Here is a 72089-nt window from a genome sequence, read left to right as displayed (position 1 = left end):
TAGAAATAGAACCGACGCGTGTTCCAGCAACGGGAGTGTTCTCTGGCTAGAGCGCAGAACAGCGGAGTTTGTATGGACCGAAGTGCATGTCTGAGCTTGTGTTTTGTTGCTTTGACATTGTGGAAAATAGAATAATAGAAACAAAATGTATTAGCATTTTTACCCGTTATTATCAATCTAAATTAATCTCATTTTTAATTGAACTTAATTTTGTTTTTCTTTAGGCCTATTTAAATTTTGTTTTTCTTTATTTAAATCTACCCTTACTGTGCCAATTTGTTAGTCAGAAAAATACATTATAAGACTACCTTAAAAGTATTGCTTAATTTAACAGACCTGTGTGTGTGCGTTTTATATCACTAGTGCAGTGTCTGTTCTCAGAGCATAAGCCCTGCCCGTGTGAGGTGCGCCGCTTCCCGCTTGCGCTGTTCTGACTGTAGTTTACTAAAAGTTTATTAATTCTGAATGTGTCGCGTCACGCGTGTCCATCTATATTGCACCAAACTGCACTCCCTTGTGAAGTCGATTGGATGAACGGTTCTCTAAATAATAAAAATGCAAACGGACATACAGACACAGATTCCTGCCTTTATTAGAGAGAAAAATATGTTCAGCCCTTCTCTCCGAAGAGTCGATGTTCATTACTACCGAAGCTTCGAAGCTCAAAAAATGGTATTCAGACCAGCCCTAAACTTTTTCCTCTTACAAAGCTATTCCTGAATTCAGTATTATTCTGGGGGCCGGATGGAAATCTCTGGCGGGCCGGATTTGGCCCGCGGGCCGCCAGTTGACATTGCATGCTATAGACTAAACACATGAATTTATGGCAAGAATGCATTAGAAGTCATTGGTTTTCAGTAGGAAAGGTGTCATTTAACAATTTTTACAACAGAAGTGATTCAATCAAAAACCTACTTTAGCTCGATAATATTTTCTTAGAGCTGCTGTAAAGCCAAAACAATCTCTGTCAATTAATTTTCCTATTATCACTGTGAAGCTGCATCTGCATTGTGATAAGCACTATATAAATGAAGATGACTTGACTTGACAAAGCCAAGGGCCTCCTAAAATGCTTTTTATATATGAGATACGAGTTCAGAACGGATGTGCAAGCGGATGCTGTGACATTTGTTACCATGACAACCATTGCCAATTGTCCGTGTTGAGCGTTTTTCTTGTGTATCCTGTTTGTATCAAATAAAAATATCATGCATCTTGAATATAAATATTGAGCAACAGTGCATATTATATTTTTGTTGTTTTAAAATTAAGCTCAAACGTTTCTGTGAAGGACCCAAGTAGAGGACGCATGCACAGTTACTTTCCACACAGGCACTCAACACTGACACCTCATTGAACACACTGCACATATGTTTGTGGTTGAAATAATCCTTGAATGATGCGACCACAGCCATATTGCGCCAGAACGCCCACCACACACCAGCTTATTGGTGGAGAGGAGACAGAGTGATGAAGCCATTCAGTATATGGGGATGATTAGGAGGACATGATGGACAGAGGCCATATTTGCCCATTGGCATTGCCTTCATATGGTGCTTGTTACAGTATACTGCGGTGTTAGGACCCACACAGAGCACAGGGTGCTTCAGTGGGCAACCAGTCTTGGGCTACCCTCGGGCAGTTCCATTTATGATTTCACCATATAGCCTAAAGTTGCTATTTAGAAGTCTAAAACAAGGGGTCTACAACATGAAAGGAAGCCATTATAACATGTACTTGAAAATTGTAGAAATATTGGACACAGTTATGGGACACGGTCCAGCAGCAGCAAGCATCACAACAGAGAAATGAACCTCAGGGTTGATCCAGGTAAATGTGTGCATTTGTATAGGGCCCCATTCCTATATTTTGCCTGGAGCCCCCAAATTACTAAATCCACCCCTGAAATCTAGAGTCTGTGAATCAAACATTGATGTCCCAGTCTATTCTGGAATCATTCAGACAGGTGCAAAACAATAGAACCTAATCACCTGCATTGAGTAAGAGTAAAAGATAGAAACACAGCAGAAATGGCAGTACAACAATCTTCTGGGATTCATGCAGCAAGCGTCTCTCAGATCATCAGTGAATTCAACCACAGAAATATGGTTCACACAATAGATGAGAGAGAGACGCTTACTGTGTGTGCCGTTGCTCATGGGGATATGGAGGTACACACTTCTTAACTGACATTGTGTTTCACCACAAAGAAACGAGATCCACTTTAGTTGGTCGCTGAAGCACAAAAATCCAATTGCCAAGAGAAAACTTTTTTCACATACTAGATAAATGGCTTCCTGAAGAATAAGAAATCTGAGGAGTAATGGTGCAGAAGCTTCCTTATAAAGCACTGGTGACGTAATGCCTCAATTGTTTATATAAGGGCTTCACACAGCCTTGAGTGAACCTATAAAAAGGAAAATTATTTAATATTTTATGAAGGTTATGATATTTATAATGATTTACAAGTAAACTTGTCTTATTTGATTTCACAGAACCTTACATTAGTGTAAAAAAATAATACATAACACAGAAATGTGTCAAGGCTACTGTAAATTATTTCAAGTGCCATTCTTATATAATCTACAGTATAAAACTGATATTGTATGACAATGTAATCGAACCCTCTATATATTTCCTCTTTTTAAATTTAATTTAAAAATGGTAAATTCAGAAGTAAATAATATGTTAAGACATCTTTTTAGACATTTAGACATCTTACAAAGTAAGAGGGGACTGGATTTCCTGCTTATTATATATTGCATTGGCACATTCCAAGACATTAAAGACTGAACGTGGTACAGTCTCGGTCTATGAAAAAGGCAGGTGAAATCATGAATCATGCAAGAGAAGAAGCCAGAATACAGAGCCATTTCAAAAGCAAGAGCCTGTTGTCAATGGACTTACTCTGTATTTCTTGCTGGAGTAAGAAATAATAAATATTTTCACTTGACAGTAAATTTAAAAATAAAAAATAAAAAAATGATTATGGGATGGTAAAATGCCATGATAGTAAATGAAACTCCTGAAATGAATGATGACATACAAATACTTAACCAAATACAACTGTAGGAAAAAGTATGTGAACCCTTTGTCTTTACCTGAACTTTTACATAATTTGACCATACAATTTTGAGAGGATGTAAGCCACAATAATAGACAAACAGTTTACTGAATTATTATTATTATTTTTTTTAATTGCCTTTATAAAAACACTGTGTAAACATTAGGGGTGTAATGGTACACAAAAATGTTGGTTTATTGTGCTATTGTAATTTGAAGTGCTTTACACTTTTGGATGCAAAATATTTTAGCAAAATATTTTAGAATTAGGTCTCCCCCCCCGTTATTTCAGTTTTTCTTTTTTAATATATCTGCAAAAATGTTAACAATTCTGTGTTTTTCTGTCAATATGGGGTGCTGTGTGTACATTAATGAGGAAAAAAATGAACTTAAATGATTTTAGCAAATAGCTGCAATATAACAAAGAGTGAAAAATTTAAGGGGGTCTGAATACTTTCCGTTTCCACTGCATATTAATTTACTTTGTAGCTGCACTCACAACTACCTCCTAGCCTAAATCTTTTTCACACCACCTATTTTATTTATCTGACTAACTATGAAAATCTGTGTGACAAAGCTGTGCGATGCACTGAACAGCGCGGAGCAGATTAATTTTTTGCTACATTACTGATGCTTTCAGTGACTCGGATCGCCAAAGTCAAGTGATTTCAGCAGTTTAAACATTTGATAGATATCCGAATCCCTGATTCGATTCGTAAAGCTCCGAAGCAGTGTTTTGAAATCGGCCCATCACTATATTGTTGAAAAGTCGTTATTTTGTTTTTTTGGCGCACAAAAAGTATTCTCGTGGCTTTATAATATTAAGGTAGAACCACTGAACTCACATGAACTGTTTTAAATATGTTTTTAATACCTTTATGGATCTTGACAGGGGAAGTGTCATTGCCTTGAATGCATGCCTCACTGAGCCATTGGGGGGGGTTGGTCGCGCTGGTCAAACCCAGCGTCCCGCCCCAATGCCCTTCTACCTGGAAGTGCACGATGAGGTGACCAGGTCTTGGCAAGCACCGTATAGTGTTCGTGCAAGGCCTGGTCCCTCGTCCGCCTTCACCTCCCTGGACGGCGGGGAAGCCAGGGGATACGCGAGGATCCCGCCAGTCGAGCGGTCTGTTGCGATGCAGCTGTGTCCAACGCCCACTGGCTGGCGTGGTGAGCTGCGCCTCCCGTCCCGGGCCTGTAAGTTCTCAGCCGGTCTGACTGAGAAGGCTTACAGAGCCTGTGGGCAGGCTGCCTCCGCCCTGCATGTGATGGCCCTTTTGCAGGTCTACCAGGAAAAGGCGCTGTCGGAAATGCCCCAGGAAGGTCCTGACCAACAGTTGCTCGGGGAGCTGCGCACTGCCACTGACCTTGCCCTCCGGGCAACGAAGGTGACAGCGCGCTCTGTTGGTCACGCGATGTCTACTTTGGTAGTCCAGCAATGCCACCTCTGGCTGACCTTGGCAGACATGAGGGAAACCTACAAACATCGGTTCCTGGACTCCCCCGTGTCTCCGGTCGGCCTTTTTGGTGACGCAGTGGAGAGCTTTGCCCAACAGTTCTCCGCTGCACAGAAGCAAGCTGAGGCTATCAGACATGTCATGCCACGGCGGTCCGCTGCTGCCTCCACCCAGCCGCACGTGGCTCAGCATCAGCCTGCTCGTCGCCTAGGGCTCCCGCCTGCGTCGTCCTCCGCCCCTGCTAAGTCGGCAAAGCAGCAGCCTACACCAGCCAAACAGCAGGGTGCCGGTCGCGGACGTGGTGCCCAGCCCTGAAGGGGAAGGTTCCTGCTCTTCGGGAGAGTATTCCATCTGCTCACCCACCCCCGGAGGAGGGCCGGGGGGAATTTGTGTTGTCTGTTCGTCCACCGCCGCTGGCTCTCCGGAGTCCAGCGGTACCCACCTTATCACAAAAAGAGCAGTTTCCTCAATCTCCAGGTCACAAGAGGGCGTGCCTGCCAGTGCGATCGACCTGAAGGACGCGTACTTTCATGTCTTGATTCTGCCTCGACACAGACCCTTCCTACGGTTTGCGTCCGAGGGTCGGGCATATCAGTACAAAGTCCTACCCTTCGGGCTGTCCCTGTCACCCCGCGTCTTTACGAAGGTTGCGGAGGTGGCCATTTTTTCCCTCAAGGAACAAGGCGTTCGTATTCTCAACTATCTCGATGACTGGCTGATCCTGGCCAGCTCGCGAGAGCAGTTGTGCGAACACAGGGACATGGTTTTAGCTCACCTCAGCCGGTTGGGTCTTCGGGTCAACTGCGACAAGAGCAAACTCACCCCCGGGCAGAGGATCTCTTATCTCGGTCTCGAGCTAGACTCGGTCGCACGGACTGCGCGTCTCACTGACTCAAGCGCAGGACAGCGGCCCCACTGAAAGTTTTTCAGAGGCTCCTGGGGCATATGGCATCTGCAGCCGCGGTCACGCCGCTCGGATTGCTCCATATGAGGCCGCTTCAACACTGGCTCCGCGGCCGGTCCCTGTGACACCAAGCTGCCGTCGCACCCTCATCCGGTGGTCGGATCCTTCGTTCCTGCGGGCCGGAGTACCCCTCGAACAAGTGTCCAGGCATGCTGTGGTCTCCACAGACGCCTCTGCCATGGGATGGGGGGCCACGTACAACGGGCATGCAGTGTCGGGTCTTTGGACGGGTCCTCAGCTGCATTGGCACATCAATTGCCTGGAGTTGCTAGCAGTACGTCTTGCACTGGGCCGCTTCAAGGAGCTGCTGTCAGAGAAGCACGTACTGGTCCGCTCGGACAGCACTGCGGCCGTTGCGTACATCAACCATCAGTCTACACTCCCGTCGCATATTGCAACTCGCCCGCCATCTCTTGTTGTAGAGTCAGAAGCATCTGAGGTCCCTTCGGGCCACTCATGTCCCAGGTGTGCTCAACCGTGCAGCCGACGAGCTGTCACGGCAGCCTCCACTTGCGGGCGAGTGGCGGCTCCACCCCCAGGCGGTTCAGCTGATTTGGCAGCATTTCGGCGAGGCCCAGGTAGACCTGTTTGCCTCCCCAGAAACTGCCCACTGCCAGTGGTTCTACTGGCCGATTCCTCTGAGGAAGGACCTCCTGACTCAGAGACGGGGCACCCTATGGCACCCGCGTCCCGATCTGTGGAACCTCCACGTGTGGTCCCTGGATGGGATGCGGAGGTTCTGAGTGATCTCCTGCAAGCAGTCGTAGACACCATCACTTTCGCTGGAGCTCCCTCTACTCGGAGCCTCTATGCGCTGAAGTGGAACCTATTCGTTGAATGGTGCGCCTCTCGCCAAGAGGACCCCCGATTATGCTCGGTCAGATCCGTGCTTTCCTTCCTGCAAGAAGGGCTGGAGCGAAGGCTGTCTCCCTCCACCCTGAAGGTGTATGTTGCCGCTATCGCTGCACATCACCACGCAGTTGAGGGTAAGTCCCTGGGGAAACACGATCTGATCGTCAGGTTCCTGAGGGGGGCGAGGAGACTGAATCCTCCTCGCCCTTCCTCCGTACCCTCTTGGGATTAGACCCTGGTTCTCACAGCTCTCCGGGGTCATCCCTTTGAGCCTTTGCAATCAGTCGACCTGAAACTAATGTCTCTTAAAATGGTTCTTCTGGTTGCATTGGCTTCCCTTAAGAGGGTAGGGGATCTGCATGCACTTTCGGTCGACGAAGCGTGCCTAGAATTCGGGCCCGGTGATTCTCACGTCATCCTGAGACCCCGGCCTGGATATGTGCCCAAGGTTCCTACCACTCCCTTCAGAGATCAGGTAGTGAACCTGCAAGCGCTGCCTTCGGAGGAGGCAGACCCAGCCCTAGCTTTGCTCTGTCCCGTCCGCACTCTGCGTGTGTACGTGGACAGAACGCGAAGCTTTAGGACCTCAGATCAGCTTTTCGTCTGTTACGGAGGCCAGCAGAAGGGAAAGGCTGTCTCCAAGCAGAGGATGGCCCACTGGATAGTGGATGCCATCGCCTTGGCGTACGATTCCCAAGGCGTGCCTTGCCCGCTTGGGTTGAGAGCCCACTCCACCAGAGGAGTGGCCTCTTCCTGGGCGCTGGCTCACGGCGCCTCGCTGACATATATCTGTAGAGCTGCGGGCTGGGCGACACCTAACACGTTCGCTAGGTTTTATAGCCTACGTGTAGAGCCGGTATCTTCCCGTGTACTCGCTTCCACTAGCCGGTAGACGCGTTGAACCCGCTCTAAGTGTCGGCTTGCAATGCCATTACCGCCCCCTGGGACGGATACGTGCATATCTTTTACTCCAGTCATGTTCCCCGCTTGGCGAACCCTGTCGAGTTCCTCCGCCTCCCCCTTCGGCTCGGACATTGCGGAGTGTCTGATGCCAGGCCTACATCCGTCTCCGACGTTGTCTGATGGCTGGGTTCCATATGTCGTGACTCCTCTACGTGAGCGGTCCCATATGTGTAATTTTCCATGGGTTTAAACTCCCTACGGCGAGCCCGTGTCTTTCCCTTAGCAGAGCCAGCTCTGCTGTCACCTGTCAGATGAGTCTCCCCCTACCCAGGTGGAGCCATCCCAGGGACTCCATATGCGTACTGCCCCCGGGCCAGTCCATATGTGTATTTTCCATGTAAACTCCTCCCCAATTGGGTAGGTAGTGGCTTCCGCAGCGTCCCCCTCGGGTTCGCTTCCCCAGTGTAGTCTAGTTTACTTAGTGGGTATGAGGTGAAACAGCAGTAAACTCCTTGGCGTGAGCTCGCCCCCTTCTCCAGTCCTCCGGTGCTATGGGCGGTTAGAGCTTGCGTTGAGCACTGGAAGGGGTTTCGTAACTGTGGCGCTTTACTTGGGATCCCAATTCGTCGGTCACTACTGACGTACGTCGAACGTGACCGACTGAAAGGGAACGTCTCGGTTACGTATGTAACCCTCGTTCCCTAAAAGGAGGGAACGGAGACGTACATCCCGTCGCCACAGTTTCTGTACCCTCGCTGTTGTGCGGACACCAGTTGTCTCCTCAGCGAAAAACAGAGTGCGATTGCATCTGCTTGCTATTTATATACACCTGTCGGAGGCGGTGCGCATTATGCAAATATCGCACGCCAATTCCATTGGCTTGTTTTAGTTCACACAAAGCTGATAGGGCTCTCTAAGCGATAACCCAATTCGTCGGTCACTACTGACGTACGTCTCCGTTCCCTCCTTCAGGGAACGAGGGTTACATACGTAACCGAGACGATTTCATCAAAAATATCCTCATTTGTGTTCCGAAGATGTCTTATTGGTTTGGAACAACATGAGGGTGAGCAATTAATGACAACATTTTCATTTTTGGGTGAACTAACCCTTTAACATTGACAAACTACACAAGATGTGAGGCTGTGGTTCCTAGAAAAAGGAATATGCAGTATGCTAAGCCTAGTTAAATTCCAGGGGTAATGTTAAATAGCCATTATAACATATATTATTCCTATATATAGGAATTGCTCTCTCAATTACAATAAGATATCATAACCCTGAAATAACACTTTGAACAATAAAGCCAGAGATGAAGAGTATTTTTATATTGCCACCTACAGTCAAACCAAATTTTATTCAGACACCTTGAACATTTAATTCATTATTACAGTTTATTCACTATAGTTAAAAAAAAAAAAAAAAAAAAAAAAAATGTAATAAAATATGACAAGATCTCAGAGTTAAACTGTGTCAGAATTTTTTTTTAAAAATCTTAATTATGTCAGATAAGATTTAAAAAAAAACATGGTCAGGTCAAAGTGGCTGAATAATTTTTGGTCGTAAATTTTTATCAATGTTACTGGTAATCCACTGTATGAAGAATGTTTGGGTGTAATATGTCACAGTTTACTTTATTTTGCTATCCTCACTTCCATAAATGAACTATAGAGTCCTGCACCCACTAGTAAAAAAAAATATAAAAAATTATTGTCTATTATCTAGTGTCTGAATATTTTTTGGTTTGAATGTATAACTGTCAGAAATTAACTTTCCCATATAGGGCATATTTTCCCCCTCAAATTGATGTTCAGTGGAATTTTTTCATTTACTTTTTTTAACCTTTATATAGGAAATATCCCCCCGAATCTTATTAAATATGTATTTCATCTTAATTGTTTAATTCTTAAATTCAGAAAATTAAATTAGAATGAAATGACACTATAGGCTGTTACCAATTAAATTAGTATCAAACAAAGCTATCTTTGCACTGCAGAGGCTAGGCATAGTGAACCAAAAGACATCTACCAAAAATTTTCGGTTCAAATGTGTGTACCGTTGCACACCCCAAGTAAACATTCAGTGTAGGGAGAGAAAAGTTTTAATAATTTTACATGTAAAATGTGATTAATGTTGATTTATTTTTGCAGAAATATATACTTTCATATACTTTTTCCTACAGCTATAAATATTGATATTTTCCTATTGTAGCAGAAAATCTGATAACAGTATGATCTTAACACTGATCTCCAACTCCATGGCCCACATTAGGTCTATATGAAGGCCTGTACCTGAGCTGCCTTGTAAATGTCCATTGACATCAGATCTAATCAATAAAGAGAGCGAACGGTTCATTCCCTGTTTCACAACATCTATGTCACAATCACCTTTTCTCCTCTTTCCCCCACGTCGCCCTTGTCTCCCTTTAAGCCTGGTAACCCCTGCAAAAATACAACTTCAAGTAATTACAAATGCTTGGAGGCTCATCGGTTCAGGGGTAAAGAACTTCACTGAGTTTCTTTAGAGCTACTAGAGGGCACAACAGTAGCAAAAAGCGACCCAGGAAACAATAAATGCCAAGAGTCAACACATAAGCAGAACATTAAAAGCTACAACTCACATCCATTCCAGGTGTTCCAGCAGCTCCCTTCAAAAAAATAAAATAAAATAAAAAATAAATAAATAATTTTCTCTGAAACAACAATAGTTAATAATGTGATCATTATTAATTTGCCAAATTAGTGTGAATGTTTTTGTTTGTTTGTTTTTTTAAATTAAACATTAAAAAAATATTTGAGTACTTACAGGTAACCCATATGGCCCTCTGGGTCCAGGATCACCAACATCACCCTTCTCACCCTGTGACAAGTACATTGAACAGGACCTTTTATATAAACAAATCTAGTGTGTAGTATAATATTCATACATAGTTTCTATCCTGATTTTAGTAATTGCACACAATTAGCCAGCTGTTACAAGTGAGGTTCCCTCTCCACTTCCTCCAGATCATCAGAGGGAGCTCTCACCAGAATACTGACTGTTGCTATTTCGGACTCCATTTCCCATAGGCCCTCATACCTGGGACTGATTGCACACACCTGCAGTTCATCACTCACACACTATTTAAGCACGCCACATACACGCCACTTCTGCGAAGTCTTGATTTGCTATGGTGGTCATTTCTGAGCGTTTCTATTGTGGATGGCTTGTTTGATCTTGGACTGTTTCCTGTTGTTTGTAGCGATTCGTACAGTTATTAATCAATTTATGGGTGGAATTTGAATATAATAATTCATAAAGCTTTATGAATAATTATTATGCATATACCGACCCAAGGGGAAATTAACCATATATGGTGAATTAATTACAACGAATTATAATCAGTCACATATATGATTAGTTCTGGTTTAATAATTATGTAGAGAAACGATCAGTTCGTCCGGCAAACCAAGAAAAGTTCTCCACAGACTATTACAACGGAAATGTTATACTCTGGCCACGAGGATAAATTCCTATGATAGCATCCAAACGTAAAGCAAGGATAGGATCGAAATGTTACAGTGACCTGGTCTTTGTTGAACGAGTAAGAGAACAAAGAGCATGGATATAATGTATTTAATACATGAAAACTACTAATACATAGGTTATACGTCTAAATACAGAATATACAAATGGGGAACGTAGAGACAGGACAGGAAGGATGGTCAAAGAATGGCAAATTACGACAGTTAACCCTTTGAAAGCCAGCACAGAAATCAGTTTAAACAAATTTCAGAGAAATTATAATACTTGCTTATGGTTCAAGTCGGTGTGCAGCAGAGTTTCAATGCGCCTGGCTTGGTTGGTCCTTTCCGAGAGGGTTTCTCCGGCGGGGTTTTCAAACAAGGTTTAACTGACGCGTAAGATGACAGAGAAGAAGGAAGAGAGAGAGTCCCGGAAGGAGAGCGTGTGATGACAGCGCTGTCGCCTGAGGCAGTTCAGGGACAGTCGAGAGACAATCGGGAGACAACGGAAAAGTTGTGTGTCATTGTTTTTATGGAAAACCAAGCTAACACACCCCTGAATTGTAACGGCCAATAGATGCGCAGCACTATTTGGCGGGCAAAGTTCCTTTGTTTGGTCTCCTAGCTGAATTTATGGTCAGATCAGATTTCGAGATGGAGTACTTTCTTCACAGTATCATTAAACACATGAAAAAATGCATTTGTCAGCTATGTGACATATCTCAGTGAATGATCAGTAGCCAGAGATTTAAAACGAGATCAAACTCGAGATCAGACAGGCATATAAAGGAAGTTATGGTTTACAGATAAAATTCCCTTATTACAACTAAAACTAACTCAACTACAGTTATTTAAACTAAGTCTAAACATTAGGAAACATGCATACACTTGAGATACATGATGGGTACAAACATGGATGTGACTTGGCATAGTTATATTTTACATATACAGTCAATAACGTATGTTTGTGTGTTTTTGTGTGTGTCTATGTGCGTGTGTGTTGGAATGTGATCTGGTCCGTCTCTGGGCTCACACCAGGGGGTCGATCTTTTGAAGTCTCCAGAGCTGGAGAGAGGGCATCGCTGTTTAATTTCGGCCAGGCCACAAAGTTGTCAAATCTGCTAGTCTTTTGCAGACCGACCAGAGCCGAGGGGAGATTTTACGACACAGTCCAGCATGCTAAAAGCGTTCTGAACATTCCAAAGTTTATTGATTATCCTGATACATGTGCATATGCTACAGACCCCCCTTCGGCCAACGAAGTTCCTGTGCGGACTTCATTGGATGGTAACCAAGTTCGATGGCACATGGATCCGGATGGTCTCGCAGCAGGTGGTTCCTACTGGTCCTTGAGGAAGGGCAGATAGGCACTTGTCCATGGACCCTTGCATCCCTTTGATCCCTTTGGATAGGATGAAGGCCAGGCCCAGGGCGAGTACTTGATTGCTATGGAGAGGCAAAGGACTGTGTTGGCAGCAGTCCAAGCTTGGGCTCTAGGTGAGCTGGTCAGGACAGGCAGTCGGGAGAGTGCTTGGAGGGCTGCATCGATGGGAGTACTGTCACTTAGCTGGGACCCCCCTTTGTCAATCCTCAGTTCCAGTCCTGGATCTAAGGTGGGATGGTGATTCCTGGAGGAGGATGGGATTTCCAGTTCTGACTGGTCCTCTTTCTTGAGAGACAGTACACTACCAGATTGCTGCGGTGAAGGATGGAACCCAGGGGTACCTGGATCCACTTACTTGGATTGGGCAGTCTGACCCAAGTGGCAGTGTTGTGCTGATTGTAGGTTAGGGTGGCAGCATGAGTGGGGGTGTGGACGAGCAGTCGATCATCCACAATCTCGGCTTGTGTTCCGATGACTTGGGTGCGAGGTTTGGCCTCGGCAGGGCAGCGTGTGTCGCTGGTCATGGGCTGCAACCGACCCATTCCTTCAGTGTGGTTTCTGAGGAAGAGCTGGGTAGGGCAGAAGGACTGAAAGTCTTTGGTGAAACTACACCTGCAAAAGTGGGGAGCCAGGCACCGCTGTGGGCTGCTGTTGTGGTAGGTTACCACATCTGAGGTGTGTTTCTTGGCATGGGTGTTACATTGCCAACATCTGACATTGACCTTTTCTTTGGGTCTGGAGATGTTGTCTTGTTCACCGCTGGGTAGATTGAGAAGGACGGCCACCTCATTCTGCTTGGGGTCGACATGCAGTAGGATGGCAGCACCCAGGGAGTCCGCGAGGTGGGCTAGAACAGTCCTTGTGGGTCTGCCAGTAGCAAGGTCGAGCACAGTTTGTTTAGGATACTGAGGAATCCTATTCATAGCCACTCTGTCCATAGAGAAGCTAACTTCTCGCAGCAGGTCTGTCATCAGAGCCATAAACAGCTGATTTTGGGCAAAGTTACTTTGAAAGACTGTAAACAGCTGCTTCATTGAGTTCACCGTTTGGATCAGCAGGAAACTGTGAGTACAGGGAACCACCACAATACCTTTCCAGGTTTTGCAGATGGTTTGCAGGGTTTGGCTCTGTGTTGCGAGTTGTTCTCTCTGCTGAGAACACCTGAGTTGACTCCTGTATGGTGTCTGTGATGGCCATGAGCATCAGAGGAGGTTCTACAGTCCAGTCTTTCTGGTCGACTGACCATGGAAACGTGACTCCTCTGCGTTGCAGTGGAGCTCTGTGATTTGCGTTTGCAGTTTGGACTTGACAGCAAACTTGACATCCTCTGGCATACTCTGCCACATCTTGCTGCATGCTGGGCCAGTGCGCCACTTGTTTTAATGTCTCGTCCGTGGTTCTGGTACCATAGTGTTTGGCACATGGTGTGTCGTGGGTGTATATCAGTTCACCCCCCTTTTGGCCCTGTGGCAGTACAAGCTTTGGCGCTGTGAGGACATCAGGGACATACTTTAGAAAGTTCATTCCCACACGCAGCATGTGGTCGGTCTTATGCAGTCGTTTGTGGCTAGGGGCCACCATGGGACCGGATGCCATGAACGGGAGGTTGGAGGGGTATGAGTGGTGGTACAAAACATTTCGAATGGAAGTGTTGGAAAGTTCGGTGGTCAGTGGCAGTGGCAGTAAGGCGGGAACTGTTGCAGGAACAGTCCGCTGGCCGCGGGTTGTTGTCGCCACACTAAGGGCGGGTGACTGGGGTGGGTGTGACCATATATTGTTATGCAGCGTGCCAGTCTTGGCAAGGGCATTAGTTTGGCCGTTCACGCCTTTGTCATGCCCTGGTTGCTTTAAGCGTCTTTTCACCTTTTCCCAGTAAACGATCATGTCGTGTGTTTGGGTGAGGTGATTACGTGTCTGGAACGTGTACTGTTGATGTTTCACTTGCTTATTGCATTCAGTCTTGAAACTGGTTTGCTTCCAGCCTAGAAGATGGCATGTGAAACTAAGTCTGGCATAGAGTGAGTCTATGCACATTAGTTCTCTGATGTTATGGGCTGAGGCGACTTGAAGGTTTGTGAGGGTAGTTGCTACTTCAAAATACTGACACGACTGGGGACCCCACCTGAAGTTCTGTGGTTGGCAGAGTTGATTGAGTTCATTGTACCCCTGCATTTGCCTGTAGGATGCCCTCATGGATGTAGAAACGTCCATCGACGTAGGCCATGGGCATTCCTTGGCACGCATTCTCTTTGAGGTACCTGTGATAGGTTGGTTGCTGTTGTTGGGGTACCTTTATCTCAAGTGTCAACGCTGGTGTGCTGTTATAGCAGTTTTGGCAGGCAGCTGAATCTCCGCTCCGTGCAGACTTGTGCTTTCTGGCACGTCGTGGCAGTGGCACTTGCTGGTGTGACTTCCTGAAGTCGATGGTGGGTCGCCACTTGCTGTCTGGTTTGACAGTGGGCCAGATGGGGACTGAATAGGTGCTGTTGCATGGGCAGATAATATCGTTTTCTTCCATTGAACGAATAGTTTCCTGCACTGGTTCATGTGAGGTGATGTGACTTTTTGTATTGCCTGACGGAGGTGGGAGGAGCATTTGGGTGTGTTGCACTGTACACCGTGTGGAGTTTAGTGAGACCACAGTCTAAAAAGTATTTGGCAAATGTCACTTTGAAGTTGTTTAAGACCTGTCTGAGTTTTTGACAGTCTGCATCATTATTTAGGGCATTTGCACCTTTCTGAATCTGTTGGCCTTTAGACTCACAACTTGGGAATGGCTCCTCCATTGTGGTGTCAGCTGTCAGATTGGCTATGAGAGGTGCAGCACTTTCCTGAGTTTCACAGGCAGACTGGTTAGCAACTGTGAGTGCTGCTAGGTGTTGGTCCTCCATCAGCTCTGTTCTGCGCACCTGTTCTCTGGGTACCAGTTTGATGGAAGTGATGGAGATGCTCTTGAAGGATGCTGTGAAACTTGTGTTGCTTAAGCTTCCTTCTGGGACCCTTGCATCTGGTATTGAGCCAGTGACTGTTAACCTGAGTTCAAAGTCATGGCAGTTGTGATTCAGTATCCATTCTAGATGGTAGGCTTCGGGAATGCTGATGTGTGTGGCCATGCAGTTGATGAGCAAACTGAACTACACAGGATGACACTTCAGTGAGAGGTGTGGCTTTTAGAGGGAGTTCACGTTCCACGCCTTCAGGTGAAAATGTGAGGGAGCCCAGCGTGTGGCTTGGGGCTTGACCACATTGCCTGTTGAGCCAAACAGTGACCCCTGTGGTGTAAGATGGTACTACAGTTTCTTATATGTCGATCAGGATGCAGACCTCTTGGATGGTCTGGCCTGACAGGAAGTGGCAGTGTTGACAGGAACAACAGGAAGCTGTATAGTCATTGGGGCCCACACCAACTCATTTGCACTGTCCATATGAGCATTAGGGTGCATCAGAAGGTCTGGAAAGTACAGGAGGTGAAGGGGTTAAATGCCGGTTGTTCTTGGCAGTCGTCGTGGTTGACAGACGAAAGTCCAATGGGAAGCGGGTTTGCATGTTGACACATGGGAGGTCCGGTGTTCCTTCAATGAGAGCACTTAGCGTATGGCTGAAGGCTGAGGTGTCTGCCCACAGTGTGCGAATAATGTCTGTTGTAGCTACATCATTCAGCTGTGAGTCTGTCATGATCTTGGAGCAGAAGGAGTTAAAGTCTATGGTGAGTTGAAGTGTGCAGGGCAACGAACTTGAACTTTGCTCTGAGACGGGGTTCCCGCAGGTAGCTGTGAGATTTCCCGTGACCTCTGTGACCTGACCGTCTGGTTCAGGTGGTCGGGGTGACTGGAAAGGCAGAAGTTCACACACTTGAGCCCAGATTTTCAGCCGTCTGGAGTTCAATAAGGGCTCAAAGCAGTTTGGCAAGCCTTTGCGGATGAAACAGGGAAGCGTGTCCATTTGTGCTACGCACACAGGAGATACCAAGCTCACTGGACCAATGGTGTGGTGGATGGGAGCTGTGTGTTCAAGGTGGACCTCATTTGGACTGTGCAACTGCACATTTAGCTCACATCTTTGTGACTTGAGAGTCTGATTTTGTCTTTCAGCTTCATTTCTCAGTCTTTCAAAAAGGTAAGGACAGGTTTCTGGGCAGTGATCGGAGCCTAGGTAACTGGTTGGATTTTTTTACAGTCTTTTCAGGAGCAGTGCTCTGCTTGGAGTGAGCTTCGTCGACCAAGTTTCGCAGCTTCTGAGTAGTCATACTGTGTGGGCAGGCCAAGGCTGCCAGATTATCACTCACCGCAGGGTGCAGATTTCGGAGAAACAGGGTTTTGAAGATGCAATTTTCCTCCATTGCTGGCTGATTACGTGCTCTGAAGTAGGCCATTTGCAGTCGGTTGCAGTAAGCTTGTGGGTTTTTCAGTCTGCCCCGTTTAAGGTCCATGGCAGCGGAGAGCCCTTGATCTGATGCAGGGTCAGAAAGCTTTTGAATCAGAGCCTGTCACAGGTGCTGGCAGTTGGATGTGACAGCTGCTGGCGAAGGTTCTTGGCTGGACGCTGGACGTTTTGGGCAGTGGACCTTTAACCCCATTTGGAATTAGGGCTTCTTGACTGGTTAGGGGAAACTCAGTGATGTGTGTTACCGTTACCCCTCCCAGGCCACTTTTCAGTTCTCTGTAACCAGTGTCAAGTTCATTCACATAGTCTCTTTGTTGTTTCGGAGCCATAACTCCTTTCTGGGCCTGTTTACGATGATTTTCACAGGTCATGGCTTTAGTGTGTCTGTCTTTCAGCTTAGTCTCTGCTTTGGCTAGGAGAGCTTTGCTGTGTTGGAGTTTTCCAGTCAGTTCTTCTCTGGATACCTTTTCCAACAGTTCTCTACGCTCCACCTCCAGGTGGAGCTCTGCAAGGGCTTTTTGAAGTCTTTGCAGCTTCTCCTGTAGCTCGGGTTTGGATTCACCCGCTGTCCTCCGCTGGTCCTGGGTCTCGACGAGTCGCTGATCGTGGTGACGTTGAGTCTGGGCCTGGTTTCTCCGGGCATCCTCCACCTGGAGCTTGAGGTTGTGGGCGATGGCTCGGATGATTTTCGCCAATTCTTTGTAGCTCTGCGTCGGATCATGGACCATCAGTCGATTCAGGTTGTCGTCCAGCTGCTCATTGCTTAGGTGCTGGGGATCCACAGCGGCGTTGGGCAGGAACGTGCTGGTCAGGGAGCCCAACCAGGTCTCGAGTCGGTCCCAGTGGTTGCCGGGGCTGGATGGTCTGAACACGTTGGCTTGCTGTTGGCGAGAGAAAGACAGCACAAACAGAACCAATGCAAGCACGCGCAGAACTAACGACTTATAATAACGCATGATTATATAATTCTTTATTTTGATTCCAGTTAACTGATGCAGAAAGTTTGAGGAATGTAGGCTAGACACTTAACTGTCGATAGCCAAGAACGACCATGTGGGTCAATTTATGTGTGTGAGTGCCGGATTTCAATAAAGATTTTGACAGGCGGTAGTTCTAAGGGTCCTTTGATGACTCTCGCTGCTCGGTCGTCTACCTATTATTTAGTTTTCTGTGATGGCTCTCACAGGCTCTGCCTTTACATGAACTGAAAGAAACAAACACAGTAGAAAAACAAAACAGAACAGGATGGATGCAGTTAAATGAAATAGAATGGTAAACAAATAGAAAGGAATAAAAACAGAATAGCAATAAAATAAAACAGAAGGGCTGGAGGGGAGAAGTGAAACTTAAGCTTCCTATCACATTGGGGTTTATGACGAGGCCAGGCAAGTGCATTGTTGCGTCATAAAACCTAAAGGGATGGTATGGCTTTAGAGTGTAAGGGTTGGCCCGCACCTGAATAATCGAAGAATATGTAATATTCTGTGGCTTTCAATTAGGTGAAGTGACTGTATGTCACTAATTTAGGCTTGGGTGAGTCGTGGATGCTCAGATAAGAACTCAATGGCAGGCAACCTTTCCTAGACGTTCAAACACTTGACTGCGGTGTCCGTGGCAACCTGTCCCCTTTGTACCATGGTGCAACCTCTCAAACAGGGAACATCAGCACAATTGCGCACTTCGGCAAGGTATTTGCGCCAACGGCCAGATTGACCGGTCAAAATTGAGTTTTCCCTGAACTCAGAGTCTGTTCCCTTTACGGGCAGTTACTCCAAATGGGCGGTTCTGTCATGCAGAAGCCTGAGCAGGGAAATTAAACAAAATTGCCTTTGTCAAACTGGACTCGTTGCCTCCCTGTACCTGACACACAACTCGCTGACGTCCTTGCGTGTTGCCCGTGATACGACATCAGAATGTCCCTGATTCACACACAGTCAGTGCGAGACCCGCCAGGCTAGGCGGCTTCACTCACTGGAACTCACTGGAGCAACCGTCAACTCACCCCCGGGCGCTAAGGGGCCTTATCTGCAAGTACACAAACAGTCAAGTAAACACAATCTCAATTTAAATCTTGTTTAAACCAAATTTAAATTATTAAGTGTGTTGGACAAAAGGATAGGAGTCTACAAATGAAATAGCTAGAAGCAGAACAAAATAAACAAAAGACAAAGTAAAACAAAAACAATTCAGATGCACTTGATTCAACTTTGAATTAAACTCTGTTCAATTTAAATTAAACGAGTGCACAGAATAACAGAATGGGAAAAGAGAAAGCAAAGAGGACAATTCAGATGCACTTGATTCAAATTTGAATTAAACCTTGTTCAATTAAATTTAAATGAGTGCATAGAATGACAGAATGGGAAAAGGGGAGAAAAGAGGACAATTCAGAGGCACTTGATTTCAATTTGAATTAAACTTTGTTCAATTACATTTAAATGAGTGCATAGAATAACAGAATGGGGAAAAAAAAGGAGAGAGCCTTCCCTATTTGTGAGTTTCTCTAAAGAGAATTGCTTCTTGATGAGCAAAATGCCAACTGACTGACACTACTTAATTTTAAAATTCAATTAAATGAAAGGATAACCATCAAAACAAATTACTTGTACGTATGCAGTTTAGAGCAGCAAAGATAATTTGGAGATAATTCAGTTCAAAGTATGGAGAGCAGCTTTAACTCAGAACGTCCACATGGTGGCGTCAATGAGTCCACACAACCAATAAGTAGGGAGGGGTGCCACACCTGAACAGACTGCCCTTTGGCGTCTGGTCAGAGTTACTGCATCCACCGTCTTTAATTCGTGATATAAAAACGAGCGCGCTTGTAGGGTTCTAACCCTTTATGGCTGTTTTAACTGCACGATCACGATTACAACTATAGAACCTCAGCAGATTCTTTGGTGCCAGTTTACTGGACACAATATGTACCGTTTTACTCACGGGTACACAACTTTGGGAATCAGTCCCTTTAGTGCAAACTTTAGTGCACACGACACGAATATTTAACTTTGCGGGATTGCTTCGCCGCTGTTACAGTTAACGCTGGATCAGGGCGTAAACGGCTCCAAATTCTTACACATCAATCGTTAAATCAGACTGCTTTTCCGATTAGATCTGTAACGGGGATCGTGATTGGTTAGCTAAGCCGATGACGTCCCCCAGGAGTGCCAGCTATTGTGAATTATTGGATGACACAATTAATTCAGATTTAATAGCGGCAGATAAGGCCTTTTGAGAGAGAAGTAGGAATCTTGCCACAACTCTCTAAATACGCTGAATACAATTCAATTAGTTTATTCAAGCGGAAATTAACATTAAAACTGTATTGCAAAAGATTGTCGCCCTCTTGCATACGAGTCTGAATATTAATGGACTGCAGTATTATTTCACGTTCAACAATTTACTACCGTGTTTTTTTTTTAGACACAAAGCAGCTTGTTAACGTATCTTCAAAGTTAGGGCGCGTGCGTCTTATCTCACTGAATAAAGCGCGCATAAACATTAAAATCACACACAAATTATTCTACATTGCTCGTTTACCAAAAACCAAGTTTAAAACGTTGCCCACATTCTCCACCAAAAATATATATGTAGCGATTTTTACAGTTATTAATCAATTTATGGGTGGAATATGAATATAATAATTCACAAAGCTTTATGAATAATTATGCACATACTGACCCAAGGGGGAATTAACCATATATGGTGAATTAATTACAACGAATTATAATCAATCACATATATGATTAGTTCTGGTTTAAAAATTATGTAGAGAAACTATCAGTTTGAGAAAAGTTCTCCACAGACTATTACAACGGAAATGTTATCCTCTGGCCACGAGGATAAATTCCTATAATAGCATCCAAACGTAAAGCAAGGATAGGATCGAAACGTTAAAGGGACCTGGTCTTTGTTGAACGAGTAAGAGAACAAAGAGCATGGATATAATGTATTTAATATATGAAAACTACTAATACATAGGTTATATGTCTAAATACAGAATATACAAATATATACAAAAGGGGAATGTAGAGACAGGACAGGAAGGATGGTCAAAGAATGGCAAATTACGACATTTAACCCTTTGAAAGCCAGCACAGAAATCAGTTTAAACAAATTTCAGAGAAATTATAATACTTGCTTATTGTTCAAGTCGGTGTGCAGCAGAGTTTCAATGCACCTGGCTTGGTTGGTCCTTTCCGAGAGGGTTTCTCCGGCGGGGTTTTCAAACGAGGTTTAACTGATGCGTAAGATGACCGAGAAGAAAGAAGAGAGAGAGTCCAAGGAAATGGTCGTCCCGGAAGGAGAGCGCGTGATGACAGCGCTGTCGCCTGAGGTAGTTCAGGGGCACTCGAGAGACAATCGGGAGACAACGGAAAGGTGTTTGTCGTTGTTTTTATGGAAAACCAAGCTAACACACCCCCTGAATTGTAACGGACAATAGATGCGCAGCACTATTTGGCGGGCAAAGTTCCTTTGTTTGGTCTCCTAGCTGAATTTATGACAATCAGATAAGATTTCGAGATGGAGTACTTTCCTCACAGTATCATTAAACACATAGCTATGTGACATATCTCAGTGAATGATTAGTAGCCAGAGCTTTAAAACGAGATCAAACTCGATAGATCAGACAGGCATATAAAGGAAGTTATGGTTTACAGATAAAATTCCCTTATTACAACTAAAACTAATTCAACTACAGTTATTTAAACTAAGTCTTAACATTAGGAAACATGCATACACTTGAGATACATGATGGGTACATACATGGATGTGACTTGGCATAGTAATATTTTACATATACAGTCAATAATGTATGTTTGTGTGTTTTTGCGTGTGTCTATGCATCTGTGTATGTGTGTTGGAATGTGATCTGTTCCGTCTCTGGGCTCAAACCAGGGGGTCGATCCTCTGAAGTCTCCAGAGCTGGAGAGAGGGCATCGCTGTTTAATTTCGGCCAGGCCACAAAGTTGTCAAATCTGCTAGTCTTTTGCAGACCGGCCGGAGCCGAGGGGAGATTCTATGACACAGTCCAGCATGCTAAAAGCGTTCTGAACATTCCAAAGTTTATTGATTATCCTGATACGTGTGCATATGGTACATGTTCGATTCTCTGCTGCCCAACCCGACTATTGCCTGTTTATTGGATTGTGAATGTAAGCTGCCAGCCCTGACCTTTTGCCTGATTTTCAACCCAAGCCTGTCCCAGTTTATGATTTTGTTTTGCCTTCTCGACTGTCACCGCTGTGTATCGACCCTGTACTGTTTAACTCTGACCAAAATAAAGCTGCAGATGGATCCTCACTCCGCTGACTCTGCGTTATACAGCAAAGACAGCAAAAAACAGCAACAAACATAAATACCAAAATGAAATAAAATAAACTTACTCTATCTCCTTTCGGACCTGCTGGACCAGGAGCCCCGACTGGTCCATCCATACCCTGTAAATAAAAGTAAGATTTTTTGCATCTGATTATATATATATATATATATATATATATATATATATATATATACAACAGTTCTGTCTGGTTCTCGAATCTGATTGGCTGATAGCCATGCGATATTTCAGTGATAACAGCACTCCTACTGCCTTTTCACCGTATGTATCACTCCGCTTGAAGTGACCGTCATGGCGGCCGATCAAATCAACCGTAATTTTTACAAATACTACTTCTTGTACCACGAACTGTAGTTTTAATAGTTTTTTAGTCAAGAATGTAGTTGTTTAGACCTGAAATATGTGACTCATATTTAATAACAGCGCCTATTTTACAGTTTGTTTTGACGTTTTCAGAGATGCAAGCTCGAGTGCGTCAGCGGCCGTTCAGTGCTTCTGTAACCGCAGAGAACAGCTTCATCTCGGCCAGTGCCTCTGGGATTTGCCGCTGGCTCTTATAGTGGTTAAACATGAGACATAATTCAAGTCATAATTCAATTCATAATTCAAGTGTGTAAATAAATAAGAACAACAACGGAGTGTCTGAGTGTCTTTAAAACCCTCTTATCGCACGGCTACTCGTGTGATATTGCTCATATATATATATATATAAATATATATATATTCGGATATATATAAATAAAATATATATATATATATATATATATATATATATATATATATCTTACTTATATATATATATATATATATATATATATATATATGAGCAATATCACACTCGTAGCCGTGGGATATGGCTGTATATCAGCATGGCTGTGATTCGTCCATAGGCACGAGGCCGCAGGTAATCACAGCGTGGTGATATACAGCCATATCGCACGGCTACGAGTGTGATATTGCGTTTATACAACAGTTCAACGGCACGAGTGTGTAAATAAATCAGAAATAACAACGGAATGTCTTTAAAACCCTCTTAAGTGAAGCACTACTTCCTTCTGCCACGGATTGACAGTTGGACCAAGCCTCCGTTACTAACTCTAAAACGTCACTTTAGAACTAGTAACGAAGGAACGTTGAGTCGCTTCATTGAAACACACTTAATTTTGTACAGTATGAGAGAGAGAGAGAGAGAGAGAGATCACCTTGAGAGTAGGCTATTAGCTGTCTGATATATATTGCATTACATTCATTCAGTCGATGTCCATAATATTATATCCATTTTAAAAGTCTGTTTGAATGTCCGCTGAAGAAAGCGATCTTGTATTTATCCCATAACACCACAGCGCTAAAACAACTTCCTTTGCAAAAGTTCCTTTCAATTTAAAAGTCTCTTGTCCCATAGAGAATACGAATCTGACGTCACGCCGCATTGAGTTCTGGGTAACTTCTTTGTTTATTCGCCACCTTGACAGGATCGCGCAGCCTTTCCGTTATTGAGTTTAGTGCAGTAATTTGTTTTCTGTCATGATTGTTAAAAATATCACCATTGTATGTCATTAATGCTGCATCGATAATTGTGATAGTAACTCAGATCATCGTTCTGAGAGAAAACAAGACAGTGAAAAATGTTTTTTCGCCTTTTCTACGTGTAAAAACACTAAGGGAAGCAAGATGGCAAATCTATTATTAATGGCACTGATTAAACCCACTGCTTATCTCTCAATAAAAGAATGACATTGCTGTGTTTTAGAACGTTTTGATTTTGTTTGGTTTAATAATTAACATTACCTTTGCAAGTCTGACTCTCACTGCGCTCGTGAATTAGCATAACTTGACGGGGACATTCAAATGCTTAACAAGAAAAACGCTTCATGTGACAAACAAACAATTCTGTACATATTTATTAAAGCATACTGCGTGGAGATACGCAAATGAGCCCAAAATATGAACGCAGCACATTTATAAAAACGGTTTCCTCTCGTGTCTTTGAAAGGCTTAATGCACTTAGACTGATATTAAAGAGACCAAATTCTATTTACAAATAAAGCACATGCAGAAAAACATATGAGACCAAAATATAAACTTTCAGTATCACTTAAAATGCAAGCATTTTATACATTTTCTTCATAATGGTTTTATAAAGGTATGAAATTGCTTAGTGTGGTTGTCATTTGTTAAAATAAATATAAAAATACATTGTTTTCGTGTCCGTCTGTCCGCTGAATTTGACCCATAATCTCTGATCATCTGTGATTGTGGAAAAGGGGGATTACAATGACAACAGTTGTAGGCCCACTTAGTGCTCGTTTAAGCACAATTTAAATGTTTCCAACAAATAAATGAATCGACTTTTCTCAGTGTGTTGATCACATAGATTTATTTGGATATTCATACGATGGCTGAAGCAGTGCGTCCAGCGTGCGACACGGTAAACAGATAAACATTGTAAACGAAATTCTACAAAACTTCAGTAAAAAAATAAAAAAATAAATAAAATGATCATGTGACGCGATAAAATAGCTTCTATTCCCTGCAAACGATACCATTAAAAATGTTAACGTTCCACTTAATGGCAGAAACAAAACAAAAGGTAAGCAAGAATCCGTATTAATTTCAGTACGAGTAATAGACCTTTTTCACAAAAACCGGAAATACGTCATGGACGTGTAAACGTTTTTCCGCTTCGCGCTACTCGGCAAAATGTATACCGGCAGAGTGTTTTCTCTGAGCCTTTTAAACTTGCCAAAGCTCACCTTTGCAGATGTGGTAAAAATAGTGGACGCAAATTCCTCCACCAAGACCACTAAACTAGACAAAGGCTACAAATTCTTTCATGAAGAATTTATCCGTGATTACCAAGGTAAATAAAGCCGCTAGCATTATAGCGATTTAGCGTTAGCATTTAGCAAACTACCGCAAATACCATGTTATGCTGGACATTAGTGTTCTTCATTATGTCTGAAAATGAATTGTATCACAGCGACATACATTTGTAGTTTCTATAATGATAATGCTATAATAGTATAGCTGTTTGTTTCACAATTAGATCCATACAGTAAATGGTGCAATGTGTAGCATATTTTTTTACAAAAAATATGCACAAGTTAAGGCAGCATAAGTGAAGTTTTGTAAAACAGACTATTTTGTTTTCCTTTTGGCATTCATAGTATCAAATGTACTCGAGGAACAGGTTGTAGTGAGAGGTAGATGCTTCAGGTCAATGAGGAAGAACGAGGAGCCTCACAAACTGGAGGTTTGATAGTAAACAGAATGCCAGTTGGCAGAAGTTCTGAAGTTGCTGCTTTGGCCTGGTGTTTAATATTCTTCTTGCTGCGGTTGCAGCCCTTTCATTTTTTTCAGTAAGTTCAGAGTAAGCGATCATGTCAACAGATGTAATGATATAATATAAGTATTGTAATCTAACACATTTGTTATTTCTTATGATTGTGCAGATCTCACTGGGAACAGAAAGGGCAAACTTAACATCCTTTAGATGTAGTTGTGTGGCTGGAAAAGGGTTTTGCAACCATGTAGTTGCACTCTTGTACCAGACTGCACATTTTTCACAGCTCTGCCTGCCTGTTGTTCCACCTCCTCTGGCCTGCACTAGTGAGTAAAATTAAGCTACCTTGTTTCTTTTTCTATTTGTGTATCAGCATGACCATCGAACATTTGATTACTTGCAATACAATTTTTTTCTAATAATTGTGTCTGTTGTTATAGCCTAACTTAACTGTTTGTTTACCTTTTAAGGGGATCCATCCTGAAGCTGCCAGTGAGCTTGTTGTGCGAAAGCCAAAAACAGTGGGCAAGAGTGGTCTGAGGTCTACACTGTACAGAGCATATTCAGGTGCCAATTCTCCCTGTATGATTTTTATGGTTAGTAGTATTCATTTTTTGCTTCACCAATAATTGATTGTTATTATTTATCTATTTCTAAAGGACCACTTCCAGATCCTGATATTATGGCATCAGGAGCCAAACTCCACCAGCTGCACCCCCAGTGTCTCATGGCTCTTGTTTTAGATGACTCAGAGGAGCTGGAGCTGACACCATCGAAATTTGGGCCTGTGCCACGTGGATCACCAATGTCCTATCATTGTCCACCTGAAAAAACCACTGGCTTCATATTGCACCACATGGCTCCAGAATTCCCAACTCTTCCTTTAATGCAGCATAGTTTGTCTAGCCTGCAATTTGTGCCAACAATACATCAGCTAATGCATCTCCAATCTTTGCAAGTGTCAGCTGAAATGTCTTCTGAGTGTGAGAAGGGAACAAGAGAGCAGTCCAAATGTCCTGCATGGGCACAGCTTCGACGTTCAAGGCTGACAGCCAGTCGTTTTCGGGGTGCATGTTGCTACAAGAAGGGAATTGTGGAGCAGGAGTCAGCAGCCAGGGCATTAGCTGCTCAAATGATCAGAGGCTCAGCGAGACAAACAACAGCAATGAAGCGTGGTTTGCTGATGGAGTCTGAGGTGCTGGCAAACTATGCTGAACTTGTGCGTGTGAATGTGCTGCCTGTAGGATTCATCATTCATCCTAACTCACCACATCTTGGAGCCAGCCCAGAAGGGAGGGTGTATGATCCCTCAGAATCACCCCCATTTGGTCTTGTTGAGGTAAAATGCAGCACAAAGAATGATGTGTCTCAGGTTGCTCACCTCAAGATGCAGGATGGTAATGCCACTTTGAGGCATTCTCACACCTACTACTGGCAGGTTCAGGGCCAATTGGCAGTGTCTGGACTGGAATGGTGCGACTTTGTCACTGACACACTGACAACATTAACTGTAGAGAGAGTATGGCGCGATAATCACTTTATTACAGAAATGAAGGAGAAACTAGATTTGTTTTATTACAACACCTTTATGGATGTGTACATTGAATCAAATTAAATAATTTGTATGTTTATGTATTTTTATGTTAACTTTTTAAAAAAGGCCATTGTCTGTAGCACTTAGAGGAGATAAGGTATTTAAATCATATGGATTCAGTTACCTTTTTGTAGTGTTTTTTTTTTTTTTTTTTGTATTTTGTACCTTTTAAAAACCTGTTCCAGTTGTATTTATTCAACTCAAATTGTAAATAAGTTATGAAAAAATACTTTCAAAAAAGTAGCTACTCTATGAAATAAAAGGATTCACCATTTTGATCAAAGTTGTTTTAATTACTGATCAATTTTTACTTTTCAATAACTATTGACAAATTGTAAATATGAAGTACAAAATCCAGAGAACCTATTGACTATTTACATATTTACATAACATTACAACATCATTTGATTAATTTATTCCTCAAGACAAAAAGGTCCCTGATAATTGGACAGGACACAACAGTTGAGCCACATCTGATTCACGCTTCCAATCAGTGTAAGTGGTACAGGGGAGTCCCAGATGTGGAAGGACTTCACTCTGGCTATCGCCCTCTCCACTATAATCCTGAGACGGGCAATGGCTTGGGTTTTTGCCGTTTCTTCCTTGCTGAATTGTGCTGAATGCTTAAAAGGTGGAATTATCATCTTTGCTCCAACTTCAGCAAGAAGGTCTTCAATAAGGAAGCCCTTATCTGCCATAACATCGTCCCCTGGCTCCAGTATGGGAAGGATTCCACAAATTTTGGTGATCTCCTTGTCTGAAATGCAGCCAGTGTAAAGAGGTGAGATGAATGTAATCAAACCACAGGGAGCTACTCCGATGAGGCCTTTTAGTGTTGTTCTGTTCTTGTAGTTGGAAAAGGTTTCTGACTGCAAGGTCAAGGATGAGGCGTTCTCCAGAGCAATTTCTGTGCAATCCAGAATGACCCTGACATTAGGACAGTATTTCTGGAATTTCGGTGGCATACTTAATTTGACCTTTTCCCTTTTGATCCAGATTTTGACTGAGGACAGCACGATAAAAAGATAATTAGCCCAGGTGATGGTAACCCTGCTGACAGTGGCAATGCTCACATTAAACATGTCAGCAATTAGCTGCTCTTTCATGCCCACAGCAACCCGGAAAGAGTACATCAAAAACTCATCAATTAATGGCATGATGCGAGGTGGGCTGGGTTCAGGACAGGCTTCATCCCCGATCCTCTTTGCCTTGGTCCAGTACACCAGTCGAGAGGCAGATGGTGCGATAGACTCCCAAAAGATTCTAAATAAACCCTCAGATGGAAATTTAGTGTAGAATCTGATTTGGTCATCTGATGCACAATATCTGCTGAAGAGGGTGGGAGATGGCAGGTCTACTCTCTTCAGTCTGGCTTCCAAATCTTCAATGTAACCCAGGGCCTCATCCAGTGCTCCTGTAAAAACAAATCAATTATATTAGTTAATAAAACTATAAATTGGTTAATACTATTAAAAAATATGCATTTATGATAATATTTTGTATTAATTAAAAAACCTAAATATAGCTTGCTTCACGTTTACACACCTCTGTGGTACATAAAGTATTATCCCCCAACTAAAATTTTCTCAGACACCATGAATACAACTAAAGGATGCTGATGCATCACATTTTAAACCACTTAAAACATACTTGCAATGATGTGTACATTTTTATATTTATAACACAACTGTAATGTTTAGACGTTATTTAAACCTTACCTGCGGGTGGGTGTGTCACATAGTCGTGATCCATTTTAATAGCCTTAGAAGCTGCACTGTTGTCATCCGCCTGGGAGGGGACCAGCTGACGTTTGTTCACCCTTTCAAATACAGACTCCCTTTTGAGTGGTGCTGTAAAATTGTTCCAAGGGAACAGGCTTGGGACAACACCACTTTTAAGGCGACTGATGGTTGTTCCACCGAAGTAATCCTCCTTGGCAAAGTGTCTGCTACAGATGAAAGTGTTGCCTTTCCTCACAGAGAAATTCGGCCCTTCTTCTCTTCTTACAGCACGAATCCACAAATTTCGTGTTGCTTGGTCAGATGGAAATGAGTGAAATGAGAGGTATGGTTGTTTTTGGTTACAACACGAACAACCCGGGACACAACAAAAACTTCTGTTTTTGGACTCTGCCATTTTTGCATTTCCCGCTATCTACTACTAAGGTAACAGGAAGTGTCTTTGCACGTTCTCAACTAACTTCCGGTTAAAAATGCGGAAGTGTGAAAAAGGTCTATAGACATAGACAGTAAAAGGTAATAGAGGGCGATCCTGTCAAAATGGCGGCGCCGCCCCGGCATGCAACGAGGCGTGACGTGACGAATTTCCCAATTTTTTCCACATTGACCACTTTGTTCACATATGATCTTCCCAAAAAATACAGAGTTATGGCACCTCACAAATGTGTTTTAGTCTATTACTTATTAATTAATTCATTTATTTATTTGTAATTTATTGTCAGTGTAATATAGCGTTTAACAAATACAAATAAATAGATGAATAAAATCGCTAGATGTACGATGTTAACTGGTGACGTAATTTGAATGGGAAACCACTAGCAGCGCTCACAGACTTTTGGAGTACAGCGCATGCGCGTCATTTTGATCTGTAACGGTCATCAGTCAACCGGGAGTTCACGGAGTAAAAGGTAATGAGCTATAACTTTATTTTATTCGTAATTTTTCACATATGTAATGTTAATTGCTGCTTTGAATGTATAATGTTTTGTATTGTCAAGTTTTTTTGTAACTTTATTTGTCAATTTAATGCCGTTTCATTTGCTCACATGAGGAGACGCACTTGATTTCCGTTTTAACGTCATTTGTTTTTGCAAAACAAGTAGAGTGTAGAGCTGTAGAGTGTTTGGAGACCGTGCTGCCTTCTGTTGTCAATCGATGATGCTCATGTGATCCTGTCACTGATAGTGGAGCCTGGCTGTAACATAAGTTTTTTTTTTGTTGCTAAATTTAAATGTTTTACTAAAATTGTTAATTAGGCACACGTAACGTTAATTCGCTCGTTATTAGAGTTCAGGCATATGCTAAACTATAATATATATAAATATATATAATATATAAACTATAGTTTGCCATTAATGGCATTTCATGCGCTCAATTTTTCTACTATTATTATTATTATCATTATTAATATAGCCTAGGTTACTATAATATATTCACTTTCTGCTGAATGACAAGCTGTTTTCGATGATCCAGTTGAGCCAGTGATTCAATAAGTCGCTTGTAACAGAAGATGCTTATTTGTCACGACCTACAGGTTTACATGTGTCATTCATTACTGTAAAAAAATCTACTTTTTATTTTCAGTAGCAGAAGCAGAGACGGTCTGTCCAACAGCAACAAGGTGAGAATGATGAGACACTTTAAGAAGTAGAATAATTGTTTTTAATTAAGCACTGTTAAGCAAATTATATTATTTTATTTGTGTAATTTATGAATTGATATGTTCTCTGCACTTGTGTTAATATCTGTTTCTGTCTGGAATAGGTGCGGGTCCAAACCCATCTGTCAAGACACTTGTATTAATATTTTAAGTCTGTACTTCCAAATGATTCCTCAAGCTTCAAAACACACATCACAAGTTACAACATGCTGACTTTGAGCCCATATTGGACAGTTGGAAAATCTGTAGTGTAACAAATTTAACATAATAGTATTTTCCTCAAACACACCTATTGTTTAACTTCAGAAGAAGTTGATTTGTCAATTGAGGTCATGTGGATTACCATCATGTTCACTTTGATTTTTGACCTTCTTGCATGAACACACAGAGATGGATTATTTTTCTAAATATCTGTTTGCATTCCACAGAAAAAAGATAATGTCATAATCAACTGGAACAGCTTGAGGGTAAGTAAATGATGATATAATTTCTGTTTTGGGTGGATTATCCCTTTGAGTGAAGTAGGGCTGTTCGATTCCGGATTTTTTGGAATCGATTCCGATTCCGATTCCTGTTTCTGGAATCGAAAGAATCGATTCCAAGAATCGATTCCTCACTGTTATTTTCATTTTTTTAAATGCCAACACCGTGTCTAACATTGTCGCGTCTTACCATGCCACACAGCAAGTAACTCTCTACACCGGGCGTGCAAAGCGACCGTTGCAAATCCATTTGTCCTTCCTATTAGACATATTGCGACTGCTGCTTGGTCATAATTAGAACGAGGCATTTACTTCGGGGATTTGTCACGTCGTGCTTCCTGCGTCAGGTGTAGACAGTAGACACACAGTGTAAAGACTAGGAATATGTTCACCATATACATATAGGTAGGTTCTATTTACATACATATACAGGGTGCGATTTGTGGGAAAAAAAAAAAAAAAAAAAATAAAAAAAACAGTGGGGGGGGGGGGGGGGTTGTTTTGAAAAGTTTACTATTTTTTTATTTTTTTTAAATTAAAAACCACAGTGGAGCTATATACTATTTTTTTGGCAGCTGTTACAGAAAAAAAAAAAAAATACATATATATATATATATATATATATATATATATATATATATATATATATATACATACCTTGAGATTTGAAGTATTAGCTTAGATATTTGCAACATAGTGTCACTGTAGTGTTGCAAATATCTAATTCTAATAAATATAATTCTTAATGATTTTCTGATAGAAATGCAATATCAATTGGTATTATTAATAGAATAACGATATACAAACCTTTACATTCAATCGCGTTTGGTCCCATTTATTTTTGATCACACTGCATACACAAACTTTTAGTCCAAAAGTGCTCACATTTGGAGAAATGCACATTTACCTCATATTTCATTAGATATAAGCTGGCCAGGGTTTCATAATTACCGAGGACAGAAAATGTAGTTTGCCAGGGGGTACGGGGGTATGCTCCGCAGAGAATTTCCCTGGTGTACATATATGAATGTTTAAGATGTTTTAAGGCCAACAAATTGGATAACAAAACCTTGTCAACAAATACATGCATGCACAGTTTTGAGGCAGCTTTAATCGCATGTTTGGTAATTTCATGACTTAACTTACAACAGAACAACGACGGTCATTGCTTGTAGTTTCGTTTGCGCTTTATTTAAGCTATAATAAAGTTATGCAGCGCGCGCCGGGGCATTTGCACCATAGATTTGCACATGTAATTCTTTAGTGCGCGCCACCCACGAGCACAGTGTAACGGCTGATTGGACAGTCGTGTTAATTTTTATGAGTTTTACCGAAATAGCCTGACAACATCTAATCTTAACGGCTCTGATCTGACCGCAGTTCACTGTTGTTCAACTGAAGCTCCCTCGTCGTCACCTTTTCCGCGCTCGTTTGACTTGCGCCTGGCGCTGAGGCGAAGCCGGATATTTTATTTATTCCCACTGGGATAAAGGGGATAAAAATAATTCAGCAGAGGCAGGGATACATAGACCAGAAGGGGGAAAATCCTAGGCCTTTACACATACAAACTTTTTTAGGGCCTTTACACATTCTTCGCGCGATTGATTGTTGTTGTCGATTGATTTATTCTTTTTGTCCTAAACTACAACAAGCAAGATCAAACCTGGCCCAGTAAACGATTCTAAAGATTCGGTTGGGTCACTCATTGCGCGTGATTGCCTACACAATGCTGAAATAATCATCCTACCCTAAACCATACTCTGTGTCACGACTGGATCCATTTATTTAGTTTGAACTTTATTTCTTTACAGGTGATGTGATTGTGTTGACAAATGTAATCAGCTACGTGGCCGCGGTTTGTGTTAAAAAAGAGGAGTCGATTCCCCTTAATGGAATCGATTCCGACCTTTGGAATCGACTCTCGATTCCCAACGCCTCGGAATCGATTCTTTTTGGAATCGATTCCCAGCCCTAGAGTTAAGTTAGCTTAAATGAGTGACTTTGTGATATTTCACTATCCCTTCATTTGTAAAAGTGAAAATGCAATGCAGAAGTGTAAAAAAGGCCTCTCATCAATCATCAGTTTCTTTACTGTCCAAAAATGTGCCCATTAAATATCTTTAAAATCCAGTATACCTGTAATTGTTTTATTTCCAGTGTAAACAAAAATATCAGGAAAACCTAAACTAGTTAGAAGACAAAGTGCATGCCCTCTGTACCTGTACAGATGTTCAGTTATTGTGTTTTGTCTTTTGTAGGAGCACAGTGGTAGAGACAGAGAAGAAGTGCCCTTGACAAGGAAACCATGGCAGCCATATATATGGTAAGTCAATACTTGGTGAAAGGAAAATTTACTAGAAACATTAAGTTAAAAAAATAACAAATTTTTGTCTCACAGTCAAGAAGAGATTTCCAAATGTGTCCAAAGAGGCTTTGAGGATTTGAACTGGGGAAACTGAGACTTCTTGAAAGCAAAAAAGTGTAATTTTTTGAACATTGTAAAGTATGTTCCTTGCTGATTATTATTCAAATGTTCATGTGTTATAGACAACAAATAAAAGTTTTTCAAATGTGACATGTGAATGTATTTTCTTGGGTTGAAATATATGTAGGGCAAAATATATTTTTAAATGCTTTTGTAAAATATATTTTTAAAAAATATACAAAAAATGGCCAAAAAATACATTTATAGAAAATATATTTATGTAAATATATTTGAAAATATATATTTTTTAAAAATATAGAAAAAATGGCCAAAAAATATATTATTTTCAAATATAAATATATTTTCTAAAATATTTTAGCGAAATATATTTTTTGGCCATTTTTTGTATATTTTGAAATATATTTGAAAATATATTTTTTTTACCGTATGGGAGACTCATTCACCTGTAAAGTTTTGCTGCCATCTAATGGTGTATTAATGTAACTTTCACTCAATCCATATTACGCATTAATGGACATATTTATAAAAAACAATATTTATTGATCAACAAATAAACACAATTGTCAGTCAAACGTAGCACTAGTGTGCCCGCGACGGTTGTCAAGTGTGCCGTGGATAATTACCAAATGCCAACAAAATAAATAAATAAATGCTACACCTTGTATCTCTATATTTCCTAATTTTTGTTTTATTATTTAAAAGAACAAAACAAAAAACAATGATATATATCACCCTTTATGCTTGTATATGGGTTTTACAAATATTTAATGAATGAAGAGGATTTTAAACAGCTTGTTGGATCCTCAAACTGTCAGTCAAACCTCATAAATCCACCTCACCTCGTGAATGAAGTGCGCACACAGTTTGGACATCTCGTCTATGCAATGCAAAGGCAAATAAAGAAAAATAATTGTAAAATGTTTTCTTTACTTAAAAAACCCTGTCTATAAAGGGTATGTATTTAAAGGGAGCAAGAAGAAGAAGCGGAGAAGAGTCTTCGTCTGATATGTCCCGTCTAGTTGTAGCCAATATGCCATGCTATATAAATAAGGTAATTATTATCAAATTAAACATAGCACAATTCGACTTGCTGTGGAACAAATAATAGATTAATAAGATCAAAGATTGCCCTTTTTATGTACTCAAATTGAATTATGTCTCATGTTTAACCACTATAAGAGCCAGCGGTAAATCCCCGAAGCACTGGCCGAGATGAAGCTGTTTTTGGCGCATACACGATCAATGAACGGCCGCTGACGCCCTGGAGCTCGCATCTCCGAAAACGTCAAAACAAATTGTAAAATAGGCGTTATTATTAAATATAAGTCATATAATTCAGGTCTAAACAACTACATTCTCACCTAAAAACTATTAAAACTACAGTTCGTGGTAAACAAATAGTATTTGTAAAAATTACGGTTGATTTGATCGGCCGCCATGACGGTCACTTCAAGCGGAGTGATACAAACGGTGAAAAGGTAAGAGGAGTGCTGTTATCACTGAAATATCGCATGGCTATTAGCCAATCAGATTCGAGAACCAGACAGAACCGTTGTATAAATATATATATATATATATATATATATATATACTGTGTATATATATATATATAAATATATATATATAAAACTTGCATATCCACACAGTTCAGAAAATCAGACTGCCAAGTTTTATCAATCTGCTCTCCATAATCCTTTTCTCAGACTTTATCTTTAGCGATTAATCATGCAAATTCCAAAATAAACACACGAATGAGCATTAATAATAAATGGAATGTTAATAGATGAGTGAGTGTTAAATCTGTGTTAATGTCAAACTTGTCAGCAGAAAGACAGAGTAACTCTTTTTGTTGGCACATAGAGCTGAACATTTATGAAACATTACCAATAATGAGTCTAACCACATTCCCCAATCATCATAAATGTATTACGAGACCCAGTCTACGTAGGATGGTGGTGGTGGGAAGAGGGGTGTGGAACATGGCTTGAGACTCACCCTGGGTCCCGGCTTGCCATCCAAGCCAGATGCTCCCTGTGCATTTATGGAAGTATGAATGGAGGTTTGAAAAGTGTGATTAGTACACGATGAGTGAACTGGACAAAAAACCTTTTGAACTCAACAGCTGTTAACAAAGATAAACAAATAAATGTTTAACCAACACACAAAGTTTAAGGGGCAGCAAATCAGGCTTGGTTGTTTGCACAAGTCACGGCAACAAAAACATATGTTTATAATATCAAACAAATAAACAGTGGGGAATGTGGTAAAGGTTAGAAGATGTTGAGTCAAAATAAGTGGGGATGAAGTACTAAGATCCTAGGATGCACGACTGTTGTGTACTTACAGGGAGACCCAGGGGTCCTCTGTCACCCTTATACCCAGTCTCCCCTCGCAGTCCCTTGAGACCATGCAACCCTGGTTCCCCCTAAATAGAAGAGAAGAGAGTGTAGGGAATGCTGGGTAACATTTACTCAGAAGCATCTTGTCTTTTGATTTCTGGACAAATAGCACAGATTTAAATCCTCCTGAATAAATTGCACCCGATAGTCTACAAAGACTTGGATGACTATAGTCACTAAGAACATTTTGTGATAGGAGCACACAGTGGGAGTTAAAGTAAAAGTAGTAAGTAAGACCTGCTGCAAGTCTCATACCATTTTGTATGTCCAATCACTGCTCAAGTAATTACTTTCATCTTTGACAGAAGGCGATTTGCTCTCTGAAAAAGTTTGCTGCATGCTTTAAACACCAAATGTCTTTCCGCAAGGAAAGTAGGTAATTCAGAAAGGCAATAACTTGAAATGAATTAATTAGCAACAAAGTTAAAAGACAGGCATGACTGTGGCACTTATATCAGCTATAGCACAAATATGCTCCACCCAGTAATGATGTACCTTTGGGCCAGGGAATCCATGAGGACCCTGCAACACAACACAGCATTAATAACACACACACACACACACACACACACACACACACACACACACACACACACACACACACACACACAAAAAAACTAAAAAAACAAACACAAACATTCACACACACACACACACACACACACACACACTCATGTTTGTTTTTGTGAATTGTGGGGACTTTCCATAGACTTCAATGCATTTTACACTGAACAAACTGTACATTCTATCCCCCTACCCTGCCCCTACCCCTAAACCTAACCCTCACAGGAAACTGTGCAAACTTTTACTTTTTCACAAAAACTCATTCTATATGATTTATAAACCCATTTACATTGTGGGGACCGCTGGCTGGTCCCCACGATGTAGGTGAACTCAGGTTTATATTACATCATGGGGACATTTGGTCCCCACAATGTAATATAAACAAAAGCACACACACACACACACACACACACACACACACACACACACACACACACACACACACACACACACACACACACACACACACACACTTGTATATATGGTTTACAGGGAATTTCCATAGGCGTAATGGTTTTTATACTGTACAAACTGTATATATACCCCTACACTAACCCTACCTTTCAAAAGACACTGTTTAGTATGTTTTTGTAAGCCATTGATTTTACGAGGACACAGGAAGTGTCCTCATAAACCATGTTTACATTATAATACCCATGTCATTATACATATATATAAAACACACTTTCTTTTTAGTAGATACAGATACAGGAAATGAGATATAGCACTCTGCTCGATGTTGGCCTGGCCAGAAAATTTGAAAACTTTGTTTAGAAAAAGTTTAAACTTTTTTTAATTTTTAAGTTCTAAGTTTGAAGGTTTTAAAGCCATGCAGTCTCTCTGAGACTGGTCTGGAATAACATGACAATAAACTACAGACTTTCATAACTGTGTTAATTTATAGAGATCAGGGGCAAAAAGTCTTTTTTGTGATGCTAAGCTAGTTGGATATATCCACTGCTAAAAATAATAAATAAATAAATAAATGTCATCTAAGCATTCCTTAAAACAAGTTTTATTACAATTAATATTAATATATTACAATGTAACATATTAAATTGTTGTTGCTTTAATCATAAACCTCACTAAATTTTGACAGAATTATGCCTAAATCAGGAAAATAAAGTGGGGTAAGAATAGATTATCTTTAAACACACACACACACACACACACACACACACACACACACACACACACACACATCTTATTACCATTTCTGTTGTGTAAGAATTTTAACTCACCATGGGTCCAGGTGGTCCATGTGGACCAGGTGCTCCAGGGGGCCCAATAATCTGTTAATGTGAGCAAAATGAAAATTGTATAACTGAAATATTCACAGAAGACATGAGTGACAGCAGGGCACAAAGATCAGAGAAACTGTTTTAATCATCTGGCCCTCAATTACACTACTACAGTAAGGCCCAATATAAGGTAAAGTGATTTGGCATCATACATGCAAAGTGATCACAAAACATTTACTCTCAGTACATGCACTGACATTATGCAAACTGTCACTCTTACAAAGACTAGTCCCAGTTCTCTACAGCTGTCATTGACTGTGAGTTAGACTGCAGACCATACATGGACATATACTTAATTCACATTTTGGTTGTACTTACCGATGGTCCCTGAGGACCAGGCAGGCCAGTGTCTCCTTTGTCTCCTTTCAGACCATTCACACCCTGCAGACACATTACCGAGATGTGACTTATCTTGTCATTATTTTAAACAAGGTGACAAGCCATTAGGCCTGTTCAAGATCAAACATTTTATATTCTGTTTAATATCACAAGTATCAACAAATCTCACTCTCTGATCATTTTACCTGTAAGCCAGGAAGACCCATTGATCCCTTTTCTCCTGATATTCCAGGGATTCCCATATCACCCTTTGAACCTTTGTGACCCTATCAACGTGTGGATTATATTAATTGTGATATATGATTATATAAAAATAGAGTGAAATTGTGCTTAAATTAGACATTTTGCTCCTCTTACCCTTTCTCCATCCAGTCCAGGAAGTCCAGGAACACCCTGATCACCCTGTGAAAAGCAATACAATTTCTCTATAGACTGAAATGAACTGCTGTCACATTGTGATCTTTGTCCTCACAAAGGTTGCAGTCGCAAGCACATAAAAATCTAGACTCTTACGTAAGACCCTCATTTAACTGCTCATATCGACCACTTTGTTAATAGATTATGTGGTTACCTTCATTCCCTTTGGTCCAACTGGCCCAGGAGGTCCAGGGGGACCCTACATCACAAAAATAAATAAAAGAAAATAAGAAAGAAAAACACACACACAAACACACACACACACACACATGACTCGTTTCTTTTTTCTTTTTTTTTGGTTACATATGAATCATGACGTGATAATGTGAGAGACAATGTGTCATTTCTGTGATAACCTGTGATAACACACATAGGCTATATTCAAACAGATCCAACCAGAGCACTCTGAATACATAGCTGAGAAAGGGCCTAGGCAGACTGAACCACATTCACAGCTACTTTGATCCTTGTTACATAGGAGATAAGTCTTTATCTGAAGTCAGATAAAACAAGTGTTAAGGAACACTGGTACAGCAACACACAATGTTCTGTCAATAAGGCACTGGTAAGAGAATTAGCAGAATTAGGGGAGAGAAACATTTTTATGGAAGTGTTGAATTCATGCTGAACAATAACAGCACTCATGTAACACAGAGACAAAACTGAGGTCAATTACCGTAACTGTAATAGTAGTTATCTTCTGTAGGCGGTCAGGAAAAAGGGAAAGTAAAAGATAAGATACTTATGAACACAGTTATGAACAAGACCAACCTGTGTGTCATATTTTCTGTCTGTGCCAATTACTTTACAAGTACCAATACCACTGCTACAGATGTTTATACATTATGAATTTTTGGGTGTTTATCTAAATTATTGTGAAGTCAATTCAGTATGAACAGTCAGCAATTTAATTTAAATCCTTATTTTATGTCATAATTATTCTCAATTATTTGAGCAGAAACTAGAAATTGGGCACTTCGGTTTATGATGTGAAAGTAGCTGTCCTAACTTACACAGTTTAATACAGTTTAGAAATATAATTTCCAATGAAAGATCATACTGTAGATATGATTCCACTAACCTGAAGAGCCTCTTGAATATTTCCATTGTAGTCTATGATTTCAGTTGTACCCTGTTCACCTTTCTCCCCAGGTGGCCCCTGAATAGCAATTAGATTTTAAATGAGTGGGGATATGTAAATGCCAGCACTGTTTTTAAAAAGAGGGACTTGGTTCAATAATTGCCTTGTGACAATATTCTCATTTTGAAGCTTCCATACCTCATTATACTAGAAACTGAGACTAGATCAAAGCAAACCAATGTGCTTAACCACATAATTTACTTGAAATAGTGAACATTTCAACTAACTTCACACCATCACAAAATATTAATTCCTTTAACAGCTTTACAGTCCTTTTATGTGAGAACTTTACTTCAGGAACTTCATCACAGTCATTTATTTGCCAACTTGTTTCATTGCATTATGTCCTGGATTTGTGAATAATCAATAAATCATGTCGTTTCTGGTTTCATTCAGTCAAGTGCAACGCTAACCCAATTACGTCAGCATGACAAGTGCATATTTGAGAGGACAAAAAATCTAGATTTTAACATATAATTCTGTATATTCTTTTGTATATTATACTCCAAAAGATAATGATGAAGTTTATACTCTACAGCAATCAAATGATGTCAGAATAAAGCTAATTTATAGGCCACTATTACATATGATAGTCAGAGTAGACAAAAGTAATTTTTAGACGTGTAGACTTTACTCACTTGTGATCCTGTTGGGCCTACATCACCTTTGTCTCCTGCATCCCCCTGTAATTTTAAAATATGGGCAGAGATTATATTTAGTCATTTAAGACAGTAGAATATTTGCTATTTGTTATATTAACATGTAACAAATGTTCCTTGTTTGAGGATTTTAGCTTTAAATTTGAATTGTTTTTTAACTTCCTAATGCATGGCTTACTAAGTAACTGAGACTGACCTTTGAACCTTTTGGGCCTGTTGCTCCTGGTTCCCCCTGCTCTCCCTTTAAAATTATTTAAAGACAGTTAAAGATTTATTATTTAACAACACATTCGGAAGCAATCTGATAAAATATCTATGGATCTGAGTGTGGTCAGATTAATCATTGTTCACGTTACTGAAACAGCAATAACGTTATTAAATACTGGTGCTAAAACAAAGAAATGTCTGTTCCCTTTTTAAAGCCCCCCTTGAGAATTACACAGGTGGTAATATGGTTTATGCCATATAACATTTTCAGCCTTAGTTTTCTTGAGGTACTAATAAGAGATTTTTTATTTGAACTTGGAAAGGCAGAGTGATTGTCATTTAATGGCTTTTATCTGATATGGGGTGGGGATTCATTATGTTTCATACACACACAGGTTTATTGTGCTATCAAAGTGAGGACATTGCATATGTGTAATGGTTTTTATACTGTACAAACTGTACATTCAATCCCCGTACACTACCCCTACCTACCCCTAAACCTATCCATCACAGAAAACATTCTGTATTTTTACATTTTTAATAACACATTTAGAAAGCTATTTAAAATATGAAAAATATTGTTTTTAAAGCTATTTTAAATATGAGGACTCAGGAAATGTCCTCATATTTCATGTTTACATCATAATACCAGTGTAATACCCATGTCATTATACAAATTTGTCCTGATAAATCACAAAAACGTGCACGCGCACACACACACACACACACACACACACACACACACACACACACACACACACACAAAAAAAAAACTCCTACAGAAATGACCCACAGCATAAACTCTGCTAATTCCTGAACAATACTGTTGTACTGTTGTTTGTGGAAAGATCACAGGCAGAGAAAATTAACCCTTGTCTAAATCTCATTCAAAATAAAGTTTCCTGAGGAAATTTGGCGGGATAATCATTTCACATCATCTCAACGCAATCTAGAGATTTTAATATTTTGACCAAAGTAAACACACAATTAAAGTTCAGATGATGAGAATTGCCTGCTCATTGTGACAGCTCTGAGAGTCACATGAATGGCTTTTCCCATCATTAGATGACCACTTCAATAGCACTTATTTACTGCTCATCTTACCTTGTGTCCTGCTGGACCTGTCTCACCACGTTCACCCTTGCCAGATGGTCCAGGTTCCCCTCTCTCACCCTAAATAAAAAGATTTTTGATGGTATTTTTGTGTGTGTGTGTGTGTGTGTGTGTATGTGTGTCTGTATTCAGATATTCTTTATCACAACCTATCCTAAAAAAGCCTAGGGTGCTTAAACTGATCTCTCAGTCTGATTAAGCTGGTCTACTCTGCTGGTTTTAGAAATGACAAGCTAAACACCGGCTTACAAGGTGAAGACTTTGATATTATAGTTTTACAGAACAATTTGCACATGCTGGTTCTCAACCACGGGGCCAAATTTCCTGCAAATTTCCAGGGGGCCCCAGTAAGACTTAACGTTATTTAAATTATTATTTAACAATCTTAAATAACATCCTATACAAAAATAACAGAGATGTAAAACAGTAAATGGACATTATATATTTGAGTTTGTTTGTTCATTCTTATTACAATATAGAAGTACCAGAGGTATGTCAGCTTCCAATACTGTCTTAGACAAAGCAGGGCAATTGAGTAAAAAAACAGTTGAGAACTACTCTACTCTTTAATCTTCATGTCTACTGATTTCTTTGAAATGTCCTGTAGAGGGCAGTATGACAGCACATGCTGTATGTATCTTGACAGGGACTGACTGGAGTCTCTTAATAGAATCTCATTGCACTGCCTTTTGCATAAATCACACCTTTAATCAAATACTAACTTAATTTGTACATTGGCTTAATAATCAGAATTTTTAAATGAATTTTTAAATGAAATTCTTCTCTCAGTAAGAGATTGTAGAGTAGTGATCCCATACACACTAAACACACTTTTGTAGTCATTTGTTGTTTGTTAACTCTATAGTCCTTAACAGAGCTATCACAGATATATCTGAATGAAACCACAAACCACGACCACAACATTAAACTGTGATATATCACAACTGGTGGTGTTACAAACCCACCTTAGTTCCTGGCAGGCCTGGAAGCCCAGGCTCACCTTGAGGCCCAAAGAAACCAGGTTCACCCTGCATACAGAAGCCACACATGGAATTGTCTGTCAATCATGGGACTCAAATTAAGTATTCACAATTAAATCAACTTATGCCAATTTTACACTAGAGGATTTTAAGCCCTATTTGCAAGTTAACGAGCTCACTGACAGGTCGGGCTATGATCGGGGGAAAACCAGCGGGTGATCTGCGCTCGCCAAACTTTATGTGTGAACTACTCAGCGACGCATCAAAGAGGCTCGCTGATATTAGCCTACTGTATATCTAAATACAGTACTAAATGACTGTGAAAAACAACCACACACCTCCTCACACATGACAGACTCATCATGAAGATGAAAGGCCACAAGATGGAAGTTTAACTTTTCTCCTTTTTTTCATTTTTTTTTATTCTGATGTTATTTGCAAGATATAAAGCTACGTTTTAGTTAATACGTTTCCATAAAAATACGTGAGCAACCATTCATTTTCTGGCATTTTCCTCCTGCAGCGTGGGGAAGATGAAAGTCCGAAGATGGAGTAGGCCTACGTGAAGTTGGTGGGTGGTTATACTTTAGAACACATGTAATTGCCTCATTTGTTTTATACAAATGTTATTTGCAAAGTATAAATACGTTGGTTTGAGTTAATAAATATATGTATGAACATCGGTGTGGGTGAGCATTTCCCATTTAAGCCGTACTAAGCAGCTCTTTCCTCCCGCAGCGGCGATGGCAGGTTAGGGGGGTTGAGTCCGTCTCGCTGGCTCCTTCGGACCATCAGGGTCGGCTTTGCGATTCAGTTCGCCCGGCTTCCCCCCCCAAGTTCAGGGACGTCCTCTTCACTACAGTGAAAGATGCCGATGCCCCTGTCCTGCGTGCGGAGATCGCAGTCCTACTGGCGAAGGATGCGATAGTGCCGGTCCCTCCAGCCGATTTGAGGTCGGGGTTCTACAGACCCTACTTCATTGTACCCAAGAAAAGCGGCGGGTTACGACCGATCTTGGACCTGCGAGTTTTGAATCGGAGCCTCCACAAGCTACCATTCAAAATGCTCACGCAGAAACGCATTTTCAAGTGCATCCGTCCCCGAGATTGGTTTGCAGCGATTGACCTGAAGGAGGCGTACTTCCATGTTTCAATTCTTCCGCGACACAGGCCATTCCTGAGATTCGCGTACGGAGGTCGAGTTGCTGCTAGTACGCCTTGCTCTGAGCCGCCTCAAAGGCCTGCTACGGGGCAAGCATGTACTGGTCCGTACGGACACTGCGACCTTTGCGTACATCAACCGTCAAGGTGGTCTACACTCCCGCCGCATGTCGCAACTCGCCCCCCATCTCCTCCTGTGGAGTCGGAAGCTTCTGAGGTCGCTTCGCGCCATTCATGTCCCCAGTGTGCTCAACCGTGTGGCCGACGAGCTATCACGAGCTGCGCTGCCAGGAGAATGGCGACTCCACCCCCAGGTGGTTCAGCTGATCTGGAGAGAGTTCGGAGAGGCTCAGGTAGACCTGTTTGCCTCACCAGAAACCTCCCACTGCCAGTTGTTTTACTCTCTGACCGAGGGGACACTTGGGACAGATGCACTGGCTCTCAGCTGGCCCCGGGGCCTGCGCAAATACGCGTTTCCCCCAGTGAGCCTACTTGCACAGACCCTGTGCTAAGTCAGGGAGGATGAGGAGCAGGTCTTGTTAGTTGCGCCTTACTGGCCCAACCGGACCTGGTTCCCAGAACTCTCACTCCTCGCGACAGCCCCTCCCTGGCCCATCCCTCTGAGGAAAGACCTTCTTTCTCAGAGACGGGGCACTCTTTGGCACCCGCATCCAGACCTCTGGAAACTCCATGTCTGATCCCTGGACGGGACGCGGAGGTTCTAGGTGACTTACCCCCTGAGGTACTTAACACCATCACTTCGGCATGTGCACTGTCTACGAGACGTGCTTACGCCTCGAAGTGGAACCTGTTCGTCGAGTGTGCTCTTCTCGCCGAGAAGATCCCCGAAGATGCTCGATCGGAGTCGTGCTTTCCTTCTTGCAGCAAGGGTTGGAGCGTAGGCTGTCCCCCTCCACCCTCAAGGTCCATACTGCTGCCATATCTGCTTACCACGACCACATAGATGGCAAATCTGTTGGTCAGCACGACCTGGTCATCAGGTTCCTTAGGGGGGCGAGACGGTTAAATCCTCCTTGTCCCCCCTCCATACCCTCTTGGGACCTTACTCTGGTGCTCAGAGCACTCCAGATTGCTCCCTTTGAGCCTTTGCTGTCAGCAGACTTAAAGATTCTGTCTATGAAGACTTTGCTGCTGGTGGCATTGGCCTCCATCAAGAGGGTAGGGGACCTGCAGTCATTTTCGGTCGACGAATCGTGCCTAGAGTTCGGGCCGGGTGACAGCCACGTGGTACTGAGACCCCGGCCTGGCTATGTGCCCAAGGTTCCTACCACTCCCTTCAGGGACCAGGTAGTGAGCCTGCAAGCGCTGCCCTCGGAGGAGGCAGACCCAGCCCTGGCTTTGCTCTGTCCAGTTCGCGCCTTGCGACTGTACATAGACAGAACTCGAAGCTTCAGGACCTCAGACCAGCTCTTTGTCTGTTACGGAGGGAAAGCCTTTCCCTTCTTTCCCAGCAGAAGGGAAAGGCTGTCTCCAAGCAGAGGATGGCCCACTGGATAGTGGATGCCATCGCCCTGGCTTACCAAGCTCAGGGCGTGCCCTGCCCACTCAGGTTGCATGCTCACTCCACGAGAGGTGTGGCATCCTCCTGGGCGCTGGCTCGTGGCGCCTCGCTAACAGACATTTGTAGAGCTGCGGGCTGGGCGACACCTAACACGTTCGCTAGATACTATAGCCTTCGTGTCGAGCCGGTCTCCTCCCGTGTTCTCGCCTCAGGTCAGAGGCACGGAGAGGCCCCGGCTTAGTGTCGGCTTGCTGCGTAACATGCACGTTCTATTCTCCAGAGAGTCCCTACGGGCAGACCCTGTTGAGTCCTCCGGTTACCCTTCGGCAGCCGATGTGGCGGAGCGTCTGGCGCCAGGCCTATACTCCGTTGTATCCTTGAGAACCGGATTTAGGCTGGGTTCCATATGTGTGACCCTACGGGGATCCCATATGGCTTTTTCCACGGCTGCTCCTAAACGAAGCCCGTGTCTTTCCCTCTGGGAGAACCCATCTCTCACCAAGTGGAGTCACCCCAGTTCTTCCATATGTTGTACAACCTACAAGGTTAGTCCATATGTACTTATCCATATAACTCCTTCGGGGAAGGATATGGCTTCCGCAGCGTTCCTTATCGCATGTAAGGCTACGCTTTCCCAGCGTTATCCAATTGTCGCACTGAGTGGGTTTTGGGAACAACAGTGATCGACCCTCTCTGTGTGAGCCTGGTCCCACCGTCCTTAGGCAAGGGGGTTCAGGTGGCTCACGACAGAGCGCTGGAAGAGGGCAGCTCCTGTGGCGCTTTGGTAGGGATTCCTATTCGTCGGTCTGTCCGACGTACGTCGAACGTGACCGACTGAATGGGAACGTCTCGGTTACATAGGTAACCCTCGTTCCCTGAAGGAGGGAACGGAGACGTACGTCCCGTCGCCACAGGCGTTGTCCTGCTGATGCTGCCGCCTGCTGGGTTCGGCTCCTCAGCGAAAACCTGAAGATGCAACACACCTGCTGCTCATTATATACCCGCGCTGCGAGGAGAGCAGCTGATGCATATGATTGCATGCCAATGTGCATTGGCTCGTTTTAGTTACACTCGAAGTAGATTGGCCTCTCTAGCGAGATTCCTATTCGTCGGTCTGTCCGACGTACGTCTCCGTTCCCTCCTTCAGGGAACGAGGGTTACCTATGTAACCGAGACATTTCGTGTTATAGACAAACCTTAGCATATGTTATTCTTACAACCTGATTTTTACTGTTTTGTTTTTTAGCATTTTTTTTCATTTCAGGCTGAATCATCTGATGTAGCTCCATTGTTTACATAAATGTTGTGCTTATTTTCAAGTGTATCAGGTTTATGACAAAGAATTCAGTGAATAAACGATTTTATTTTGTCAATTATTTTAAGCATTATTTTAAAGGGTTAGTTCACCCAAAAATGAAAATTATGTCATTAATGACTCGCCCTCATGTCGTTCCAAACCCGTAAGACCTCCGTTCATCTTCGGAACACAGTTTAAGATATTTTATATTTAGTCCGAGAGCTTTCTGTCCCTCCATTAAAAATGTATTTACGGTATACTGTCCATGTCCAGAAAGGTAATAAAAACATCATCAAAGTAGTCCATGTGACATCAGTGGGTTAGTTAGAATATGTTGAAGTATCGAAAATACATTTTGGTCCAAAAATAACAAAAACTACAATGTGTTTCCTACCATTCTTGACCTTGAATGTGTAAGTTGTGCTGCTGCCTATGGAGGAACAGAAAGCTCTCAGATTTCATCAAAAAATATCTCCATTTGTGTTCCAAAGATGAACAAAGGTCTTACGGGTGTGGAATGACATGGGGGCAAGTAATTAACAACAGGAATTTAATTTTTGGGTAAACTAAGCCTTAAATATTAATTTAAATATTTAACATTGCTAAATGTCTCAAGGCAGGTACCACTTATTAAACTATTTTAAAAACTGGGATAAGAGCACCAACACACACAAGCCAAATTCAACAGGTATAAATTATGAGAAAAACAGTAAGAGAAAAACAGTTAATGAGAAGACGAGCACTGGACTGCAGCAGGTTAGTGGTGTATGTAGGTGAGCTGAATGCTTTTACCAGAAACATCCCGAGATTTCGCACGACGTACAATGCGGAAGCAGTTGTGCATATAGACCATTCAATGAATAAACGATTTCACTGAATACAATATCAAATGCTTAGGCTGTTAGTCCTTGTGTTCACAAAAATGCTATGGTGCATATATTCACAATATTTATTACTGTTTTCTTTTCTTTTCTTTTCTTTTCTTTTCTTTTCTTTTCTTTTCTTTTCTTTTCTTTTCTTTTCTTTCTGCTTTTTTTAGGCACTTTGACATCAACCATGAACCAACCATGAGCCAACCATGGCTCAAGAAACAAGAAGGGAAAGTGACTTCCAAGACTGGCAACACTGTGCAAAAAAGGAGCAGTACTGAAAAACTTGTAGGCCTACTATTTGTTTTTACTCCATATTTGGAAAAATGTTAAAAGTAAATAATATTGTTCTATAGTTCATTTATAACTGTTGAGTGCATTTAAAATGTTGAACATTCAACATTGCAATTTTCTGCTTTTTTCCGTTAAAAAAATAAAATAAAATAAAAGTTTTAAAACTCAGAGTATGTTGCTTTCCATTTCCTTTGCCATAACATAATAACAAAAGTATATTTTTAATTATTCAATGACAAATATAAGTGCAGTATGAAAAGCTGTATAAATGCAGTTAATAGCTGTAGATAAACAGTATAATGCTGTTAAAGTACATAATATTACAGCAGGATAGTGTATTTGGTAATTACAGTACTATACTGTAAATTTTTTTATTACAGAAGTAGTACTGTAAAAATACAGTAAGTGGATGGCAACCCAGCTGCCAGTATTTTACTGTAAATTTACAGCGAAAAGTTTTACAGTGTACGTGAAATTGGTATATGAAATTTGTTTTTGTACCAATGTTGTTTGCAACTTAAATCTATAAATACATTTGGTGCTGGTGCTCATTTCACAGTTAAGCCGTGCTGACAGCATTTTCTTCCCGCAGCGGCACTGGCAGATGGGCTGAACCATCGTGAGACGGGGGGGAAGAGTCATCGCAATAAAGAAGACCCTTTTCTTTATAGCATGTGGTTAAGATTTAAGATGGTATGTATTTGCTGGTTATTGTTGTATACTGCTACAAATTAAGTACTTTAACTCTTCACACTTTTATTTTTATATTTCCAACATTTATTTTCAATGGTACAATGTATTAATGTGAATTAAGTGGTATGACTTTAATTGTATTTTGTTAAATGATGAAATTAAAATGCTGGTAAATCTGTATTGAAGTTCAGAAATGTAAAAGATGAAACCTAAATAAAGTTGATGTGAAGCAATAACTTGTTATTGAATATATAACAGTTAAATTAAAATAAATAATTAACTGTAAAAATAACTACAATAGTTTTAAGCATATTGTAAAATAAAGTACAGCATTATACTTAATGCTGTACTTTATTTTACTGTATGATTACAACTACTGTAGTTATTTTTATGGTAATTTTACTGTGGTATGTAATACAGCAACTACTGGATAATTGTTGCCAGTAAATTACTGTTAATTTGACAAAAAACATTTTACAGTGTGGTTGAATCTAAACTCTGCAGGACAGTGGCCCTGCAGGAAACGTGTTTTACACTTGAGTAGGGAATGCTTAAACTTATTGTTGACCTTTTTAATATGTACTGTATTGTATGCAGTGATGGGAATAATGACATTGTAAATAAACAGCGTTATTTTTTTCAGTACCGAGTAATCAAACAAATGACTGTTTCCCCATTACAACGCCGTTACTGTAGGCCTAACTGGTAATAAAATACTATAATTGAGCTCCAGTGTTGGGAGTAACGCATTACAAAAGTAATTACATTACAGTAATATATTACTTTTTACTGTAACGCAGTAATATAACGCATTACTAATAAATAATGTAATAAATCATAAAATTTGGGTAATATTATACTCTCAGTAAAAATCATTACAACAACGCATTTTAACCCGAAATTAAATGTGCATTATGTAAAAAATTTGCAGTAAAATATCCAAAAACCACTAGGCCAGTGTTATATATTTTGTTCACTTGAGTAGTTACACCAAAAGTTTCCAACTATTTGTAAATTGTGAGAAAATTCCAATTTTAACCAAGGCTCCGGGACGTGTTTGGAGTCGCCTGTCAGTTGCGTCATACCTGTGTTAACCCTCAGTTTCCAGCTTTATTTTGTAGAAACCATGGAAACACCAAACACGCTCTAATATATTGCATGTTTTAATAGACAAGGGAACAACTGTTTTGATAAAACTAATTATCGTTATATAGCTCAACACATTTAGTCTCATTGTTTAAATCTAATTTTCTAGATTTTTTGCGAGTAGGTTACCATGCTTGTTGTGTTTGTTCAAATAACACAAATAAAAGTCGGGACAACGATGGGCAGTTCTTCTTTTTGTTTTTACTGTGCAATCACTGAATCAAGAACTCCGTTAATACAGGAGTCTCTTTGGACAATTAACTGGCCAACAAATATCTAACCCAGACAAAATAAATAAACTTATGCTACTGTATGACTATAATGTCCCATTTAAGGTTTCTTCTTTTTTTTTCTTCTTCTTTTTTTCTCCAACTCTTGTCATGACACTTGCGCAGACCATTTGCATCAATTTTGTGCCCTCAATATGATTGTTTCCTTGAAAAACTCACACTTATTACATCTTGCATGCAGTCCATTCTCTTCCAATCTCTTTAAGACTTGTGCCAAGTTCTCCAAGTGACTACTGTCACTGTCACCTGTGATGCTGAGGTCATCGAAGTACAGTAGCATTGGGTACCAGGGCAAACCTGAAGTACCTGATCCATAGCTTTTTGCCATAAGGTCGGTGCTGAGGCGACACCGAAAACAAGCCTGTTATAGCGGTACAAGCCATTGTGAGTACTGGTAGTCAAGAACACTTTTGAGTCCTCCTCCATTTCCATTTGTAAATATGCTTACACCAAGTCTGTTATGATAAAAAGCTATCCTCCTGAAAGTGTAGCAAAAAAATCCTCTATTTTCGGTAGTGGATATTGTTCTGCCTGCAATACAGGGTTGACAGAGATTTTAAAATCCCTGAACAGTCTTACAGTTCCGACTTTCTTCGACTTTTTATTTTGTGAAGCTCAACAATCTCTTGCTGCACATCAGAACTATATTCTTTGGTTTTACTCATTGTGATGCATGAGAGTTTGGCCTTTGTGTTTCCTCATGTTTATACCCCTGTGGAACAGGAAGTCATGGCTGGACAGTTTCATGTTTATGATCACCCTGGTGTGCTAAAAAAAATGTAAACATGAATGGGAATATTCTTCAGAGATATTTTACTCATAAAGGGGTGCCAATAATTGTGGCCAACATGTTTTGGAGAAAAACATTTATTTCTTAATGTGATTTCCCCCCCACTTTCAATTCTTTTCCTTCAATGAAAGGTTAGATTTTTACTCATTTTATGAATTAAAGATCAAAAGGATAAACAAAGCAGATTTATTTTTACAGTCATTTTTGATCATATTTACCAAGGGTGCCAATAATTCTGACCACCACTGTATACCTCCACTCAAGCTGATTAGATAGACTGTTTGAATGTGCTCCTCCAAAACTTTGTTTATAAAACGTAATTTGTCACATGAATTCTACAATCTCTCGAGATGCTGAAGGGGGGTGGATTCTGGAAACCACTGCAGCTTCAATATATATCTTTTAAGTTATTAATCAACATTTATTTTTCTGTTAAATTATTTGAATGACTTCTTCAACATATGTTAAAGCATTTATTTTCCTTTTCAAACACTAGAAAATAATTTTGAACATTGTCTGTACCTCTCACTGAGAGAAAAGAACATGTTATCAGTATGTTTTGGGGAAACCATGACAAAGCTGTGAATCATGTGTATCTATGTGCGCTAAGTGTTCTGTGCAGGTCCTTTGTACTGGTGGACAACTGGCACTCTGCTTGAGACCAGCAGACGCCATGCCATGACCCAAAAGGACACCCAGTACCTAATTTCAGGTTCCCCTCGTCAGCATCCTGACGAATGGAGATATGCTTCTGACTATCTGACCATGTGTGGAAGATTACCAAATTTGTCTTTTTTCTTAGCCAATCAAAATCATTCAACCTAAAGTAATGATGTAGTTAGTTGACTCTGTTAGAGTATAATTGTTGTGGAAATGTGAATGTACGCAGAGCGGCCTACGAACTCCTTGTGTGCCTACATTCTACAACCTTTAATTGAATATGGCAACATTTTTATCTTAAAATCTTAATTTGAATATGGCAACATTTCTATTTTAAAACCTTTATTTGTATATGGCAACATGATACCTCATTCTACAATATTTCTATGATTAAATCGCTGACAGAGACTCTTCCCCATCAGCCAATCACTGTGGTCATAGTCCATAGCAACGAGGTCAACTCCGCCCTTTCTCTTAGTTTAGATTTCTCTCTATTCCTTAGTAAAAGTTTGTCTCAGCAGCTTCATGAATAGGTTTTAAGAGAAAACTCTTAACTAAGAAGTTTCACTGCCATTTAGGAGAACACTTAGTTGTAAGATAAAATGTTTTGTGAATACGGCCCCTGGAGCTGTCGGCTGACTCAATATACTGAAATAAATAAATAAATGAATAAAATAATAATAATAAAATTAATAAAATCTTGTGGTGTTTCAATGCAACAGCTAATGAAATATACACTACCATGTCTATGGAAGCCGCAAAAACAATCCATTCAAAAAGCCTATAATTTGCCGATGTTAATTTATATCAGATACACATTGTGTAAGTAACTATAAAGCTCACTCTATTCTTCTCCCAGTTCACCGACCACATGTATTTTGGTACAAATGGATGAATTCACGTGCTGTAGCCTATAAATCCAACTGACAGGACTCTCTGAACTAAAGCGCAAACAAACAAGGTGGTGCCCATCTCGCGTTATAGATTAAGATCAAGATCATGATGTAGGTTTTTAAATGACAAAACACTCACTTGAAAATATATGAGAATCAGAATATCAGATAGTTGATGACATGGTGAGAAAAGCGATACATCTGTCATATAAGTTGCGTCCCAAGTGACACACTATGCACTATGCACTTATACACTATGCACTTATGCACTATGTACTCATCCATGTAGTGCATGAATTGTATAAGGTTATTTTGTCATTTAACATCAGAGTCTGACAGCCCCTTCCCCTCCACTACGTAATTAAAGCTGCAACAGTTGAGCGCATAAAGTGTCCAAAATTCCACACACACACTATTTATACTTAAAAACGTCATAGAATAGTGCATAAGTAAAATTGTGACGCACCTATAGTGTGGCCACGGTGTGTTACATGACAATCATGATGCGTTATCATGGAAACAATAAAGGAACCATTCTAATGATGGCCTTAACTCTGGGAGGTCAGCCAGAATATTTTAAACTTATGTATGAAAGGGTTCATTTAATTTAAATTCAATTCAAAATTTAATCCAATTTCTTCCCAATATCCATTTTCAAATAAAGTTATTGGGTGACAGAGTTGTTGTCAGCTCGTATAGTGTGTAACCCCCTGTTGCAGATAATTTACATTTAAGGGTCTCATTCTCAGATTCCTCAAAAGAACATTAGAGCATCACATTAGCACAATGCTAGCATCCAGATCTTAAGTAAAACTAGGGTTACATAGAATAGGAGGGATTTTTACAAGGCCAACAGGTTGCAGGCATATAAAAACACAAGCAAACAAAACAAAACAGCAACAAGCATTAGCTCATGCCTGTTTAAGCATTTACAAACTATGGAACTATGGAAAAATCCATCGCTCCAGTGATTTTCCACTCACTTTCTCATTATTTTCAAAAATGTGTTTTGCCAATTTGGAACATGAACATCTGCAATCAACTTTTAATTTTCAGTTCAGAAGGCAAAAAGAAAGTTCCATTACAAAACACCAAGTGGTTGAATGATTTTCAGTGACTCTGGTAAAATGTTTACTGTATGATTCGACACACTCAGGAGGTTAATGCACTCTTTGATTTTAGTGGAGTCTGTTTGAAAAATCATAATACAAGTCAGTGGAACCAATTATTATTATTTTTTTTTTTTGTGAAAATAAAGGCTGAAGCATAAAAATACCAATGAAATAAGTCAGATATGTAATTTCTGAAGAGTTAAATCTATTCCGAGTCTGAAGATGAGAGTCTTTAAATGAATACAAGGATAAACTGAGCCAAGTAATTGTCTGATTCACTGATGAATCATTAATAAATGATTCTATAATCAATAAATCCTGATAATGAACATTTGAATAAGCCAATGAAAAACACACTCCATTGAAAAACAATTACTAATGAAAGCCATACATGTTAATGTGAAAGATATATGGACACAATACAGTTGCACTTCAACAACTGTTACAGAGTCTATAGACATGACATTGGCTTACAAGCAGCTGAATATGGGGGATGGGTAGGGCCGGGGGTTTTGGAGACACAACATTTACCTTAATCCCGGGGAGTCCAGGCAGCCCTGGAAGTCCTGGCTCACCCTATGTAAGAAAAGTGCAACAAATTAAAGCCAAACCAAGCCACCACTACTGGCCATGATCCTGGAAACCCAGCTCAACTACAATAGGTTTCCTCTCAGGCCACATATCAAAAGACTGGCCCTAGTTCACATACTAAAGTGAAAATCATGTAAATTCTGCAGTTAAAGCAAAGACATATTGGCCATCTAATGGTGTTGCAGTTGGATCATTTCAGATGTTTAAAATTAATGGTACAATCTATATTGAGATCTACTAAAATCGGAAGACATGTCTACAATTATATTAGTTTTTTCTGCTTATCGCCTATTCTAAAATAGAATATTGATATATAAAATAGATATATTATTATTATTATTACTATTACGGCTGTCGATTTAAATTTAGTAGTTAATTTAATTAATTAGTTATGGAAAAATAATGTGAATAAATGTTTTAATGCATTTTACGCACCAGACCTACATAAGGTCATACATTTTATTCAGTTGATTGATGACATGATGCAGGGCAACAACTGCATGATGGAGCCCATAGAATGCCCCTAAAATTCAATATATCAAGGCAAAAATGCCCCTATGATTTTTTTTATCTCATATTTATATCATATGATATAGTTAAGCAATATTACACAAGTGCTATTTTTGTCCTGGATAGCATGAGTGTAAATGTGATATGTGATATCAATAAATAAGTAATTACAGTTTTTCTCAGTCGCTTTGGTGCATTTCTCACATCACTATTTACTTTTGCACAACAGTTAATGCAGTTCTCAAAACAATTAGTACAAACTGCAAAACCTAGTTGATAACCTGCAAAAGCGTGTCACTTGCTCAAAATGGATAGGTCATTCCTCAAAAGCAAGTATTCATGTCAATGAAAGTGTCAGTGTCATCAAGATGAAAAGTCCTGACACCATTGTTTATGAACAAGATATTCAAATGGCTTTGTCATGTTTTCATTATGACAATTTACTCTGTCAATGTTCTCCAACGCAAAAAAGTCAGATCGTGGTGACACTACCTGAAAATGCTCAAGACAGCACTATATACTATTTGCACAGCCATTTGAAAAATACAGTTAATGTATTTAGTGAGGTAACTGAGTACAAGACACTGAATATGTATGTTTCACATTTTTACTGCATATGCTCTTTGCAATTCTAATTTGTTCACAGCATTGTGCAAAAGAAAAAATACACCCTTATTTGCAACAAACATAAACTCCCTTTGAGTAGAGCTGTGCAAACTGTAAACAATATTACAGTACATATGGCAAATCTTTACTGTAACACTACTGTACACTACAATACACTAAATGTGTGATGCAGTAAAGCTGTACGTCTAAATGTAAAATGTACAGTGACAAGTTCTTGTCCCACTGCAAGCTTCATGTATGACACAATGACAGTAGTGCAGTGCAGATTGTTTAGTGCTGAATTACTGTCCATTTATGCACACTTGTTCTCCCGACGAAATGTTTGAATAATTGAATTTACAGTGGTTCTCCCAACATTTGGCTGCACCCTTCGACCAGCCTCAGCCATTGTGAGGCCGTGATTGACAACATGACCCACAATTGTAGCCCTGATTTCATCAGGGATCTGCCTATATACTTGGCCTCTTCTTCCTCTTCCCCTGTTTTGTCCCCTTCCCCTTCCTCCCCACACCTTTACCCCTCTTCCAAAAAAAAAAAAGTGAGGGTTTATGGGATTCAGCTCTGACAGTGATTGTAGAGAAGTGGCTTATCATTGGTTGCAACTAATGCTTCACACACCCCTTCTCATCAGTGAAAGTTGAGATTCACTTGAGAGAAACTGTTCAATTTAGGAAACATTTTCAGGAAAAAAAGATTTTAAAAAATGTCTAAAATTTGCTTGACAGATTTTGACAACTAGTTCAACATTGTATGTAATGACTCAAGCAATGAAATGAGGACTATTAGTTTTATATGGAATTCAGCATTCACAAGTATAGTTAATTTTGACTGACATGACATAAGCAAATGATAATGTTATAAAACAGCAGAGAATGCATGTCCAAAGGCATTTGCATTTGCTACTATGATGTGCACAAATGACTAAATGTTGTGGAGGTTGAACTAACTGTTGTGCAAATGTAAATAGTGATGTGAGAAATGCACCAAAGCGACTGAGAAAAACTGTAATATTGTGTTATATTTTAGACACAATAGTGTCTATTTTGTTATTGTCTCAGTTTGGCCAACAAAAATATGTAAAAGCCACAGCAGAACTGTTGTGTGTCTCCTAGCAAGACACAGTGCTGTTTTGTTTCTGAACAAATTCATGTTTTGAGCAAATCAATCGGGTGAACCAATGATTCAATGGCCATTTACTTCATTCCTCAAATTTTAATGAATGAACGAATGACTCAATGACTTTTTTTATTGCAAAAAACAAACAAAGGCAATAACATATTTTACATTAAATAATCATCAAATTAAATGTTATGATAAATAAAAAGAAAAGAAAAAAGAAAGTAGCAAAAAAATTCACATGTATTTACAACGTTACAAAATATTCAAAGAATAGATTTAAGGCTTTAAAATAATTTACAGCTTTTTGGGCATTGTTATTTCTTGTTTCTTTTAATGTATACAAGTAGTGACCTATTTCTATTTCAAAATGAGTAAAATTAGTTGTTTTTTTTTCCCTCCCCATTCACATTTGTGGATAAAGAATTTTCCATATATAATGAGTAATTTCACAATTTACAGGTGCTGGTCATATAATTAGAATATCGTGAAAAAGTTTTTTTTTTTTTGGTGGCTGTTTACAGAGTGATGTATCAAAGCATATTAAATGCAAAGTTGACTAGAAGGAAGAAATTGGGTAGGCAAAGGTGCACAGGCAACAGGGATGACCACAAGCTTGAGAATACTGTCAAGTAAAGCCGATTCAGACACTTGGGAGAGCTTCACAATGAGTCAAATGAAGCCGGAGTCAGCGCATCAAGAGTCACCACACTCAGACATCTTCAGGAAAAGGACTACGAAGCCACTTCTGAAACAGAAACAACATCAGAAGCATCTTACCTGGGCTAAGGAGAAAAAGAACTGGACAGTGAACAGTGGTTGAAAGTCCTCTTTTCAGATAAAAGTACATTTTGCATTTCATGTTGAAATCATGGTCCCAGAGTCTGAAGGAATACTAGAGAGGCACAGAATCCAAGCTGCTTGAAGTCTAGTGTGAAGTTTCTGAAGTCAGTAATGATTTGGGGGGCCGTGACATCTGCTGGTGTTGGTCCATTGTGTTTTATCAAGTGCAAAGTCAATGTAGCCATCTTCCAGGAGATTTCGGAGAACTTTATGCTTCCATCCGCTGACAAGCTTTATGGAGATGCTGATTTCCTTTTCCAGCAGGACCTTAGCACCTGCTCACAGTGCAAAAACTACTTCCAAGTGGTTTGCTGACCATGATATTACTGTGTTTTATTGGCCAGCCAATATGCCTGACCCCTGAATCTATGGGATATTTTCAAGAGAAAGATGAGAAACAGTCGATCCAACAATATACAGATAATCTGAAGGCTCAATAGTGCCTCAGCAGTGCCACAGGCTGATCACTTCCATGCCACACTTCACTGATGCTGTAATTTGTGCTAGGAGCAAGTCTTTTGCTGTAATATGCGCTGCCGACCAAGTATTGAGTGTACAAATGAACACACTTTAAAGAACTTGAACTTTTCTGTTTTGAAAATCCATTTTTTGATTGATCTTAGGAAATATTGTAATATTTTGAGATACTGGATTTTGGACTTTCATGATCATCAAAATAAAAAAATAAAAAATAAAAACTTTTGAATTGTTTTACTTTACATGTAGGGAATCTAGAATTATGAAAGTTTCATTTTTAAAAATAATTTACAATAAAAAAATTTACCAAATTTTAGGATTGCATCATCATTGCGTCATTGTTGCGTCTGGGTTTCCGGTAGTCCGCCGCTTTATTCGCGGTAGGTGTTTGCTTGGCATGGCTATGGCTTGGCATTCGTATTGTTTGTTGACTGACTTTTCTGTGCAGCTGGTGTCTGTTCGTGGTTACTTTTATTACTGCTTAAGAGGGTTTGCTCCCCTGCGTTACTGCTATAGAGTTCCTGTTTGAAAAGAAATTGCTTGAATGTACAACACGGTGTGCTGTGAGGGGCTGCTGCTCTCCTGCTAAGTATGTAAAATGTATTTTTCAGGTGCGTGCACGGAATGCTGAAGAGTTTATTGGGTGTATGTGTGATGCGTTATTTTTCTGTTCAGTGAACTTTAAGGAATTGGTTTGCCAGATATCTAACCAGAAGTCCTGCTTGTTGGTATGTAAATCCACTTATGTCCCTGTGGTCGTCCTGAAGGTACGTTATTTTAATGTAATTGTTTAATGTATTTTAGGCCTGCAAATTGGGTGGGGTCTATCGCTGCATGGCCTAGTCTCAACGCTGCTGTTTTGCTTTATTTTGTTTCTTTTTTGTTTTTATGTTTGTTATATTTGATCTGCTTATATTGTTTGTTTTGTGTTGTCATTGTGTGTTTTGGATTTATTCAGTTTAATCTGTTAAACTCGTTAAATTTCCTTTTTTATTTTTATTTTTTTGTTTGTTTGTTTATAATCTTGTATTTGTATGTTCATGTTTAGTGTCGTTTTTGTTTTTGTTTTTGATAGCCAAGTATATATAATATATTTTTGAGCCCTTTAATCTAATTTATTTTTGTTTCCTTTTTGTAAAGATCAGTTAAATCTTTTGACTGTGTTTTGGTTTTGTTTATTGTGGTGAGACTCATAGCTAGTGCTGTTTTGCCTTTGTATTTTGATTCTTTTTTTTTCGTTGTTACTAACTGATGGATCCGAAATGGTCAATATTCATATTCATGCATTTTTATTAATATTTATTTTTAATCATTTATGGCTTATGATTTATCAGTTTTACTTTTGCTTTCATATATTTATGTACTCATACTTTATAGATTAACTCTTATCATATTTTCAAGTATTCACTGGTGATTGTACCCTTATGGTTATTTTATATTTAAGAGAGTATGCTTGCTATGTTCAATTGTTCTTCAAGTGTTTCAGTGTGACAGCCAGGTCATGCTGACACGTTTGTGGTTAGACATTGGACGCCTGCCAAGTACGGCAAAAGTGGTGTTTTTTCAGAATTAATATTTGCTGACATTTAATAGTGTAAGATTTGTAAAATTCCCCAAAGGGGATAAAACAACTATTTTTGACACTGGACCAGTAGATGACGTAATGGGTGAAATTAACCTTTTCTTTTAGAACAAAACATCAATTTGAGTGGGATGTAAATTTCCCTATATGTTCATGTTATAAAGCTGACCAAGTAATTGATAATTCAGCTTTTTCCCTCCTTTGCTCTCCTTGGCTTCTACTTCTTGTCTCTTATCTGCAAATGTCTTAATTATTGCTCTTTTTGATCTTCATCTATTAGATACAATACTCTGGATTTTACAATACTCTAAATTTTATTATTAACTATTGACTAATACTTTATGATGGTTATTTTACCTTTTGGTTTTATTAAGTATTTTCATTATCGATTAAAGTTTGCGTGTGAGGCTAAATTGAATTGTAATGAATAAATAATTTTTTATCAACTTTATCTACTGCCTGGATCTCATTTTCACAAGTTTTTGCATCACTAACTTTTTTTTCTTTTCATCTTTTTGTAGGAGCTGGCTGGCTATTCTTGGAGAGTGGAAATTCTCCTTTCCCGAAAGTGTGTGGTGCGGATTTCCTTGCAATGGATTGCACTAAGTGTGTGTGTGTGCTTTTGTTTATATTACATTGTGGGGACCAAATGTCCCCACGATGTAATATAAACCTGAGTTCACCTACATTGTGGGGACCAGCCACCGTCCCCACAATGTAAATTAATTAATAAAAATACTAAATTATGTTTTTGTGAGAAAATAAAGGTGTGCACAGTTTCCTGTGATGGTTAGGTTTAGGGTTAGGGGTAGGGTAGGGGCATAGAAAGTACGGTTTGTACAGTATAAAATGCATTGCGGCCTATGGAAAGTCCCCACAATTCACAAAAACAAACGTGTGTGTGTGTGTGCGCGTGCTTGTGAGATTTTGTGCACGGGGGGATACTCAAGGGGGGTTATTTTGAAGCCCACTGCTTAGCCTGCCTTCCTCTGGGCGCACCCCAGCTCAGTGGTGAGAATTGTTGTTGTGTGGTGATCAATTTGTTCTCTATCTAAATATTAGTAGTCTGGAGTGGTTGGCTACCACCAGCATTGCATTGCTATATGACCTGTGATTCCTTTTTAAAACTATTCATTACAATTCAATAAAGTGTGCCCTCATCTTGCCACATTTGGCGTAGTCGGCAGTGTCTTTCCTTCTAAATATACCGACTTGAGACGTGGATATTGGTGGTAACATTGTTGTGAGTGATATGTCTTTTTGGTGTCTTGTTTTTTTTTTGTGTGTTTTTTTTTTTTTTTTTCAGAAGCAAAACAGCAGTGTTTATTTGGCTGGGAAAGCAATATTTGGTAAGTTTAGTTCCATCCTTACCTGTGACATCCTCTATTCGAAATTGCAGTAAGTTTCTTTGCATTTGTGTGATCTTTATAACAATGGAAGACGGATTGCAGGAACTAAGAGAATTGGTAGCTCAATTAAGAGCCGACAATTTTAAGTTGCGACAAGATCAGGCCCTGGCCAGTTCCCCTGGTCCTAGTTGTGGTGCTTCTAGTACACCTGGGCCATCGGTAAGTGCTTCTCAACCGGTGGACGTTGCACTAACTGAAATGTTTATACTGAGGGAAAGAAAATGTCCAAAGTTTAACGGTAGGTCTGGCATAGGGATTAATGAGTGGGTTGAAGAAGTGCAGGCCTGCATGTGGGCACGGCATTTATCTGTGGCAGACCAATCCTTCTTTTTGTTTAATCACTTAGAGGGGGAGGCACGCGAATAAATTAAGTATAGGTCCATTAGTGAATGGGAAGATCCCAGTAAGATTATCTCCGCTTTAAAGGAACTTTATGGGTGTACCCAGTCGTATGTCGCCTTGCAGGAGGCTTTCTTCTCCAGGAGGCAACAGGAGGGTGAGACATTGTTGGAGTTTTCTCTTGCTCTCATGGGTCTCCTGGAGATGGCTTAGCATGGCTTTTCGTCGTGAACTGAAGCAGTTAGTGCGTCGTCAACCCGCTGCTACACTGCTAGACTGTAAAAAAGTTCGTAAGTAAGGAGGGAAGAGGACAGGGTCGGCAGGTGACTACTGGCTGTTTATTAGCACCAAAAATAATAATGTCACAAAAACAATGTGCAAACAGGCACAAAATAATCAACGTAATCGTCAGACTTCACTCCAGCAGCAGACAGACATCCAGGAGTGGGGAAACAGCCAGTCCTTCTCTCTCTCGCAGGCTCCTGTTTCTCCTGGCGTTGAATACTCTCTCCCGCTGCAGACTCCGCTGAACCACGCCCCCCCTGCCACATAGACATTCATAGTGATGCTATTAGGTGGGAATGTGAGGGTATGCCTGGAGGAGCAGGGAATCGTAGCCATTCGTTTCCATTAGCTCATGGTTTCAATATGGGGTGCAAAGTGGTACATGTCCGCAGGTAGATCAATCTCCGCAGCTCTCTGAGATGAGTGAACTTAGGGAAATGTTAAAACAGCAGCAAGAACAGTTAACTCAGCTTGCCCAGAGTGTAGCCCAATTATGGAATCCATCTCGTACCATTCAGCCAGTGCGTGGTGGTTTAGTTATATGTAGAAGATGTCAAAAACGTGTTCCCCCTCGCTCTCCCTTGACCGAACGAACAGACACCAGGGCACTGGGAGACAGACGGCCTCGTTCAGGCTGTGCGTTGGGAAACTAGTTCCCGCCAAGTTGTTGAGCCACAGCTCGGTTGGGGAAAACATAGGCTCTGATGGGGGTAATAGGAACGGTACGGTGTCGCATTTAACACTCTGAGGTCTGACGGTATCGCCGGCGATACCACCGTGGTTTTTTTCTTATCAGTGTGAAAGAGACTAAAAATACTCCGTCAATGTTGCACATACAATTAAGAGTTATACACCATTTTAATCTGTGGAATAACTTCTTTCATTTGTGTACACTCAGAGTAAAAACAGAATGTTGTGCTTTTTGTAAAATAAAGAAAACTAACATGATGCGTGATTTCTCCTCTCCCTCTGAACGAACTCCAATCTGATAGTTCTCAGAAAATGAACTGTAACTTAGTGAATACTAATGACAAAAAAATACACTTATGTCTAAAAAAACGTTAAGATGTCAGGTTTTAAATCATGTAAGTCAAATCGAAAACAAACCTTCTTTGTTTATGTAATCTGTATGAAAAGAGAGCCATGTCAGAAATCCGTGATTCAGCTCATTATCTGCTAATGCGGCCACGCCCACGGAGCCAGAGCTATTCAGACGCTAATTCAGTCAATACATGCATTCATCGTCTCAATCGTGTATTTATTGTCTTGAAAAGTGTTTATCTGGATGTAAAAGTCATGGTTAGCGATCTCTAGAAGACATGCAGTTACTTCCTGTTTTCTTTTCTTCTATAGATGAAGTTTAGATGAGTTTTTGTTTCTTTAGCGCCCTCCGGCTGCTGTATGAATTGGAAACTCCATTCATGGAATAGCCTCTTCTTCTTTTAGATGAATTTGTGGACTAAAATGCACAGAGCGCCCTCCGACTTCAAGGATGAATTGAAAACACCAGCGCTCATAGTAATGACAATGAATATTAAGTTAATATAACTCCTCTGTATAGAAAATTGACATAAGCATATGAGAATCCAATATTTCTCCAAATGTGCATGCTTTTAAACTAAAAGTCTATATCTATATCTTTTTGCATCACAGAAATACATTATATTTTAAAGTATAATATAAAACCATTACTTTATATTGTAATATTTTTCTGTATGTTTCATATATCATAATGAGCTTGAGACATCACAGAAGGTTTTTTTTCACAGCCTACCTGACTGAAATGCCTCATTAATATGCAAGTCATTTCAGCTCATTACTATCCAATTCTTTTGTCTTCTCAGGTGAGAATGGCCCATTATTCAGTGGTGATTCACGCCTCCTCGCATACTGTGTTTCTTGGCAAAAAGTGTCTTACAAAAACTAAATCAATATATTGTTTTATATGAAGGAGTAGGCAGCATAATTTTTACATAATTTTGAAGCAAAAACTCTAGTCTACAACCTCCAATACCCTAAAGTCTTATGAACATTTTGGCCTTATTTCAGTGACTTAAGTTTTTTGTTTTTTCAACAACCACGCATAAATGTTATTCCTTCAAAAACACAAACATGTACATACATGTTCCTCACATATTATTGTAGCCTAGTTTGTGCTGAATACAGTGTAATGACACTTTTTCCATTAATATGTTTATGAACAACTGAAAAAAGCACAAATGTCAGGGCATGTCAAAAGTTCTCCAGGCCCCAAATCAGCCTCAGACTCCAGAGGGTTAATGTCGTCGTGCCCACATTGGTTGTGGTTATGGGCGGTGTATCTGTGTCCTGCTTGATTGATACTGGCTCAATGGTTTCTACCATTACTGAAAGCTGTTTCCGAGAACATTTTGAGCCTTGGGGCCAAGATCGTCTTAAGACTTGTCACTGGTTACAGCTTAGGGCTGCTGATGGGCTAATAGGACTGCTATCCATCCCTTATATAGGTTATATGGAGTTAGAGGTTGAGCTCTGTGGGAAGTTGTTTTCGAAATGTGGTGTGTTGGTAGTCAGGGACCCTGTGCTCAAGCCCCTGGTGTGTTGGGGATCAATGTATTGGGCCGGTGCTACCAGGAGCTCTTTGGACAGCATGGGCTGGCTTTTTTCGATTTCCCCACCAGTGTCTGGTGCACCTAAGCCAGTTTTTCAAGCATTGCAACATTGTCATCAGGCGAGCATTCAGCTTCCTTCCGAGAGAATGGGTAATGTAAAGCTACATGGTCCTCAAGGCGATCGTATTCCAGGTGGCACAATTAAATTTGTAGCTGCTACTCGTTCAGAAAATTATCCTCAGGTCCTCTTTTATTGTAATACCACTCTGCATCAAGCAATTGGTGAGTCACCCTATTTTTTTGATGTTGGGACAGGAACCACGGTTGCCTGTGGACTTCCTGTTGGGTAGAGTGCAGGAACCGGTTGCTGGCAGTGTGCTCAAATGGATTCGGGAACATCAAGCCAGGCTACAAGTGGCTTTTGAGGGTGCCAAAAAGCAGTTACAGGTAGCTGCACAGAGACGTAAGGTAAGACACGATTAGCAGGTCCCGGCTGTACCCTTGCTAGAGGGTCAGTTGATGTACCTCAGAGAGCAGGGTTAGAGAGCGGGAGGGTGGTGGGGTCTATTCCATAGCACCTAGGAATGACTTGAGCAAGGTAAAAAATAAACACAGTTCACTGCTCAAAGGGCGAGTTCTGAAGGGTGCTCCGGTTGAGGTATCTCAGGTAAACAGAGTCCTTGAAGGGTCAGGGCAGGATGAGGAGGAAGTAGACCTGGTAGGGGTGATACTCGGAGGTCCAGCTGCTGTGCATGGGGAGTTTGGGACATCAGACCTGCCCACGCAAACTGGGTCTCAGTTACCGGAGGGAGTTTTAGATTTGGCTACTTCAGAACAGGTAAGTTCTTCTGGTGAATTGGAGGTGGTAGAAGTCAGCTCCGTACCAGTATCGAGTCCTTGGGTGACTGGGCAGCTGGAGGTAAGGGGGACTCCGGTACGGTGTACAGGACGGGTAACTGCTGGTTATCATTCCAATCCTCATCATCTCCCTCGCACAGGGAGGGTCGTACCCTCTACTGCTTCTGCATCTAATTCCGTAGTTGCTATTTTTAGGCCTTGGAATTGAGGTGGTATGGTTGCAATATCTTTATTCTTCATCGGGTTAGCGATGCAAAAGTGGGGGGTAAATACAGTTCATAGATATCTCTGCCCCATGAGGAGTATAAATTGAGCGGTGTGTGTGTGTGTGTGTATATATAAAGAGCTTCCCCAGGCTAGTGTGAGATCGCATCATCATTGCGTCATTGTTGGGTCTGGGTTTCCGGTAGTCCACCACTTTATTCGAGGTAGGTGTTTGCTTGGCATGGCTATGCCTCGGCATTCGTATTATTTGTTGACTGACTTTTCTGTGCAGCTGGTGTCTGGTCATGGTTACTTTTATTACTGCTTAAGAGGGTTGGCTGTTTGAAAACAAATTTCTTGAATGTAAAACACGGTGTGCTGTGAGGGGCTGCTGCTCTCCTGCTAGGTATGTAAAGTGTATTTTTCAGGTGCATGCACGGAATGCTGATGAGTTTATTGGGTGTATGTGTGATGCATTATTTTTCTGTTCAGTGAACTTTAAGGAATTGGTTTGCCAGATATCTAACTGGAAGTACTGCTTGTTGGTATGTAAACCCACGTATGTCCCTATGGTCGTCCTGAAGGTATGTTATTTTAATGTAATTGTTTAATGTATTTTAGGCCTGCATGGCCTAGTCTCAACACTGCTGTTTTGCTTTATTTTGCTTCTTTGTTATTTTTGTTTTTGGGTTTGTTATGTTTTTGTTATAATATAACAAAAATGGGGACATTGCCTTGTCTTTGTTTTTGCCTTTCTCCTTTCCCAAAAGTGTGTGGTGTGGATTTCCTTGCAGTGGATTGCACTAAGTGTATGCGTGCTTGTGAGATTTTGTACACGGGGATACTCAAGAGGGGTTGTTTTGAAGCCTGCCCTCCTCTGGGCGCACCCCAGCTCAGTGGCGAGAATTGTTGTTGTGTGGTGATCAATTTGTTCTCTATCTAAATATTATATATTAGTCTAGAGTGGCTGGCTGCCACCAGCATTGCATTGCTATATGACCTATGATTCCTTTTTAAAACTATTTATTACAATTCAATAAAGATTTTTTTTTTTTTTTTTTTGTACATATCCACGTCTCATTGTTTGATGATTGTGGGAAGAAAATCGAACCAGCTGATTCAGTTTGGGGTGGCGTAGTCGCTACTTTGTATATATTTGAATACAAGAGTGCCCTCCTCTTACCACATTATCATTAAAGAAAACAAAACATCTTTTACTTCAAGTTGTAATTGAATATTAATACTATTTTTCACAAATATATACAGTGGGTACGGAAAGTATTGAGACCCCCTTAAATTTTTCACTCTTTGTTATATTGCAGCCATTTGCTAAAATCATTTAAGTTCATTTTTTTGTCCTCATTAATGTACACACAGCACCCCATATTGACAGAAAAACACAGAATTGTTGACATTTTTGAAGATTTATTAAAAAAGAAAAACTGAAATATCACATGGTCCTAAGTATTCAGACCCTTTGCTCAGTATTTAGTAGAAGCACCCTTTTGATCTAATACAGCCATGAGTCTTTTTGGGAAAGATGCAACAAGATTTTCACACCTGGATTTGGGGATCCTCTGCCATTCCTCCTTGCAGATCCTCTCCAGTTCTGTCAGGTTGGATGGTAAATGTTGGTGGACAGCCATTTTTAGGTCTCTCCAGAGATGCTCAATTGGGCTCTGGCTGGGCCATTCAGAAACAGTCACAGAGTTGTTGTAAAGCCACTCCTTCGTTATTTTAGCTGTGTGCTTAGGGTCATTGTCTTGTTGGAGGGTAAACCTTCGGCCCAGTCTGAGGTCCTGAGCACTCTGGAGAAGGTTTTCGTTCAGGATATCCCTGTACTTGGCCGCATTCATCTTTCCCTCGATTGCAACCAGTTGTCGTGTCCCTGCAGCTGAAAAACACCCCCACAGCATGATGCTACCACCACCATGCTTCACTGTTGGGACTGTATTGGACAGGTAATGAGCAGTGCCTGGTTTTCTCCACACATACCACTTAGAATTAAGGCCAAAAAGTTCTATCTTGGTTTCATCAGACCAGAGAATCTTATTTATCACCATCTTGGAGTCCTTCAGGTGTTTTTTTAGCAAACTCCGTGCAGGCTTTCATGTGTCTTGCACTGAGGAGAGGCTTCCGTCGGGCCACTCTACCATAAAGCCCCGACTGGTGGAGGGCTGCAGTGATGGTTGACTTTCTACAACTTTCTCCCATCTCCCGACTGCATCTCTGGAGCTCAGCCACATTGATCTTTGGGTTCTTCTTTACCTCTCTCACCAAGGCTCTTCTCCCCCGATAGCTCAGTTTGGCCGGACGGCCAGCTCTAGGAAGGGCTCTGGTCGTCCCAAACGTCTTCCATTTAAGGATTATGGAGGCCACTGTGCTCTTAGGAACCTTAAGTGCAGCAGAAATTTTTTTGTAACCTTGGCTAGACCTGTGCCTTGCCACAATTCTGTCTCTGAGTTCTTCAGGCAGTTCCTTTGACCTCATGATTCTCATTTGCTCTGACATGCACTGTGAGCTGTAAGGTCTTATATAGACAGGTGTGTGGCTTTCCTAATCCAGTCCAATCAGTATAATCAAACACAGCTGGACTCAAATGAAGGTGTAGAACTAGGCCTGTCACGATAACTACTTTTTGTTGTGCGATATATTGTTCCCGAAATAATTGCGATAAAAGATATTATTGCCATTTCAAGACCATTTTATGCCACTGAATATATAATCATAATATAACAGCATAATGAAAGTACACACTACACACTTTCAAAAGACAACAACCATTTAATTATTTAGATCATGGACATGAAGGATCAAAAAAGTAATATCCTAAATAAAAAAACTTGAATAAATGGTAAATATTTTCTAAAAAAGTACAAAGTAACAAGTAAAAAAAAAAAAAAAACCTGCAAATGCGCAAAAGGCACCATGGAGATTTTCCATTTACAGATTTTTATTCTATTGCTGAAAACACAAACCCTACTTAGCAGTCAGATGTCCATATGAACAAAGGCACTGATGCCTCAAGGCCATATCTGCTGCTAAAATTATTTTTCTAGAGGCGTGTTTTTTTTCCTTAAGTGCCACATGATTATGATGCAGCACATGTGATGCTGCAAAAGATGCGAGCACAACGGTCAAACATTTCTGTTTACATAGAAAATACGATTGAAAAACTTCAGTGGAATGCAAAAAATGCATTAAAATTAACTTTACACTCGTCTCAACTGCTGTGTCCCTTGTGAAACGGCCTTAACACTAGCTGTCAGTGTGCACTGTTTTGCACTGTGACATTTATATTTGCACCAGAACAGTGGATTGCGGCTTTGAAATCGAGAGCATTTGGACTTGTTCTTCCAAACTGTCTGTAGTTGTCAGCAAAACACTACAACTGTCACAGATCCCTTGTTCCCCGGACTCCATTTCCCAGGATCCTCTTGTTCTCCACACCTGCACTCACTTCCCTCGTCATCTCCCCATCATCACTAATCATCATCACCTGGACTTTCTCGTTTGCACTCACTATATATTTGGACTCACTCCCTTCACTCCTTGTCTGTTCTTATATGTTATTCCATGTTGTTTAGTATGTGTATATGCTTCTGCTCCGCGATCTTCATTAAAATACCCTTTTGTGGATATCCTTGTATGCATCATCTCTACTGCATACTACACACCGTAACAGAAGAACAGACCAATACAGCTGGATCTCCACAAGAGAAGATGGGTATTTTACTGACTTCCTTGCACCCTGAGTCTCTCCAGGCGGATGAAAGACTTTGCCTTTTGCGGCAGAGTGGCAGGCCGTTGGAGAGGTATGTTATGGAGTTTTTGGAGGTCTCTTATTTGGTGAGCTGGACTGATGCATGCCTTAAAGCTGTGTTTCTGATGGGACTGGACAAGGACGTAATTCGTTATAACGAACCAGCCTGTAATCTATCCTTAGTCGATTCTAAGTACCCGTGGGTGGGGGACATGTGGGCGCCACACATGTGGGTGGGGCTTTGCCATGGCCGCCCAAGGCTCCTGACCCGTCATGGCTGCCCGCTGCACCTGACCCACCATGGCTGCCCACTGCACCTGAGAAGGAGAAGGCGGCACATGGATGGAGTCGGGCTGGATTCCCCTGCTTCTGAGAAAGCACAGCTCCTAACCCGGTGGTTGAGGCATCTACTTCGACAATGAAGGGTTTCCCTGGGTCAGGGTGCATGAGGAGTGGTGCGCTGGTGAAGGTTTACTTGAGGGTGTTGAAGGCTTCATTGGCCGTTGGAGCCGCTTGCTGTGGACAGGGCTAGTCAGAGGGCATGCAATGGAACTGTAATTCTGGATGAATCTTCGATAGAAATTTGCAAACCCGAGGAATCGCTTGAGCTCTTTGACTGTAGATGGAGTGGGACAGTTCTTAATGGCTGCTACCTTCCCCTCATCCATTTGGATGCCAGTGCTGCTGATGTTGTATCCAAGGAACTGCATTGAGGGTTGATGGAAGGTACACTTCTCGGCTTTGAGGAATAGTTGAAACTCTCTCAGGCATTGCAGGACCTCCGCAATGTGGTGGCGATGTTCGGCCATGCTCCAGGAGTAGATCAGGATGTCATCAATGTAGACCAGGACAAACTCCCAAAGCACCTCATGGATAAAATCCTGGAAGAAGGAGGGGGCGTTGACCAGGCCATACGGCATCACGCAATACTCATAGCGGCCGGTAGGGGTCACAAAAGCTGTCTTCCATTCGTCCCCCTTGCGTATCTGAATGAGGTTATACGCGCTGCGGAGGTCCAACTTGGTGAAGACCGTGGCACCGTGTAGATGTTCCAAAGCCGCTGGGACGAGGGGAAGAGGATAGCGGAACTTGACTGTGATGCGGTTCAGAACTCGGTAATCGATGCATGGCCACAAGCCTCCGAAGCAGCAGGGGAAGTGGAAGGTCTGATGTAGCCCTGATGTAAAGCTTCCTCGGTGTACTCCTCCATGGCCTTCATAATATATTTATATTTAATATAACAATAATATATTTATTGTTGACAGAACAAATATATTTGTTCTGTCCCTCAAATGAAGCTATGGAATGGCTTCAGATTACTTTGAATATAGTGAACAAAAACTTAATTGGGGCATGTCTATTTCTTTAGCTCGATTACTCCCACTTTTGCCGTATAAAAGAGTGCAATTATCAGACGTTATTTAGATATCATTTCGTTTCATTTTGAGACTGTGGCGGGACAGATTAGAATGTATGGGAAACACTGCCTTCTCTGCAATCACACTTCCCTATACAACCTCCACTGCTGTCTGACGTCTGTCACGCACCTGTTGACGATGCTGCTAGGACTACTGCTACTACACACACTACTACAACAGTAGTGAGTTACTTTATTTTCTAGAAGGAAGGGAGAATGGCACTCGCCATGGGTCAAGTAGGATGAATGGGGCATGAAGATATGACATGCCCAGCAGCACCACAATATAAACACAGCCTCCGGGACAGCCACCTCTGCCGCTCAGCTAGAGTCAGACGATTATTCTCTAGTTGCATGGGTTTGTGGCCTGGTTCTGAAGGGCTGATGGACTCTGGCTAACGGAGGAAAGGTGAGTATTGTGGCTGGCCCTGGTGCTCATTGAGACACGACTGCATAGGAGTGTAACGAAATGTAGCGGTTATTAACCAATTTATGGATGAAATATGAATATAATAATTCATAAGATTATGAATAAATTATGATTCATATATCGACCCAACGGGGAATTAAACATATAGTGTGACTCAATTACAACGAATTATAATCAATTACATATATGAGTTCTGGTATAATAATTATTTAGAGAAACTGTTCGTTTGTCCAGCAAACTAAGTCCCTCACAGAATATTATAAACAGAGTTATTATCTGGCCATGAAAATAACTTGCTATTATAACATCAAAGCATAAAGCGATCGAAAAACGTTAAAGTGACTTGGTTTTCAGCTGAAAGAACAAACAGAACAATTGAGCATGAATAACGTTTTAATATATGCAAACTACGAATACAGAGGTTATACATCTAAATATATATACAAGAAAATACACACCTATGTACAAGAATAGAAGTAGAGAAGGAAAGAGAGAAGGCAAGTAGCAAACTCACAACCAGTCCTAAGCCAGCACGGAAATCAGTTTCATCATCTAAGATTGAGAAAAGGCAGTATACTTGCATTGGTTGCGTGTGTCGAATTTCAGGTTAGCGCTGGTGCAGTTCGTTGGCTTCCTCCGTTCAGCGGGAAGGTTTGAACTGAGGACGAGAGTGAGTTTCGCTGGAAGATGGCGATCCCGAAGCTGAGCGCGATGGCAGCGCGTGGTCACCGGAGAGGTCCGGGAAAAACGTGCACGAGATGCTCGTGAGACAATCGGGAGAGAACACACAAGAAATTGTGCGTCTTTGCTTTTATGACAGATAAGCCGACACACCTCCTTGAGGTGGGGTAGCCAATAACATGGGTGCAAAGTTGGCGGGAAAGCTTTCCCTTTGTTTGGCCTCACGACTTAATCCAATGATTTATGACTACCAGATCAGATCTCCAAAAGGAGTGTGTTCTTCACAGTATCATTAAACACATAGAAAAATGCATTTGTCCGTTTGGTGACATGTCTCAATGAATAGCTCGAGTCCGGAGCTTTGAAACGAGATCAAACTCGATAGGTCAGAAAGGCATAGGAGAGAAGTTATGGTTTACAGACAAAATTATATCATTAAAATGCACACTAGCACAAATACACTCATTTAAACACTAGGAAACATGCATAGGCCCTAAAATATATGAAATATATATTTCAGCATAGCGGTAGTATATATATATATATATATATATATATATATATATATATATATATATATATACAGTTAAAAGTGTATGTTTGTGTGTTTCTGTATGTGTGTCTGTGTGTGTGTTTTTTGTGTGTGCCAGTGTGTGTGGGTGCTGGAATGTGGATCTGGCCCGTAGTCCACATGAGGGGCCCCTTTGATGTCCTAAGAGCAAGGAAATTGGGCCTGCTGTGTTACCTCGGAGGGCCACAAAGGTGTCAAGTGGGCTCATCTTTAGTAGACAGTTCGGAGCCGATTTAGTGATTAAGAAACAAAGTTCATCAGGTTAAAAGCGTTCTGAAAACTCCAAAGTTTATTGATTATCCTGATACGTGTGCATACACTACAGATTCCCCCTTTCGGCCAACGAAGTTCCTGTGCGGACTTCGTTGGACGGTAACCAAGTTCGATGGCACATGAATCCGGATGGTCACGCAGCAGGTGGTTCCTACTGGTCCTTGAGGGAGAGCAGATAAGCACCTGTCCATGGATTCTTGCATCCCTTTGATCCCTTGGGATAGGATGAAGGCCAGGCCCAGGGCGAGTGAGTACTTGATTGCCATGGAGAGGCAACAGGTTGTGTTGGCAGGAGTCCAAGCTTGGGCTTTAGGTGAGCTGGTCAGGACAGGCAGTCGTGAGAGTGCTTGGAGGGCTGCATCAATAGGAGTACTGTCACTTAGCTGGGACCCCCCTTTGTTAATCCTCAGTTCCATTCCTGGATCTAAGGTGTGATGGTGATCCCTGGGGGAAGATGGGATTTCCAGTTCTGACTGGTCCTCTTTGCTTGAGAGACGTTGAAGGATGGAACCCAGGGGTACCTGGATCCACTTACTTGGATTGGGCAGGCTGACACGAGTGCCGGTGTTGTGCTGATTGTAGGTTAGGGGGGCAGCATGAGTGGGGGTGTGGACGAGCAGTC

The 72089-nt window shown here is 41.0% G+C and overlaps 2 protein-coding genes across 2 annotated transcripts; both read right to left on the bottom strand.

The window, feature by feature from the left end:
• Window positions 1–27140: 27140 nt before the first annotated feature.
• Window positions 27141–30619, bottom strand: LOC137030768 (uncharacterized). The gene is made up of 2 exons (XM_067401201.1): window positions 28446–30619; window positions 27141–28141 (listed from the first exon to the last, which is right to left on the bottom strand). The coding sequence occupies exons 1-2, from the start codon at window positions 28861–28863 to the stop codon at window positions 27141–27143; spliced, it is 1419 nt and encodes a 472-aa protein (XP_067257302.1). The 5' UTR covers window positions 28864–30619.
• Window positions 30620–33578: 2959 nt separating this feature from the next.
• Window positions 33579–68397, bottom strand: LOC137030767 (collagen alpha-1(XXV) chain). The gene is made up of 14 exons (XM_067401200.1): window positions 68293–68397; window positions 42160–42222; window positions 40071–40115; window positions 39854–39898; window positions 39156–39233; window positions 38751–38774; window positions 38229–38273; window positions 38015–38059; window positions 37843–37923; window positions 37637–37699; window positions 37259–37309; window positions 35949–35975; window positions 35399–35479; window positions 33579–35085 (listed from the first exon to the last, which is right to left on the bottom strand). Exons 1-14 carry the CDS (start codon window positions 68395–68397, stop codon window positions 34981–34983), a joined length of 858 nt encoding a protein of 285 aa, XP_067257301.1. The 3' UTR covers window positions 33579–34980.
• Between the last annotated feature and the right edge of the window lie 3692 nt (window positions 68398–72089).

This window comes from Chanodichthys erythropterus, chromosome 11, assembly GCF_024489055.1.
Source record: "Chanodichthys erythropterus isolate Z2021 chromosome 11, ASM2448905v1, whole genome shotgun sequence".
In the NCBI taxonomy this organism is placed as follows: Eukaryota; Metazoa; Chordata; class Actinopteri; order Cypriniformes; family Xenocyprididae; genus Chanodichthys; species Chanodichthys erythropterus.
The sequence above is the reverse complement of the archived record's forward strand: the minus strand, read 5'-3'. Positions and strand labels throughout refer to the sequence as shown.

Coding starts and splice junctions, on each gene's coding strand:
- LOC137030767 (XM_067401200.1), bottom strand. CDS start 68,397: ATGGTGGGTCAGGTGCAGCGGGCAGCCATGACGGGTCAGGAGCCTTGG. Junction 37,924..38,014: donor CTGGACTGGATGGAGAAAGG/GTAAGAGGAGCA, acceptor ACACGTTGATAG/GGTCACAAAGGTTCAAAGGG. Junction 35,086..35,398: donor GAGGACCCCTGGGTCTCCCT/GTAAGTACACAA, acceptor ATAAATGCACAG/GGAGCATCTGGCTTGGATGG.
- LOC137030768 (XM_067401201.1), bottom strand. CDS start 28,863: ATGGCAGAGTCCAAAAACAGAAGTTTTTGTTGTGTCCCGGGTTGTTCG. Junction 28,142..28,445: donor TGTGACACACCCACCCGCAG/GTAAGGTTTAAA, acceptor TTGTTTTTACAG/GAGCACTGGATGAGGCCCTG.